Here is a 72,089-nt window from a genome sequence, read left to right as displayed (position 1 = left end):
GTGCTTATTTCTGTGCTGAAAGCCGGCCTCTCATCCACTCATCTGCCGGCCACTGTATTCTGTATTGTGCTGATTACTGCGCTGACAGCCGGCCTCTCATCCTCTCATCTGCCGGCCACTGGATTCTGTATTGTGTTGATTACTGTGCTGACAGCCGGCCTCTCATCCACTCATCTGCCGGCCATTGGATTCTGTATTGTGCTGATTACTGCGCTGACAGCCGGCCTCTCATCCACCCATCTGCCGGCCATTGTATTCTGTATTGTGCTGATTACTGCGCTGACAGCCGGCCTCTCATCCACCCATCTGCCGGCCATTGTATTCTGTATTGTGCTGATTACTGCACTGACAGCCGGCCTCTTATCCACCCATCTGCCGGCCACTGGATTCTGTATTGTGCTGATTACTGCGCTGACAGCCGGCCTCTCATCCACCCATCTACCGGGCACTGGATTCTGTATTGTGCTGATTACTGCGCTGACAGCCGGCCTCTCATCCACCCATCTGCCGGACACTGGATTCTGTATTGTGCTGATTACTGCGCTGACAGCCGGCCTCTCATCCACCCATCTGCCGGCCACTGGATTCTGTATTGTGCTGATTACTGCGCTGACAGCCGGCCTCTCATCCACTCATCTGCCGGCCACTGGATTCTGTATTGTGCTGATTACTGCGCTGACAGCCGTGCTCTCATTCACCCATTTGCCGGCCCACTGTTTTCTGTATCGTGCTGATTACTGCGCTGACACCCGGCCTCTCATCCACCCATCTGCCAGCCACTGGATTCTGTATTGTGCTAATTACTGTGCTGACAGCCGGCCTCTCATCCACTCATCTGCCGGCCACTGGATTCTATATTGTGCTGATTACCGCGCTGTCAGCCGGCCTCTTATCCACCCATCTGCCGGCCACTGTATTCTGTTTTGTGCTGATTACAGCGCTGACAGCCGGCCTCTCATCCACTGATCTGTCGGCCACTGGATTCTGTATTGTGCTGATTACTGCGCTGACAGCCGGCCTCTCATCCACTGATCTGTTGGCCACTGTATTCTGTTTTGTGCTGATTACTGCGCTGACAGCCGGCCTCTCATCCACTGATCTGCGGGCCACTGTATTCTTTTTTGTGCTGATTACTGCACTGACAGCCGGCCTCTCATCCACTGATCTGTCGGCCACTGGATTCTATATTGTACTGATCACTGCGCTGACAGCCGGCCATTCATCCACCCAACTGCCGGCCATTGTATTCTGTATTGTGCTGATTACTGCGCTGACAGACGGCCTCTCATCCACTCATCTGCCAGCCACTGGATTCTGTATTGTGCTGATTACTGTCTGACATCCGGCCTCTCATCCACTCATCTGCCGGCCACTGGATTCTGTATAGTGCTGATTACTGCGCTTACAGCCGGCCTCTCATCCACAAATCTGCCGGCCACTGTATTCTGTATTGTGCTGATTACTACGCTGACAGCCGGCCTCTCATCCACCCGTCTGCCGGCCACTGTATTCTGTATTGTGCTGATTACTGCGCTGACAGCCGGCCTCTCATCCACTCATGTGCCGGCCACTGGATTCTGTATTGTGCTGATTACTGCGCTGACAGCCAGCCTCTCATCCACTCATCTGCCGGCCACTGGATTCTGTATTGTGCTGATTACTGCGCTGACATCCGGCCTCTCATCCACTCATCTGCCGGCCACTGGATTCTGTATTGTGCTGATTACTGCGCTGACAGCCGGCCTCTCATCCACCCATCTGCTGGACACTGGATTCTGTATTGTGCTGATTACTGCACTTACAGCCGGACTCTCATCCACTCATCTGCCGCCCACTGGATTCTGTATTGTGCTGATTACTGAGCTGACAGCCGGCCTCTCATCCACCCTCCTGCTGGCCACTGGATTCTGTATTGTGCTGATTACTGCGCTGACAGTTCGCCTCTCATCCACCCATCTGCCGGCCACCGGATTCTGTATTGTGCTGATTACTGCGCTGACAGCCGGATTCTCATCCACTCATCTGCTGGCCACTGTATTCTGTATTGTGCTGTTTACTGTACTGACAGCCGGCCTCTCATCCACCCATCTGCCCGCCACTGTATTCTGTATTGTGCTGATTACAGTACTGACAGCCGGCCTCTCATCCACCTATCTACCGGCCACTGTATTCTGTATTGTGCTGATTACTGTGCTGACAGTCGGCCTCTCATCCACTCATCTGCTGGCCACTGGATTCTGTATTGTTCTGATTACTGCGCTGACAGCCGGCCTCTCATCCACTGATCTGTCGGCCACTGTATTCTGTTTTGTGCTGATTACTGTGCTGACAGCCGGCCTCTCATCCACTGATCTGTCGGCCACTGGATTTTGTATGGTGCTGATTACTGCGCTGACAGCCTGCCTCTCATCCACAAATCTGCCGGCCACTGTATTCTGTATTGTGCTGATTACTACGTTGACAGCCGGCCTCTCATCAACCCATCTGCCGGCCACTGTATTCTGTATTGTGCTGATTACTGCGCTGACAGCCGGCCTCTCATCCACTCATGTGCCGGCCACTGGATTCTGTATTGTGCTGATTACTGCGCTGACAACCGGCCTCTCATCCACTCATCTGCCGGCCACTGGATTCTGTATTGTGCTGATTACTGCGCTGACAGCCGGCCTCTCATCCACTCATCTGCCGGCCACTGGATTCTGTATTGTGCTGATTACTGCGCTGACAGCCGGCCTCTCATCCACCCATCTGCTGGACACTGGATTCTGTATTGTGCTGATTACTGCGCTTACATCCGGACTCTCATCCACTCATCTGCCGGCCACTGGATTCTGTATTGTGCTGATTACTGCGCTGACAGCCGGTCTCTCATCCACCCATCTGCCAGCCACTTTATTCTGTATTGTGCTTATTTCTGTGCTGAAAGCCGGCCTCTCATCCACTCATCTGCCGGCCACTGTATTCTGTATTGTGCTGATTACTGCGCTGACAGCCGGCCTCTCATCCTCTCATCTGCCGGCCACTGGATTCTGTATTGTGTTGATTACTGTGCTGACAGCCGGCCTCTCATCCACTCATCTGCCGGCCATTGGATTCTGTATTGTGCTGATTACTGCGCTGACAGCCGGCCTCTCATCCACCCATCTGCCGGCCATTGTATTCTGTATTGTGCTGATTACTGCGCTGACAGCCGGCCTCTCATCCACCCATCTGCCGGCCATTGTATTCTGTATTGTGCTGATTACTGCACTGACAGCCGGCCTCTTATCCACCCATCTGCCGGCCACTGGATTCTGTATTGTGCTGATTACTGCGCTGACAGCCGGCCTCTCATCCACCCATCTACCGGGCACTGGATTCTGTATTGTGCTGATTACTGCGCTGACAGCCGGCCTCTCATCCACCCATCTGCCGGACACTGGATTCTGTATTGTGCTGATTACTGCGCTGACAGCCGGCCTCTCATCCACCCATCTGCCGGCCACTGGATTCTGTATTGTGCTGATTACTGCGCTGACAGCCGGCCTCTCATCCACTCATCTGCCGGCCACTGGATTCTGTATTGTGCTGATTACTGCGCTGACAGCCGTGCTCTCATTCACCCATTTGCCGGCCCACTGTTTTCTGTATCGTGCTGATTACTGCGCTGACACCCGGCCTCTCATCCACCCATCTGCCAGCCACTGGATTCTGTATTGTGCTAATTACTGTGCTGACAGCCGGCCTCTCATCCACTCATCTGCCGGCCACTGGATTCTATATTGTGCTGATTACCGCGCTGTCAGCCGGCCTCTTATCCACCCATCTGCCGGCCACTGTATTCTGTTTTGTGCTGATTACAGCGCTGACAGCCGGCCTCTCATCCACTGATCTGTCGGCCACTGGATTCTGTATTGTGCTGATTACTGCGCTGACAGCCGGCCTCTCATCCACTGATCTGTTGGCCACTGTATTCTGTTTTGTGCTGATTACTGCGCTGACAGCCGGCCTCTCATCCACTGATCTGCGGGCCACTGTATTCTTTTTTGTGCTGATTACTGCACTGACAGCCGGCCTCTCATCCACTGATCTGTCGGCCACTGGATTCTATATTGTACTGATCACTGCGCTGACAGCCGGCCATTCATCCACCCAACTGCCGGCCATTGTATTCTGTATTGTGCTGATTACTGCGCTGACAGACGGCCTCTCATCCACTCATCTGCCAGCCACTGGATTCTGTATTGTGCTGATTACTGTCTGACATCCGGCCTCTCATCCACTCATCTGCCGGCCACTGGATTCTGTATAGTGCTGATTACTGCGCTGACAGCCGGCCTCTCATCCACAAATCTGCCGGCCACTGTATTCTGTATTGTGCTGATTACTACGCTGACAGCCGGCCTCTCATCCACCCGTCTGCCGGCCACTGTATTCTGTATTGTGCTGATTACTGCGCTGACAGCCGGCCTCTCATCCACTCATGTGCCGGCCACTGGATTCTGTATTGTGCTGATTACTGCGCTGACAGCCAGCCTCTCATCCACTCATCTGCCGGCCACTGGATTCTGTATTGTGCTGATTACTGCGCTGACATCCGGCCTCTCATCCACTCATCTGCCGGCCACTGGATTCTGTATTGTGCTGATTACTGCGCTGACAGCCGGCCTCTCATCCACCCATCTGCTGGACACTGGATTCTGTATTGTGCTGATTACTGCACTTACAGCCGGACTCTCATCCACTCATCTGCCGCCCACTGGATTCTGTATTGTGCTGATTACTGAGCTGACAGCCGGCCTCTCATCCACCCTCCTGCTGGCCACTGGATTCTGTATTGTGCTGATTACTGCGCTGACAGTTCGCCTCTCATCCACCCATCTGCCGGCCACCGGATTCTGTATTGTGCTGATTACTGCGCTGACAGCCGGATTCTCATCCACTCATCTGCTGGCCACTGTATTCTGTATTGTGCTGTTTACTGTACTGACAGCCGGCCTCTCATCCACCCATCTGCCCGCCACTGTATTCTGTATTGTGCTGATTACAGTACTGACAGCCGGCCTCTCATCCACCTATCTACCGGCCACTGTATTCTGTATTGTGCTGATTACTGTGCTGACAGTCGGCCTCTCATCCACTCATCTGCTGGCCACTGGATTCTGTATTGTTCTGATTACTGCGCTGACAGCCGGCCTCTCATCCACTGATCTGTCGGCCACTGTATTCTGTTTTGTGCTGATTACTGTGCTGACAGCCGGCCTCTCATCCACTGATCTGTCGGCCACTGGATTTTGTATGGTGCTGATTACTGCGCTGACAGCCTGCCTCTCATCCACAAATCTGCCGGCCACTGTATTCTGTATTGTGCTGATTACTACGTTGACAGCCGGCCTCTCATCAACCCATCTGCCGGCCACTGTATTCTGTATTGTGCTGATTACTGCGCTGACAGCCGGCCTCTCATCCACTCATGTGCCGGCCACTGGATTCTGTATTGTGCTGATTACTGCGCTGACAACCGGCCTCTCATCCACTCATCTGCCGGCCACTGGATTCTGTATTGTGCTGATTACTGCGCTGACAGCCGGCCTCTCATCCACTCATCTGCCGGCCACTGGATTCTGTATTGTGCTGATTACTGCGCTGACAGCCGGCCTCTCATCCACCCATCTGCTGGACACTGGATTCTGTATTGTGCTGATTACTGCGCTTACATCCGGACTCTCATCCACCCATCTGCCGCCCACTGGATTCTGTATTGTGCTGACTACTGTGCTTACAGCCGGCCTCTCATCCACCCTCCTGCTGGCCACTGGATTCTGTATTGTGCTGATTACTGCGCTGACAGTCGGCCTCTCATCCACCCATCTGCCGGCCACCGGATTCTGTATTGTGCTGATTACTGCGCTGACAGCCGGCCTCTCATCCACTCATCTGCCGGCCACTGTATTCTGTATTGTGCTGATTACTGTACTGACAGCCGGGCTCTCATCCACTCATCTGCCGGCCACTGGATTCTGTATTGTGCTGATTACTGCGCTGATATCCGGCCTCTCATCCACTCATCTGCCGGCCACTGGATTCTGTATTGTGCTGATTACTGCGCTGACAGCCGGCCTCTCATCCACCCATCTGCTGGACACTGGATTCTGTATTGTGCTGATTACTGCGCTTACAGCCGGACTCTCATCCACTCATCTGCCGCCCACTGGATTCTGTATTGTGCTGATTACTGAGCTGACAGCCGGCCTCTCATCCACCCTCCTGCTGGCCACTGGATTCTGTATTGTGCTGATTACTGCGCTGACAGTTCGCCTCTCATCCACCCATCTGCCGGCCACCGGATTCTGTATTGTGCTGATTACTGCGCTGACAGCCGGATTCTCATCCACTCATCTGCTGGCCACTGTATTCTGTATTGTGCTGTTTACTGTACTGACAGCCGGCCTCTCATCCACCCATCTGCCCGCCACTGTATTCTGTATTGTGCTGATTACTGCGCTGACAGCCGTCCTCTCATCCACCCATCTGCCGACCACTGGATTCTGTATTGTGCTGATTACTACGCTGACAGCCGGATTCTCATCCACCCATCTGCTGGCCACTGTATTCTGTATTGTGCTGATTACTGCGCTGACAGCCGGCCTCTCATCCACTCATCTGATGGCCACTGTATTCTGTATTGTGCTGATTACTGCGCTGACAGCCGGCCTCTCATCCACTCATCTGCCGGCCACTGGATTCAGTATTGTGCTGATTACTGCGCTGACAGCTGGCCTCTCATCCACTCATCTGCCGGCCACTGGATTCTGTATTGTGCTGATTACTGCGCTAACAGCCGGCCTATCATCCACCCATCTGCCAGCCACTGTATTCTGTATTGTGCTGATTACTCTGCTAACAGCCGGCCTCTCATCCACCCATCTGCCGGCCACTGGATTCTGTATTGTGCTGAGTACTGCGCTGACAGCCGGCCTCTCATCCACCCATCTGCCGGCCACTGGATTCTGCATTGTGCTGATTACTGCGATGACAGCCGGCCTCTCATCCACCCATCTGCCAGCCACTGTATTCTGTATTGTGCTGATTACTGCACTGACAGCCGGCCTCTCATCCACCCATCTGCCGGCCACTGTATTCTGTATTGTGCTGATTACTGCGCTGACAGCCGGTCTCTCATCCACCATCTGCCAGCCACTTTATTCTGTATTGTGCTTATTTCTGTGCTGAAAGCCGGCCTCTCATCCACTCATCTGCCGGCCACTGTATTCTGTATTGTGCTGATTACTGCGCTGACAGCCGGCCTCTCATCCTCTCATCTGCCGGCCACTGGATTCTGTATTGTGTTGATTACTGTGCTGACAGCTGGCCTCTCATCCACTCATCTGCCGGCCATTGGATTCTGTATTGTGCTGATTACTGCGCTGACAGCCGGCCTCTCATCCACCCATCTGCCGGCCATTGTATTCTGTATTGTGCTGATTACTGCACTGACAGCCGGCCTCTTATCCACCCATCTGCCGGCCACTGGATTCTGTATTGTGCTGATTACTGCGCTGACAGCCGGCCTCTCATCCACCCATCTACCGGGCACTGGATTCTGTATTGTGCTGATTACTGCGCTGACAGCCGGCCTCTCATCCACCCATCTGTCGGACACTGGATTCTGTATTGTGCTGATTACTGCGCTGACAGCCGGCCTCTCATCCACCCATCTGCCGGCCACTGGATTCTGTATTGTGCTGATTACTGCGCTGACAGCCGGCCTCTCATCCACTCATCTGCCGGCCACTGGATTCTGTATTGTGCTGATTACTGCGCTGACAGCCGGCCTCTCATCCACCCATCTGTCGGACACTGGATTCTGTATTGTGCTGATTACTGCGCTGACAGCCGGCCTCTCATCCACCCATTTGCCGGCCCACTGTTTTCTGTATCGTGCTGATTACTGCGCTGACACCCGGCCTCTCATCCACCCATCTGCCAGCCACTGGATTCTGTATTGTGCTAATTACTGTGCTGACAGCCGGCCTCTCATCCACTCATCTGCCGGCCACTGGATTCTATATTGTGCTGATTACCGCGCTGTCAGCCGGCCTCTTATCCACCCATCTGCCGGCCACTGTATTCTGTTTTGTGCTGATTACAGCGCTGACAGCCGGCCTCTCATCCACTGATCTGTCGGCCACTGGATTCTGTATTGTGCTGATTACTGCGCTGACAGCCGGCCTCTCATCCACTGATCTGTTGGCCACTGTATTCTGTTTTGTGCTGATTACTGCACTGACAGCCGGCCTCTCATCCACTGATCTGTCGGCCACTGGATTCTATATTGTACTGATCACTGCGCTGACAGCCGGCCATTCATCCACCCAACTGCCGGCCATTGTATTCTGTATTGTGCTGATTACTGCACTGACAGCCGGCCTCTCATCCACTCATCTGCCGGCCACTGGATTCTGTATTGTGCTGATTACTGTCTGACATCCGGCCTCTCATCCACTCATCTGCCGGCCACTGGATTCTGTATAGTGCTGATTACTGCGCTGACAGCCGGCCTCTCATCCACAAATCTGCCGGCCACTGTATTCTGTATTGTGCTGATTACTACGCTGACAGCCGGCCTCTCATCCACCCGTCTGCCGGCCACTGTATTCTGTATTGTGCTGATTACTGCGCTGACAGCCGGCCTCTCATCCACTCATGTGCCGGCCACTGGATTCTGTATTGTGCTGATTACTGCGCTGACAGCCAGCCTCTCATCCACTCATCTGCCGGCCACTGGATTCTGTATTGTGCTGATTACTGCGCTGACATCCGGCCTCTCATCCACTCATCTGCCGGCCACTGGATTCTGTATTGTGCTGATTACTGCGCTGACAGCCGGCCTCTCATCCACCCTTCTGCTGGACACTGGATTCTGTATTGTGCTGATTACTGCGCTTACAGCCGGACTCTCATCCACTCATCTGCCGCCCACTGGATTCTGTATTGTGCTGATTACTGAGCTGACAGCCGGCCTCTCATCCACCCTCCTGCTGGCCACTGGATTCTGTATTGTGCTGATTACTGCGCTGACAGTTCGCCTCTCATCCACCCATCTGCCGGCCACCGGATTCTGTATTGTGCTGATTACTGCGCTGACAGCCGGATTCTCATCCACTCATCTGCTGGCCACTGTATTCTGTATTGTGCTGTTTACTGTACTGACAGCCGGCCTCTCATCCACCCATCTGCCCGCCACTGTATTCTGTATTGTGCTGATTACAGTACTGACAGCCGGCCTCTCATCCACCTATCTACCGGCCACTGTATTCTGTATTGTGCTGATTACTGTGCTGACAGTCGGCCTCTCATCCACTCATCTGCTGGCCACTGGATTCTGTATTGTTCTGATTACTGCGCTGACAGCCGGCCTCTCATCCACTGATCTGTCGGCCACTGTATTCTGTTTTGTGCTGATTACTGTGCTGACAGCCGGCCTCTCATCCACTGATCTGTCGGCCACTGGATTTTGTATTGTGCTGATTACTGCGCTGACAGCCTGCCTCTCATCCACAAATCTGCCGGCCACTGTATTCTGTATTGTGCTGATTACTACGTTGACAGCCGGCCTCTCATCAACCCATCTGCCGGCCACTGTATTCTGTATTGTGCTGATTACTGCGCTGACAGCCGGCCTCTCATCCACTCATGTGCCGGCCACTGGATTCTGTATTGTGCTGATTACTGCGCTGACAGCCGGCCTCTCATCCACTCATCTGCCGGCCACTGGATTCTGTATTGTGCTGATTACTGCGCTGACAGCCGGCCTCTCATCCACTCATCTGCCGGCCACTGGATTCTGTATTGTGCTGATTACTGCGCTGACAGCCGGCCTCTCATCCACCCATCTGCTGGACACTGGATTCTGTATTGTGCTGATTACTGCGCTTACATCCGGACTCTCATCCACCCATCTGCCGCCCACTGGATTCTGTATTGTGCTGACTACTGTGCTTACAGCCGGCCTCTCATCCACCCTCCTGCTGGCCACTGGATTCTGTATTGTGCTGATTACTGCGCTGACAGTCGGCCTCTCATCCACCCATCTGCCGGCCACCGGATTCTGTATTGTGCTGATTACTGCGCTGACAGCCGGCCTCTCATCCACTCATCTGCCGGCCACTGTATTCTGTATTGTGCTGATTACTGTACTGACAGCCGGGCTCTCATCCACCCATCTGCCGGCCACTGTATTCTGTATTGTGCTGATTACTGCGCTGACAGCCGGCCTCTCATCCACTCATCTGCCGGCCACTGGATTCTGTATTGTGCTGATTACTGCGCTGACATCCGGCCTCTCATCCACTCATCTGCCGGCCACTGGATTCTGTATTGTGCTGATTACTGCGCTGACAGCCGGCCTCTCATCCACCCATCTGCTGGACACTGGATTCTGTATTGTGCTGATTACTGCGCTTACAGCCGGACTCTCATCCACTCATCTGCCGCCCACTGGATTCTGTATTGTGCTGATTACTGAGCTGACAGCCGGCCTCTCATCCACCCTCCTGCTGGCCACTGGATTCTGTATTGTGCTGATTACTGCGCTGACAGTTCGCCTCTCATCCACCCATCTGCCGGCCACCGGATTCTGTATTGTGCTGATTACTGCGCTGACAGCCGGATTCTCATCCACTCATCTGCTGGCCACTGTATTCTGTATTGTGCTGTTTACTGTACTGACAGCCGGCCTCTCATCCACCCATCTGCCCGCCACTGTATTCTGTATTGTGCTGATTACAGTACTGACAGCCGGCCTCTCATCCACCCATCTGCCGGCCACCGGATTCTGTATTGTGCTGATTACTGTGCTGACAGTCGGCCTCTCATCCACTCATCTGCTGGCCACTGGATTCTGTATTGTTCTGATTACTGCGCTGACACCCGGCCTCTCATCCACTGATCTGTCGGCCACTGTATTCTGTTTTGTGCTGATTACTGTGCTGACAGCCGGCCTCTCATCCACTGATCTGTCGGCCACTGGATTTTGTATTGTGCTGATTACTGCGCTGACAGCCTGCCTCTCATCCACAAATCTGCCGGCCACTGTATTCTGTATTGTGCTGATTACTACGTTGACAGCCGGCCTCTCATCAACCCATCTGCCGGCCACTGTATTCTGTATTGTGCTGATTACTGCGCTGACAGCCGGCCTCTCATCCACTCATGTGCCGGCCACTGGATTCTGTATTGTGCTGATTACTGCGCTGACAGCTGGCCTCTCATCCACTCATCTGCCGGCCACTGGATTCTGTATTGTGCTGATTACTGCGCTGACAGCCGGCCTCTCATCCACTCATCTGCCGGCCACTGGATTCTGTATTGTGCTGATTACTGCGCTGACAGCCGGCCTCTCATCCACCCATCTGCTGGACACTGGATTCTGTATTGTGCTGATTACTGCGCTTACATCCGGACTCTCATCCACCCATCTGCCGCCCACTGGATTCTGTATTGTGCTGACTACTGTGCTTACAGCCGGCCTCTCATCCACCCTCCTGCTGGCCACTGGATTCTGTATTGTGCTGATTACTGCGCTGACAGTCGGCCTCTCATCCACCCATCTGCCGGCCACTGGATTCTGTATTGTGCTGATTACTGCGCTGACAGCCGGCCTCTCATCCACTCATCTGCCGGCCACTGTATTCTGTATTGTGCTGATTACTGTACTGACAGCCGGGCTCTCATCCACCCATCTGCCGGCCACTGTATTCTGTATTGTGCTGATTACTGCGCTGACAGCCGGCCTCTCATTCACTCATCTGCCGGCCACTGGATTCTGTATTGTTCTGATTACTGCGCTGACAGCCGGCCTCTCATCTACCCATCTGCCAGCCATTGTATTCTGTATTGTGCTGATTACTGTGCTGACAGACGGCCTCTCATCCACCCATCTGCCGGCCACTGGATTCTGTATTGTGCTAATTACTACGCTGACAGCCGTCCTCTCATCCACCCATCTGCCGGCCAATGTATTCTGTATTGTGCAGATTACTGTGCTGACAGCCGGATTCTCATCCACCCATCTGCCGGCCACTGGATTCTGTATTGTGCTGATTACTACGCTGACAGCCGGCCTCTCATCCACCCATCTGCCGGCCTCTGGATTCTGTATTATGCTGATTACTGCGCTGACAGCCGGTCTCTCATCCACCCATCTGCCGGCCACTGGATTCTGTTTTGTGCTGATTACTGCGCTGACAGCCGGCCTCTCATCCACTCATCTACCGGCCACTGTATTCTGTATTGTGCTGATTACTACGCTGACAACCGGCCTCTCATCCATCCATCTTCCGGCCACTGTATTCTGTATTGTGCTGTTTACTGCGCTGACAGCCGGCCTCTCATCCACCCATCTGCCGGGCACTGGATTCTGTATTGTGCTGATTACTGCGCTGACAGCCGGCCTCTCATCCACCCATCTGCCGGCCACTGGATTCTGTATTGTGCTGATTACTGCGCTGACAGCCGGCCTCTCATCCACCCATCTGCCGGCCACTGGATTCTGTATTGTGCTGATTACTGCACTGACAGCCGGCCTCTCATCCGCCCATCTGCCGGCCACTGGATTCTGTATTGTGCTGATTACTGCGCTGACAGCCGGCCTCTCAACCAACCATCTGCCGGCCATTGAATTCTGTATTGTGCTGATTACTGTGCTGACAGCCGGCCTCTCATCCACCCATCTGCCGGCCACTGGATTCTGTATTGTGCTGATTACTGCGCTGACAGCCGGCATCTCATCCACCCATCAGCCGGCCATTGGATTCTGTATTGTGCTGATTACTGCGCTGACAGACGGCCATTCATCCACTCATCTGCCGGCCACTGTATTCTGTATTGTGCTGATTACTGCACTGACAGCCGGCCTCTCATCCACCCATCTGCCGGCCAATGGATTCTGTATTGTGCTCATTACTGCGCTGACAGCCGGCCTCTCATCCACCCATCTGCCGGCCACTGGATTCTGTATTGTGCTGATTACTGTCTGACATCCGGCCTCTCATCCACTCATCTGCCGGCCAATGGTTTCTGTATTGTGCTGATTACTGTGCTGACAGCCGGCCTCTCATCCACCAATCTGCCGGCCACTGGATTCTGTATTGTGCTGATTACTACGCTGACAGCCGGCCTCTCATCCACCCATCTGCCGGCAACTGGATTCTGTATTGTGCTGATTACTGCACTGACAGCCGGCCTCTCATCCACTCATCTGCCGGCCACTGTATTCTGTATTGTGCTGATTACTGTGGTGAGAGCCGGCCTCTCATCCACCCATCTGCCGGCCAATGTATTCTGTATTGTGCTGATTACTGCGCTGACAGCCGGCCTCTCATCCACCTATCTACCGGCCACTGTATTCTGTATTGTGCTGATTACTGTGCTGACAGCCGGCCTCTCATCCACCCATCTGCCAGCCACTGTATTCTGTATTGTGCTGATTACTGCGCTGACAGCCGTCCTCTCATCCACCCATCTGCCGACCACTGGATTCTGTATTGTGCTGATTACTACGCTGACAGCCGGATTCTCATCCACCCATCTGCCGGCCACTGTATTCTGTATTGTGCTGATTACTGCGCTGACAGTCGGCCTCTCATCCACTCATCTGATGGCCACTGTATTCTGTATTGTGCTGATTACTGCGCTGACAGCCGGCCTCTCATCCACTCATCTGCCGGTCACTGGAATCAGTATTGTTCTGATTACTGCGCTGACACCCGGCCTCTCATCCACTGATCTGTCGGCCACTGTATTCTGTTTTGTGCTGATTACTGTGCTGACAGCCGGCCTCTCATCCACTGATCTGTCGGCCACTGGATTTTGTATTGTGCTGATTACTGCGCTGACAGCCTGCCTCTCATCCACAAATCTGCCGGCCACTGTATTCTGTATTGTGCTGATTACTACGTTGACAGCCGGCCTCTCATCAACCCATCTGCCGGCCACTGTATTCTGTATTGTGCTGATTACTGCGCTGACAGCCGGCCTCTCATCCACTCATGTGCCGGCCACTGGATTCTGTATTGTGCTGATTACTGCGCTGACAGCTGGCCTCTCATCCACTCATCTGCCGGCCACTGGATTCTGTATTGTGCTGATTACTGCGCTGACAGCCGGCCTCTCATCCACTCATCTGCCGGCCACTGGATTCTGTATTGTGCTGATTACTGCGCTGACAGCCGGCCTCTCATCCACCCATCTGCTGGACACTGGATTCTGTATTGTGCTGATTACTGCGCTTACATCCGGACTCTCATCCACCCATCTGCCGCCCACTGGATTCTGTATTGTGCTGACTACTGTGCTTACAGCCGGCCTCTCATCCACCCTCCTGCTGGCCACTGGATTCTGTATTGTGCTGATTACTGCGCTGACAGTCGGCCTCTCATCCACCCATCTGCCGGCCACTGGATTCTGTATTGTGCTGATTACTGCGCTGACAGCCGGCCTCTCATCCACTCATCTGCCGGCCACTGTATTCTGTATTGTGCTGATTACTGTACTGACAGCCGGGCTCTCATCCACCCATCTGCCGGCCACTGTATTCTGTATTGTGCTGATTACTGCGCTGACAGCCGGCCTCTCATTCACTCATCTGCCGGCCACTGGATTCTGTATTGTTCTGATTACTGCGCTGACAGCCGGCCTCTCATCTACCCATCTGCCAGCCATTGTATTCTGTATTGTGCTGATTACTGTGCTGACAGACGGCCTCTCATCCACCCATCTGCCGGCCACTGGATTCTGTATTGTGCTAATTACTACGCTGACAGCCGTCCTCTCATCCACCCATCTGCCGGCCAATGTATTCTGTATTGTGCAGATTACTGTGCTGACAGCCGGATTCTCATCCACCCATCTGCCGGCCACTGGATTCTGTATTGTGCTGATTACTACGCTGACAGCCGGCCTCTCATCCACCCATCTGCCGGCCTCTGGATTCTGTATTATGCTGATTACTGCGCTGACAGCCGGTCTCTCATCCACCCATCTGCCGGCCACTGGATTCTGTTTTGTGCTGATTACTGCGCTGACAGCCGGCCTCTCATCCACTCATCTACCGGCCACTGTATTCTGTATTGTGCTGATTACTACGCTGACAACCGGCCTCTCATCCACCCATCTGCCGGCCACTGTATTCTGTATTGTGCTGTTTACTGCGCTGACAGCCGGCCTCTCATCCACCCATCTGCCGGCCACTGGATTCTGTATTGTGCTGATTACTGCGCTGACAGCCGGCCTCTCATCCACCCATCTGCCGGCCACTGGATTCTGTATTGTGCTGATTACTGCGCTGACAGCCGGCCTCTCATCCACCCATCTGCCGGCCACTGGATTCTGTATTGTGCTGATTACTGCACTGACAGCCGGCCTCTCATCCGCCCATCTGCCGGCCACTGGATTCTGTATTGTGCTGATTACTGCGCTGACAGCCGGCCTCTCAACCAACCATCTGCCGGCCATTGAATTCTGTATTGTGCTGATTACTGTGCTGACAGCCGGCCTCTCATCCACCCATCTGCCTGCCACTGGATTCTGTATTGTGCTGATTACTGCGCTGACAGCCGGCATCTCATCCACCCATCAGCCGGCCATTGGATTCTGTATTGTGCTGATTACTGCGCTGACAGCCGGCCATTCATCCACTCATCTGCCGGCCACTGTATTCTGTATTGTGCTGATTACTGCACTGACAGCCGGCCTCTCATCCACCCATCTGCCGGCCAATGGATTCTGTATTGTGCTCATTACTGCGCTGACAGCCGGCCTCTCATCCACCCATCTGCCGGCCACTGGATTCTGTATTGTGCTGATTACTGTCTGACATCCGGCCTCTCATCCACTCATCTGCCGGCCAATGGTTTCTGTATTGTGCTGATTACTGTGCTGACAGCCGGCCTCTCATCCACCAATCTGCCGGCCACTGGATTCTGTATTGTGCTGATTACTACGCTGACAGCCGGCCTCTCATCCACCCATCTGCCGGCAACTGGATTCTGTATTGTGCTGATTACTGCACTGACAGCCGGCCTCTCATCCACTCATCTGCCGGCCACTGTATTCTGTATTGTGCTGATTACTGTGGTGAGAGCCGGCCTCTCATCCACCCATCTGCCGGCCAATGTATTCTGTATTGTGCTGATTACTGCGCTGACAGCCGGCCTCTCATCCACCTATCTACCGGCCACTGTATTCTGTATTGTGCTGATTACTGTGCTGACAGCCGGCCTCTCATCCACCCATCTGCCAGCCACTGTATTCTGTATTGTGCTGATTACTGCGCTGACAGCCGTCCTCTCATCCACCCATCTGCCGACCACTGGATTCTGTATTGTGCTGATTACTACGCTGACAGCCGGATTCTCATCCACCCATCTGCCGGCCACTGTATTCTGTATTGTGCTGATTACTGCGCTGACAGTCGGCCTCTCATCCACTCATCTGATGGCCACTGTATTCTGTATTGTGCTGATTACTGCGCTGACAGCCGGCCTCTCATCCACTCATCTGCCGGTCACTGGAATCAGTATTGTGCTGATTACTGCGCTGACAGCCGGCCTCTCATCCACTCATCTGCCGGCCACTGGATTCTGTATTGTGCTGATTACTGCGCTAACAGCCGGCCTATCATCCACCCATCTGCCAGCCACTGTATTCTGTATTGTGCTGATTACTGTGCTAACAGCCGGCCTCTCATCCACCCATCTGCCGGCCACTGGATTCTGTATTGTGCTGAGTACTGCGCTGACAGCCGGCCTCTCATCCACCCATCTGCCGGCCACTGGATTCTGCATTGTGCTGATTACTGCGCTGACAGCCGGCCTCTCATCCACTCATCTGCCGGCCAGTGTATTCTGTATTGTGCTGATCACTGCACTGACATCCGGCCTCTCATCCACCCATCTGCCGGCCACTGGATTCTGTATTGTGCTGATTACTGCGCTGACAGCCGGTCTCTCATCCACCCATCTGCCAGCCACCTTATTCTGTATTGTGCTTTCTACTGTGCTGAAAGCCGGCCTCTCATCCACCCATCTGCCGGCCACTGTATTCTGTATTGTGCTGATTACTTCGCTGACAGCCGGTCTCTCATCCACCCATCTGCCAGCCACTTTTTTCTGTATTGTGCTTATTTCTGTGCTGAAAGCCGGCCTCTCATCCACTCATCTGCCGGCCACTGTATTCTGTATTGTGCTGATTACTGCGCTGACAGCCGGCCTCTCATCCTCTCATCTGCCGGCCACTGGATTCTGTATTGTGTTGATTACTGTGCTGACAGCCGGCCTCTCATCCACTCATCAGCCGGCCATTGGATTCTGTATTGTGCTGATTACTGCGCTGACAGCCGGCCTCTCATCCACCCATCTGCCGGCCATTGTATTCTGTATTGTGCTGATTACTGCGCTGACAGCCGGCCTCTCATCCTCCCATCTGCCGAGCACTGGATTCTGTATTGTGCTGAGTACTGCGCTGACAGCCGGCCTCTCATCCACCCATCTGCCGGACACTGGATTCTGTATTGTGCTGATTACTGCGCTGACAGCCGGCCTCTCATCCACCCATCTGCCGGCCACTGGATTCTGTATTGTGCTGATTACTGCGCTGACAGCCGGCCTCTCATCCACTCATCTGCCGGCCACTTGATTCTGTATTGTGCTGATTACTGCGCTGACAGCCGTGCTCTCATTCACCCATTTGCCGGCCCACTGTTTTCTGTATTGTGCTGATTACTGCGCTGACAGCCGGCCTCTCATCCACCCTTCTGCCAGCCACTTGATTCTGTATTGTGCTAATTACTGTGCTGACAGCCGGCCTCTCATCCACTCATCTGCCGGCCACTGGATTCTATATTGTGCTGATTACTGCGCTGTCAGCCGGCGTCTTATCCACCCATCTGCCGGCCACTGTATTCTGTTTTGTGCTGATTACTGCGCTGACAGCTGGCCTCTCATCCACTGATCTGTCGGCCACTGGATTCTTTATTGTGCTGATTACTGCGCTGACAGCCGGCCTCTCATCCACTGATCTGTCGGCCACTGTATTCTGTTTTGTGCTGATTACTGCGCTGACAGCCGGCCACTCATCCACTGATCTGCCGGCCACTGTATTCTTTTTTGTGCTGATTACTGCGCTGACAGCCGGCCTCTCATCCACTGATCTGTCGGCCACTGGATTCTATATTGTACTGATCACTGCGCTGACAGCCGGCCATTCATCCACCCAACTGCCGGCCATTGTATTCTGTATTGTGCTGATTACTGCGCTGACAGCCGGCCTCTCCTCCACCCATCTGCCGGCCACTGGATTCTGTATTGTGCTGATTACTGCGCTGACAGCCGGCCTCTCATCCACCCATCTGCCGGCCACTGGATTCTGTATTGTGCTGATTACAGCACTGACAGCCGGCCTCTCATCCACTCATCTGCCGGCCACTGTATACTGTTTTGTGCTGATTACTGTGCTGACAGCCAGCCTCTCATCCACTGATCTGTCGGCCACTGTATTCTGTATTGTGCTGATTACTGCGCTGACAGCCGTCCTCTCATCCACCCATCTGCCGACCACTGGATTCTGTATTCTGCTGATTACTACGCTGACAGCCGGATTCTCATCCACCCATCTGCCGGCCACTGTATTCTGTATTGTGCTGATTACTGCGCTGACAGCCGGCCTCTCATCGACCCATCTGCCGGCCATTGGATTATGTATTGTGCTGATTACTGCGCTGACAGCCGGCCTCTCATCCACTCATCTGATGGCCACTGTATTCTGTATTGTGCTGACTACTGCGCTGACAGCCGGCCTCTCATCCACTCATCTGCTGGCCACTGGATTCAGTATTGTGCTGATTACTGCGCTGACAGCCGGCCTCTCATCCACTCATCTGCCGGCCACTGGATTCTGTATTGTGCTGATTACTGGGCTAACAGCCGGCCTATCATCCACCCATCTGCCAGCCACTGTATTCTGTATTGTGCTGATTACTGTGCTAACAGCCGGCCTCTCATCCACCCATCTGCCGGCCACTGGATTCTGTATTGTGCTGAGTACTGCGCTGACAGCCGGCCTCTCATCCACCCATCTGCCGGCCACTGGATTCTGCAATGTGCTGATTACTGCACTGACAGCCGTCCTCTCATCCACCCATCTGCCGGCCACTGGATTCTGTATTTTGCTGATTACTGCGCTGACAACCGGTCTCTCATCCACTGATCTGCCTGCCACCTTATTCTGTATTGTGCTTATTACTGTGCTGAAAGCCGGCCTCTCATCCACCCATCTGCCGGCCACTGTATTCTGTATTGTGCTGATTACTGCGCTGACAGCCGGTCTCTCATCCACCCATCTGCCAGCCACTTTATTCTGTATTGTGCTTATTTCTGTGCTGAAAGCCGGCCTCTCATCCACTCATCTGCCGGCCACTGTATTCTGTATTGTGCTGATTACTGCGCTGACAGCCGGCCTCTCATCCTCTCATCTGCCGGCCACTGGATTCTGTATTGTGTTGATTACTGTGCTGACAGCCGGCCTCTCATCCACTCATCTGCCGGCCATTGGATTCTGTATTGTGCTGATTACTGCGCTGACAGCCAGCCTCTCATCCACCCATCTGCACAGACAGCCGGCCTCTTATCCACCCATCTGCCGGCCACTGGATTCTGTATTGTGCTGATTACTGCGCTGACAGCCGGCCTCTCATCCACCCATCTGCCGGGCACTGGATTCTGTATTGTGCTGATTACTGCGCTGACAGCCGGCCTCTCATCCACCCATCTGCCGGACACTGGATTCTGTATTGTGCTGATTACTGCGCTGACAGCCGGCCTCTCATCCACCCATCTGCCGGCCACTGGATTCTGTATTGTGCTGATTACTACGCTGACAGCCGGCCTCTCATCCACCCATTTACCGGCCCACTGTTTTCTATATCGTGCTGATTACTGCGCTGACAGCCGGCCTCTCATCCACTCATCTGCCGGCCACTGTATTCTGTATTGTGCTGATTACTGAGGTGACAGCCGGCCTCTCATCCACCCATCTGCAGGCCAATGGATTCTGTATTGTGCTGATTACTGCGCTGACAGCCGGCCTCTCATCCACCTATCTACCGGCCACTGTATTCTGTATTGTGCTGATTACTGTGCTGACAGCCGGCCTCTCATCCACCCATCTGCCAGCCACTGTATTCTGTATTGTGCTGATTACTGCGCTGACAGCCGTCCTCTCATCCACCCATCTGCCGACCACTGGATTCTGTATTGTGCTGATTACTACGCTGACAGCTGGATTCTCATCCACCCATCTGCCGGCCACTGTATTCTGTATTGTGCTGATTACTGCGCTGACAGCCGGCCTCTCATCCACCCATCTGCCGGCCATTGCATTATGTATTGTGCTGATTACTGCTCTGACAGCCGGCCTCTCATCCACTCATCTGATGGCCACTGTATTCTGTATTGTGCTGATTACTGTGGTGACAGCCGGCCTCTCATCCACCCATCTGCCGGCCAATGGATTCTGTATTGTGCTGATTACTGCGCTGACAGCCGGCCTCTCATCCACCTATCTACCGGCCACTGTATTCTGTATTGTGCTGATTACTGTGCTGACAGCCGGCCTCTCATCCACCCATCTGCCAGCCACTGTATTCTGTATTGTGCTGATTACTGCGCTGACAGCCGGCCTCTCATCCACTCATCTGCCGGCCACTGGATTCTGTATTGTGCTGATTACTGCGCTGACAGCCGGCCTCTCATCCACCCATCTGCTGGACACTGGATTCTGTATTGTGCTGATTACTGCGCTTACAGCCGGACTCTCATCCACCCATCTGCCGCCCACTGGATTATGTATTGTGCTGATTACTGTGCTGACAGCCGGCCTCTCATCCACCCTCCTGCTGGCCACTGGATTCTGTATTGTGCTGATTACTGTGCTGACAGTCGGCCTCTCATCCACCCATCTGCCGGCCACCGGATTCTGTATTGTGGTGATTACTGCGCTGACAGCCGGCCTCTCATCCACCTATCTACCGGCCACTGTATTCTGTATTGTGCTGATTACTGTGCTGACAGCCGGCCTCTCATCCACCCATCTGCCAGCCACTGTATTCTGTATTGTGCTGATTACTGCGCTGACAGTCGGCCTCTCATCCACCCATCTGCCGACCACTGGATTCTGTTTTGTACTGATTACTACGCTGACAGTCATCTGCCGACCACTGGATTCTGTATTGTGCTGATAACTGCGCTGACAGTCGGCCTCTCATCCACTTATCTGCTGGCCACTGGATTCTGTATTGTGCTGATTACTGCGCTGACAGCCGGCCTCTCATCCTCTCATCTGCCGGCCGAAGGATTCTGTATTGTGCTGATTACTGCGCTGACAGCCGGCCTCTCATCCACTGATCTGTCGGCCACTGGATTCTGTATTGTGCTGATTACTGCGCTGACAGCCGGCCTCTCATCCACTGATCTGCCGGCCACTGTATTCTGTATTGTGCTGATTACTGCGCTGACAGCCGGCCTCTCATCCGCCCATCTGCCAGCCACTGGATTCTGTATTGTGCTTATTACTGTGCTGACAGCCTGCCTTTCATCCACTCATCTGCCGGCCACTGTATTCTGTATTGTGCTGATTACTGCGCTGACAGCCGGCCTCTCATCCACTTATCTACCGGCCACTGGATTCTGTATTGTGCTGATTACTGTGCTGACAGCCTGACTCTCATCCACTCATCTGCCAGCCACTGGATTCTGTATTGTGCTCATTACTGCACTGACAGCCGGCCTCTCATCTACCCATCTGCCAGCCACTGGATTCTGTATTGTGCTGATTACTGCACTGACAGCCGGCCTCTCATCCACCCATCTGCCGGCCACTGTAATCTGAATTGTGCTGATAACTGCGCTGACAGCCGGCCTCTCATCCACCTATCTACCGGCCACTGGATTATGTATTGTGCTGATTACTGCGCTGACAGCCGGCCTCTCATCCACCCTTCTGCCTGCCAATGGATTCTGTATTGTGCTCATTACTGCGCTGACAGCCGGCCTCTCATCCACCCATCTGCCGGCCACTGGATTCTGTATTGTGCTGATTACTGTCTGACATCCGGGCTCTCATCCACTCATCTGCCGGCCAATGGATTCTGTATTGTGCTGATTACTGTGCTGACAGCCGGCCTCTCATCCACCCATCTGCCGGCCACTAGATTCTGTATTGTGCTGATTACTACGCTGACAGCCGGCCTCTCATCCACCCATCTGCCGGCCACTGGATTCTGTATTGTGCTGATTACTGCACTGACAGCCGTCCTCTCATCCACTCATCTGCCGGCCACTGTATTCTGTATTGTGCTGATTACTGTGGTGAGAGCCGGCCTCTCATCCACCCATCTGCCGGCCAATGGATTCTGTATTGTGCTGATTACTGCGCTGACAGCCGGCCTCTCATCCACCTATCTACCGGCCACTGTATTCTGTATTGTGCTGATTACTGTGCTGACAGCTGGCCTCTCATCCACCCATCTGCCGACCACTGGATTCTGTATTGTGCTGATTACTACGCTGACAGCCGGATTCTCATCCACCCATCTGCCGGCCACTGTATTCTGTATTGTGCTGATTACTGCGCTGACAGCCGGCCTCTCATCCACTCATCTGATGGCCACTGTATTCTGTATTGTGCTGATTACTGCGCTGACAGCCGTCCTCTCATCCACCCATCTGCCGACCACTGGATTCTGTATTGTGCTGATTACTATGCTGACAGCCGGATGCTCATCCACCCATCTGCCGGCCACTGTATTCTGTATTGTGCTGATTACTGCGCTGACAGCCGGCCTCTCATCCACTCATCTGATGGCCACTGTATTCTGTATTGTGCTGATTACTGCGCTGACAGCCGGCCTCTCATCCACTCATCTGCCGGCCACTGGATTCAGTATTGTGCTGATTACTGCGCTGACAGCTGGCCTCTCATCCACTCATCTGCCGGCCACTGGATTCTGTATTGTGCTGATTACTGCGCTAACAGCCGGCCTATCATCCACCCATCTGCCAGCCACTGTATTCTGTATTGTGCTGATTACTGTGCTAACAGCCGGCCTCTCATCCACCCATCTGCGGGCCACTGGATTCTGTATTGTGCTGAGTACTGCGCTGACAGCCGGCCTCTCATCCACCCATCTGCCGGCCACTGGATTCTGCATTGTGCTGATTACTGCGCTGACAGCCGGCCTCTCATCCACTCATCTGCCGGCCACTGTATTCTGTATTGTGCTGATTACTGCACTGACAGCCGGCCTCTCATCCACCCATCTGCCGGCCACTGGATTCTGTATTGTGCTGATTACTGCACTGACAGCAGGCCTCTCATCCACCCATCTGCCGGCCACTGGATTCTGTATTGTGCTGATTACTGCGCTGACAGCCGGCCTCTCATCCACCCATCTGCCGGCCACCGGATTCTGTATTGTGCTGATTACTGCGCTGACAGCCGGATTCTCATCCACTCATCTGCTGGCCACTGTATTCTGTATTGTGCTGATTACTGTACTGACAGCCGGCCTCTCATCCACCCATCTGCCCGCCACTGTATTCTGTATTGTGCTGATTACAGTACTGACAGCCGGCCTCTCATCCACCCATCTGCCGGCCACCGGATTCTGTATTGTGCTGATTACTGTGCTGACAGTCGGCCTCTCATCCACTCATCTGCTGGCCACTGGATTCTGTATTGTTCTGATTACTGCGCTGACAGCCGGCCTCTCATCCACTGATCTGTCGGCCACTGGATTCTGTTTTGTGCTGATTACTGTGCTGACAGCCGGCCTCTCATCCACTGATCTGTCGGCCACTGGATTTTGTATTGTGCTGATTACTGCGCTGACAGCCGGCCTCTCATCCACTAATCTGCCGGCCACTGTATTCTGTTTTGTGCTGATTACAGTGCTGACAGCCGGCCTCTCATCCACTGATCTGCCGGCCATTGTATTCTGTTTTGTGCTGTTTACTGCGCTGTCAGCCGGCCTCTCATCCACTCATGTGCCGGCCACTGGATTCTGTATTGTGCTGATTACTGTCTGACATCCGGCCTCTCATCCACTCATCTGCCGGCCACTGGATTCTGTATAGTGCTGATTACTGCGCTGACAGCCTGCCTCTCATCCACAAATCTGCCAGCCACTGTATTCTGTATTGTGCTGATTACTACGTTGACAGCCGGCCTCTCATCAACCCATCTGCCGGCCACTGTATTCTGTATTGTGCTGATTACTGCGCTGACAGCCGGCCTCTCATCCACTCATCTGTCGGCCAGTGTATTCTGTATTGTGCTGATCACTGCACTGACAGCCGGCCTCTCATCCACCCATCTGCCGGCCACTGGATTTTGTATTGTGCTGATTACTGCGCTGACAGCCGGTCTCTCATCCACCCATCTGCCAGCCACCTTATTCTGTATTGTGCTTTCTACTGTGCTCAAAGCCGGCCTCTCATCCACCCATCTGCCGGCCACTGTATTCTGTATTGTGCTGATTACTTCGCTGACAGCCGGTCTCTCATCCACCCATCTGCCAGCCTCTTTTTTCTGTATTGTGCTTATTTCTGTGCTGAAAGCCGGCCTCTCATCCACTCATCTGCCGGCCACTGTATTCTGTATTGTGCTGATTACTGCGCTGACAGCCGGCCTCTCATCCTCTCATCTGCCGGCCACTGGATTCTGCATTGTGCTGATTAATGTGCTGACAGCCGGCCTCTCATCCACTCATCTGCCGGCCATTGGATTCTGTATTGTGCTGATTACTGCGCTGACAGCCGGCCTCTCATCCACCCATCTGCCGGCCATTGTATTCTGTATTGTGCTGATTACTGCGCTGACAGCCGGCCTCTCATCCACCCATCTGCCGGCCATTGTATTCTGTATTGTGCTGATTACTGCACTGACAGCCGGCCTCTTATCCACCCCTCTGCCGGCCCCTGGATTCTGTATTGTGCTAATTACTGTGCTGACAGCCGGCCTCTCATCCACTCATCTGCCGGCCACTGGATTCTATATTGTGCTGATTACTGCGCTGTCAGCCGGCGTCTTATCCACCCATCTGCCGGCCACTGTATTCTGTTTTGTGCTGATTACTGCGCTGACAGCTGGCCTCTCATCCACTGATCTGTCGGCCACTGGATTCTTTATTGTGCTGATTACTGCGCTGACAGCCGGCCTCTCATCCACTGATCTGTCGGCCACTGTATTCTGTTTTGTGCTGATTACTGCGCTGACAGCCGGCCACTCATCCACTGATCTGCCGGCCACTGTATTCTTTTTTGTGCTGATTACTGCGCTGACAGCCGGCCTCTCATCCACTGATCTGTCGGCCACTGGATTCTATATTGTACTGATCACTGCGCTGACAGCCGGCCATTCATCCACCCAACTGCCGGCCATTGTATTCTGTATTGTGCTGATTACTGCGCTGACAGCCGGCCTCTCATCCACCCATCTGCCGGCCACTGGATTCTGTATTGTGCTGATTACTGCGCTGACAGCCGGCATCTCATCCACCCATCTGCCGGCCATTGGATTCTGTATTGTGCTGATTACTGCGCTGACAGCCGGCCTTTCATCCACTCATCTGCCGGCCACTGTATTCTGTATTGTGCTGATTACTGCGCTGACAGCCGGCCTCCCATCCACTTATCTACCGGCCACTGGATTCTGTATTGTGCTGATTACTGTGCTGACAGCCTGCCTCTCATCCACTCATCTGCCAGCCACTGGATTCTGTATTGTGCTCATTACTGCACTGACAGCCGGCCTCTCATCCACCCATCTGCCAGCCACTGGATTCTGTATTGTGCTGATTACTGCACTGACAGCCGGCCTCTCATCCACCTATCTGCCGGCCAATGGATTCTGTATTGTGCTCATTACTGCGCTGACAGCCGGCCTCTCATCCACCCATCTGCCGGCCACTGGATTCTGTATTGTGCTGATTACTGTCTGACATCCGGCCTCTCATCCACTCATCTGCCGGCCAATGGTTTCTGTATTGTGCTGATTACTGTGCTGACAGCCGGCCTCTCATCCACCCATCTGCCGGCCACTGGATTCTGTATTGTGCTGATTACTGCGCTGACATCCGGCCTCTCATCCACTCATCTGCCGGCCAATGGTTTCTGTATTGTGCTGATTACTGTGCTGACAGCCGGCCTCTCATCCACCAATCTGCTGGCCACTGGATTCTGTATTGTGCTGATTACTACGCTGACAGCCGGCCTCTCATCCACCCATCTGCCGGCCACTGGATTCTGTATTGTGCTGATTACTGCACTAACAGCCGGCCTCTCTTCCACTCATCTGCCGGCCACTGTATTCTGTATTGTGCTGATTACTGTGGTGAGAGCCGGCCTCTCATCCACCCATCTGCCGGCCAATGGATTCTGTATTGTGCTGATTACTGCGCTGACAGCCGGCCTCTCATCCACCTATCTACCGGCCACTGTATTCTGTATTGTGCTGATTACTGTGCTGACAGCCGGCCTCTCATCCAGCCATCTGCCAGCCACTGTATTCTGTATTGTGCTGATTACTGCGCTGACAGCCGTCCTCTCATCCACCCATCTGCCGACCACTGGATTCTGTATTGTGCTGATTACTACGCTGACAGCCGGATTCTCATCCACCCATCTGCCGGCCACTGTATTCTGTATTGTGCTGATTACTGCGCTGACAGCCGGCCTCTCATCCACTCATCTGATGGCCACTGTATTCTGTATTGTGCTGATTACTGCGCTGACAGCCGGCCTCTCATCCACTCATCTGCCGGTCACTGGATTCAGTATTGTGCTGATTACTGCGCTGACAGCCGGCCTCTCATCCACTCATCTGCCGGCCACTGGATTCTGTATTGTGCTGATTACTGCGCTAACAGCCGGCCTATCATCCACCCATCTGCCAGCCACTGTATTCTGTATTGTGCTGATTACTGTACTAACAGCCGGCCTCTCATCCACCCATCTGCCGGCCACTGGATTCTGTATTGTGCTGAGTACTGCGCTGACAGCCGGCCTCTCATCCACCCATCTGCCGGCCACTGGATTCTGCATTGTGCTGATTACTGCGCTGACAGCCGGTCTCTCATCCACCCATCTGCCAGCCACCTTATTCTGTATTGTGCTTTCTACTGTGCTGAAAGCCGGCCTCTCATCCACCCATCTGCCGGCCACTGTATTCTGTATTGTGCTGATTACTTCGCTGACAGCCGGTCTCTCATCCACCCATCTGCCAGCCACTTTTTTCTGTATTGTGCTTATTTCTGTGCTGAAAGCCGGCCTCTCATCCACTCATCTGCCGGCCACTGTATTCTGTATTGTGCTGATTACTGCGCTGACAGCCGGCCTCTCATCCTCTCATCTGCCGGCCACTGGATTCTGCATTGTGCTGATTACTGTGCTGACAGCCGGCCTCTCATCCACTCATCTGCCGGCCATTGGATTCTGTATTGTGCTGATTACTGCGCTGACAGCCGGCCTCTCATCCACCCATCTGCCGGCCATTGTATTCTGTATTGTGCTGATTACTGCGCTGACAGCCGGCCTCTCATCCACCCATCTGCCGGCCATTGTATTCTGTATTGTGCTGATTACTGCACTGACAGCCGGCCTCTTATCCACCCCTCTGCCGGCCCCTGGATTCTGTATTGTGCTGATTACTGCGCTGACAGCCGGCCTCTCATCCTCCCATCTGCCGAGCACTGGATTCTGTATAGTGCTGATTACTGCGCTGACAGCCGGCCTCTCATCCACCCATCTGCCGGACACTGGATTCTGTATTGTGCTGATTACTGCGCTGACAGCCGGCCTCTCATCCACCCATCTGCCGGCCACTGGATTCTGTATTGTGCTGATTACTGCGCTGACAGCCGGCCTCTCATCCACTCATCTGCCGGCCACTTGATTCTGTATTGTGCTGATTACTGCGCTGACAGCCGTGCTCTCATTCACCCATTTGCCGGCCCACTGTTTTCTGTATTGTGCTGATTACTGCGCTGACAGCCGGCCTCTCATCCACCCTTCTGCCAGCCACTTGATTCTGTATTGTGCTAATTACTGTGCTGACAGCCGGCCTCTCATCCACTCATCTGCCGGCCACTGGATTCTATATTGTGCTGATTACTGCGCTGTCAGCCGGCGTCTTATCCACCCATCTGCCGGCCACTGTATTCTGTTTTGTGCTGATTACTGCGCTGACAGCTGGCCTCTCATCCACTGATCTGTCGGCCACTGGATTCTTTATTGTGCTGATTACTGCGCTGACAGCCGGCCTCTCATCCACTGATCTGTCGGCCACTGTATTCTGTTTTGTGCTGATTACTGCGCTGACAACCGGCCACTCATCCACTGATTTGCCGGCCACTGTATTCTTTTTTGTGCTGATTACTGCGCTGACAGCCGGCCTCTCATCCACTGATCTGTCGGCCACTGGATTCTATATTGTACTGATCACTGCGCTGACAGCCGGCCATTCATCCACCCAACTGCCGGCCATTGTATTCTGTATTGTGCTGATTACTGCGCTGACAGCCGGCCTCTCCTCCACCCATCTGCCGGCCACTGGATTCTGTATTGTGCTGATTACTGCGCTGACAGCCGGCCTCTCATCCACCCATCTGCCGGCCACTGGATTCTGTATTGTGCTGATTACAGCACTGACAGCCGGCCTCTCATCCACTCATCTGCCGGCCACTGTATACTGTTTTGTGCTGATTACTGTGCTGACAGCCAGCCTCTCATCCACTGATCTGTCGGCCACTGTATTCTGTATTGTGCTGATTACTGCGCTGACAGCCGTCCTCTCATCCACCCATCTGCCGACCACTGGATTCTGTATTCTGCTGATTACTACGCTGACAGCCGGATTCTCATCCACCCATCTGCCGGCCACTGTATTCTGTATTGTGCTGATTACTGCGCTGACAGCCGGCCTCTCATCCACCCATCTGCCGGCCATTGGATTATGTATTGTGCTGATTACTGCGCTGACAGCCGGCCTCTCATCCACTCATCTGATGGCCACTGTATTCTGTATTGTGCTGACTACTGCCCTGACAGCCGGCCTCTCATCCACTCATCTGCTGGCCACTGGATTCAGTATTGTGCTGATTACTGCGCTGACAGCCGGCCTCTCATCCACCCATCTGCCGGACACTGGATTCTGTATTGTGCTGATTTCTGGGCTAACAGCCGGCCTATCATCCACCCATCTGCCAGCCACTGTATTCTGTATTGTGCTGATTACTGTGCTAACAGCCGGCCTCTCATCCACCCATCTGCCGGCCACTGGATTCTGTATTGTGCTGAGTACTGCGCTGACAGCCGGCCTCTCATCCACCCATCTGCCGGCCACTGGATTCTGCAATGTGCTGATTACTGCGCTGACAGCCGGCCTCTCATCCACTCATCTGCCGGCCACTGTATTCTGTATTGTGCTGATTACTGCAATGACAGCCGTCCTCTCATCCACCCATCTGCCGGCCACTGGATTCTGTATTTTGCTGATTACTGCGCTGACAACCGGTCTCTCATCCACTGATCTGCCTGCCACCTTATTCTGTATTGTGCTTATTACTGTGCTGAAAGCCGGCCTCTCATCCACCCATCTGCCGGCCACTGTATTCTGTATTGTGCTGATTACTGCGCTGACAGCCGGTCTCTCATCCACCCATCTGCCAGCCACTTTATTCTGTATTGTGCTTATTTCTGTGCTGAAAGCCGGCCTCTCATCCACTCATCTGCCGGCCACTGTATTCTGTATTGTGCTGATTACTGCGCTGACAGCCGGCCTCTCATCCTCTCATCTGCCGGCCACTGGATTCTGTATTGTGTTGATTACTGTGCTGACAGCCGGCCTCTCATCCACTCATCTGCCGGCCATTGGATTCTGTATTGTGCTGATTACTGCGCTGACAGCCGGCCTCTCATCCACCCATCTGCACAGACAGCCGGCCTCTTATCCACCCATCTGCCGGCCACTGGATTCTGTATTGTGCTGATTACTGCGCTGACAGCCGGCCTCTCATCCACCCATCTGCCGGGCACTGGATTCTGTATTGTGCTGATTACTGCGCTGACAGCCGGCCTCTCATCCACCCATCTGCCGGACACTGGATTCTGTATTGTGCTGATTACTGCGCTGACAGCCGGCCTCTCATCCACCCATCTGCCGGCCACTGGATTCTGTATTGTGCTGATTACTGCGCTGACAGCCGGCCTCTCATCCACCCATCTGCCGGACACTGGATTCTGTATTGTGCTGATTACTGCGCTGACAGCCGGCCTCTCATCCACCCATCTGCCGGCCACTGGATTCTGTATTGTGCTGATTACTGCGCTGACAGCCGGCCTCTCATCCACCCATTTGCCGGCCCACTGTTTTCTGTATCGTGCTGATTACTGCGCTGACAGCCGGCCTCTCATCCACTCATCTGCCGGCCACTGTATTCTGTATTGTGCTGATTACTGAGGTGACAGCCGGCCTCTCATCCACCCATCTGCAGGCCAATGGATTCTGTATTGTGCTGATTACTGCGCTGACAGCCGGCCTCTCATCCACCTATCTACCGGCCACTGTATTCTGTATTGTGCTGATTACTGTGCTGACAGCCGGCCTCTCATCCACCCATCTGCCAGCCACTGTATTCTGTATTGTGCTGATTACTGCGCTGACAGCCGTCCTCTCATCCACCCATCTGCCAACCACTGGATTCTGTATTGTGCTGATTACTACGCTGACAGCTGGATTCTCATCCACCCTTCTGCCAGCCACTTGATTCTGTATTGTGCTAATTACTGTGCTGACAGCCGGCCTCTCATCCACTCATCTGCCGGCCACTGGATTCTATATTGTGCTGATTACTGCGCTGTCAGCTGGCGTCTTATCCACCCATCTGCCGGCCACTGTATTCTGTTTTGTGCTGATTACTGCGCTGACAGCTGGCCTCTCATCCACTGATCTGTCGGCCACTGGATTCTTTATTGTGCTGATTACTGCGCTGACAGCCGGCCTCTCATCCACTGATCTGTCGGCCACTGTATTCTGTTTTGTGCTGATTACTGCGCTGACAGCCGGCCACTCATCCACTGATCTGCCGGCCACTGTATTCTGTATTGTGCTGATTACTGCGCTGACAGCCGGCCTCTCATCCACTGATCTGTCGGCCACTGGATTCTATATTGTACTGATCACTGCGCTGACAGCCGGCCATTCATCCACCCAACTGCCGGCCATTGTATTCTGTATTGTGCTGATTACTGCGCTGACAGCCGGCCTCTCCTCCACCCATCTGCCGGCCACTGGATTCTGTATTGTGCTGATTACTGCGCTGACAGCCGGCCTCTCATCCACCCATCTGCCGGCCACTGGATTCTGTATTGTGCTGATTACAGCACTGACAGCCGGCCTCTCATCCACTCATCTGCCGGCCACTGTATACTGTTTTGTGCTGATTACTGTGCTGACAGCCAGCCTCTCATCCACTGATCTGTCGGCCACTGTATTCTGTATTGTGCTGATTACTGCGCTGACAGCCGTCCTCTCATCCACCCATCTGCCGACCACTGGATTCTGTATTCTGCTGATTACTACGCTGACAGCCGGATTCTCATCCACCCATCTGCCGGCCACTGTATTCTGTACTGTGCTGATTACTGCGCTGACAGCCGGCCTCTCATCCACCCATCTGCCGGCCATTGGATTATGTATTGTGCTGATTACTGCGCTGACAGCCGGCCTCTCATCCACTCATCTGATGGCCACTGTATTCTGTATTGTGCTGACTACTGCCCTGACAGCCGGCCTCTCATCCACTCATCTGCTGGCCACTGGATTCAGTATTGTGCTGATTACTGCGCTGACAGCCGGCCTCTCATCCACCCATCTGCCGGACACTGGATTCTGTATTGTGCTGATTTCTGGGCTAACAGCCGGCCTATCATCCACCCATCTGCCAGCCACTGTATTCTGTATTGTGCTGATTACTGTGCTAACAGCCGGCCTCTCATCCACCCATCTGCCGGCCACTGGATTCTGTATTGTGCTGAGTACTGCGCTGACAGCCGGCCTCTCATCCACCCATCTGCCGGCCACTGGATTCTGCAATGTGCTGATTACTGCGCTGACAGCCGGCCTCTCATCCACTCATCTGCCGGCCACTGTATTCTGTATTGTGCTGATTACTGCACTGACAGCCGTCCTCTCATCCACCCATCTGCCGGCCACTGGATTCTGTATTTTGCTGATTACTGCGCTGACAACCGGTCTCTCATCCACTGATCTGCCTGCCACCTTATTCTGTATTGTGCTTATTACTGTGCTGAAAGCCGGCCTCTCATCCACCCATCTGCCGGCCACTGTATTCTGTATTGTGCTGATTACTGCGCTGACAGCCGGTCTCTCATCCACCCATCTGCCAGCCACTTTATTCTGTATTGTGCTTATTTCTGTGCTGAAAGCCGGCCTCTCATCCACTCATCTGCCGGCCATTGTATTCTGTATTGTGCTGATTACTGCGCTGACAGCCGGCCTCTCATCCTCTCATCTGCCGGCCACTGGATTCTGTATTGTGTTGATTACTGTGCTGACAGCCGGCCTCTCATCCACTCATCTGCCGGCCATTGGATTCTGTATTGTGCTGATTACTGCGCTGACAGCCGGCCTCTCATCCACCCATCTGCACAGACAGCCGGCCTCTTATCCACCCATCTGCCGGCCACTGGATTCTGTATTGTGCTGATTACTGCGCTGACAGCCGGCCTCTCATCCACCCATCTGCCGGGCACTGGATTCTGTATTGTGCTGATTACTGCGCTGACAGCCGGCCTCTCATCCACCCATCTGCCGGACACTGGATTCTGTATTGTGCTGATTACTGCGCTGACAGCCGGCCTCTCATCCACCCATCTGCCGGCCACTGGATTCTGTATTGTGCTGATTACTGCGCTGACAGCCGGCCTCTCATCCACCCATCTGCCGGACACTGGATTCTGTATTGTGCTGATTACTGCGCTGACAGCCGGCCTCTCATCCACCCATCTGCCGGCCACTGGATTCTGTATTGTGCTGATTACTGCGCTGACAGCCGGCCTCTCATCCACCCATTTGCCGGCCCACTGTTTTCTGTATCGTGCTGATTACTGCGCTGACAGCCGGCCTCTCATCCACTCATCTGCCGGCCACTGTATTCTGTATTGTGCTGATTACTGAGGTGACAGCCGGCCTCTCATCCACCCATCTGCAGGCCAATGGATTCTGTATTGTGCTGATTACTGCGCTGACAGCCGGCCTCTCATCCACCTATCTACCGGCCACTGTATTCTGTATTGTGCTGATTACTGTGCTGACAGCCGGCCTCTCATCCACCCATCTGCCAGCCACTGTATTCTGTATTGTGCTGATTACTGCGCTGACAGCCGTCCTCTCATCCACCCATCTGCCAACCACTGGATTCTGTATTGTGCTGATTACTACGCTGACAGCTGGATTCTCATCCACCCATCTGCCGGCCACTGTATTCTGTATTGTGCTGATTACTGCGCTGACAGCCGGCCTCTCATCCACCCATCTGCCGGCCATTGCATTATGTATTGTGCTGATTACTGCGCTGACAGCCGGCCTCTCATCCACTCATCTGATGGCCACTGTATTCTGTATTGTGCTGATTACTGTGGTGACAGCCGGCCTCTCATCCACCCATCTGCCGGCCAATGGATTCTGTATTGTGCTGATTACTGCGCTGACAGCCGGCCTCTCATCCACCTATCTACCGGCCACTGTATTCTGTATTGTGCTGATTACTGCGCTGACAGCCGGCCTCTCATCCTCTCATCTGCCGGCCACTGGATTCTGTATTGTGTTGATTACTGTGCTGACAGCCGGCCTCTCATCCACTCATCTGCCGGCCATTGGATTCTGTATTGTGCTGATTACTGCGCTGACAGCCGGCCTCTCATCCACCCATCTGCCGGCCATTGTATTCTGTATTGTGCTGATTACTGCGCTGACAGCCGGCCTCTCATCCACCCATCTGCCGGCCATTGTATTCTGTATTGTGCTGATTACTGCACTGACAGCCGGCCTCTTATCCACCCCTCTGCCGGCCCCTGGATTCTGTATTGTGCTGATTACTGCGCTGACAGCCGGCCTCTCATCCTCCCATCTGCCGAGCACTGGATTCTGTATTGTGCTGATTACTGCGCTGACAGCCGGCCTCTCATCCACCCATCTGCCGGACACTGGATTCTGTATTGTGCTGATTACTGCGCTGACAGCCGGCCTCTCATCCACCCATCTGCCGGCCACTGGATTCTGTATTGTGCTGATTACTGCGCTGACAGCTGGCCTCTCATCCACTCATCTGCCGGCCACTTGATTCTGTATTGTGCTGATTACTGCGCTGACAGCCGGCCTCTCATCCACCCTTCTGCCAGCCACTTGATTCTGTATTGTGCTAATTACTGTGCTGACAGCTGGCCTCTCATCCACTCATCTGCCGGCCACTGGATTCTATATTGTGCTGATTACTGCGCTGTCAGCCGGCGTCTTATCCACCCATCTGCCGGCCACTGTATTCTGTTTTGTGCTGATTACTGCGCTGACAGCTGGCCTCTCATCCACTGATCTGTCGGCCACTGGATTCTTTATTGTGCTGATTACTGCGCTGACAGCCGGCCTCTCATCCACTGATCTGTCGGCCACTGTATTCTGTTTTGTGCTGATTACTGCGCTGACAGCCGGCCACTCATCCACTGATCTGCCGGCCACTGTATTCTTTTTTGTGCTGATTACTGCGCTGACAGCCGGCCTCTCATCCACTGATCTGTCGGCCACTGGATTCTATATTGTACTGATCACTGCGCTGACAGCCGGCCATTCATCCACCCAACTGCCGGCCATTGTATTCTGTATTGTGCTGATTACTGCGCTGACAGCCGGCCTCTCCTCCACCCATCTGCCGGCCACTGGATTCTGTATTGTGCTGATTACTGCGCTGACAGCCGGCCTCTCATCCACCCATCTGCCGGCCACTGGATTCTGTATTGTGCTGATTACAGCACTGACAGCCGGCCTCTCATCCACTCATCTGCCGGCCACTGTATACTGTTTTGTGCTGATTACTGTGCTGACAGCCAGCCTCTCATCCACTGATCTGTCGGCCACTGTATTCTGTATTGTGCTGATTACTGCGCTGACAGCCGTCCTCTCATCCACCCATCTGCCGACCACTGGATTCTGTATTCTGCTGATTACTACGCTGACAGCCGGATTCTCATCCACCCATCTGCCGGCCACTGTATTCTGTATTGTGCTGATTACTGCGCTGACAGGCGGCCTCTCATCCACCCATCTGCCGGCCATTGGATTATGTATTTTGCTGATTACTGCGCTGACAGCCGGCCTCTCATCCACTCATCTGATGGCCACTGTATTCTGTATTGTGCTGACTACTGCGCTGACAGCCGGCCTCTCATCCACTCATCTGCTGGCCACTGGATTCAGTATTGTGCTGATTACTGCGCTGACAGCCGGCCTCTCATCCACTCATCTGCCGGACACTGGATTCTGTATTGTGCTGATTACTGGGCTAACAGCCGGCCTATCATCCACCCATCTGCCAGCCACTGTATTCTGTATTGTGCTGATTACTGTGCTAACAGCCGGCCTCTCATCCACCCATCTGCCGGCCACTGGATTCTGTATTGTGCTGAGTACTGCGCTGACAGCCGGCCTCTCATCCACCCATCTGCCGGCCACTGGATTCTGCAATGTGCTGATTACTGCGCTGACAGCCGGCCTCTCATCCACTCATCTGCCGGCCACTGTATTCTGTATTGTGCTGAATACTGCACTGACAGCCGTCCTCTCATCCACCCATCTGCCGGCCACTGGATTCTGTATTTTGCTGATTACTGCGCTGACAACCGGTCTCTCATCCACTGATCTGCCTGCCACCTTATTCTGTATTGTGCTTATTACTGTGCTGAAAGCCGGCCTCTCATCCACCCATCTGCCGGCCACTGTATTCTGTATTGTGCTGATTACTGCGCTGACAGCCGGTCTCTCATCCACCCATCTGCCAGCCACTTTATTCTGTATTGTGCTTATTTCTGTGCTGAAAGCCGGCCTCTCATCCACTCATCTGCCGGCCACTGTATTCTGTATTGTGCTGATTACTGCGCTGACAGCCGGCCTCTCATCCTCTCATCTGCCGGCCACTGGAATCTGTATTGTGTTGATTACTGTGCTGACAGCCGGCCTCTCATCCACTCATCTGCCTGCCATTGGATTCTGTATTGTGCTGATTACTGCGCTGACAGCCGGCCTCTCATCCACCTTTCTGCACAGACAGCCGGCCTCTTATCCACCCATCTGCTGGCCACTGGATTCTGTATTGTGCTGATTACTGCGCTGACAGCCGGCCTCTCATCCACCCATCTGCCGGGCACTGGATTCTGTATTGTGCTGATTACTGCGCTGACAGCCGGCCTCTCATCCACCCATCTGCCGGACACTGGATTCTGTATTGTGCTGATTACTGCGCTGACAGCCGGCCTCTCATCCACCCATCTGCCGGCCACTGGATTCTGTATTGTGCTGATTACTGCGCTGACAGCCGGCCTCTCATCCACCCATCTGCCGGACACTGGATTCTGTATTGTGCTGATTACTGCGCTGACAGCCGGCCTCTCATCCACCCATCTGCCGGCCACTGGATTCTGTATTGTGCTGATTACTGCGCTGACAGCCGGCCTCTCATCCACCCATTTGCCGGCCCACTGTTTTCTGTATCGTGCTGATTACTGCGCTGACAGCCGGCCTCTCATCCACTCATCTGCCGGCCACTATATTCTGTATTGTGCTGATTACTGAGGTGACAGCCGGCCTCTCATCCACCCATCTGCAGGCCAATGGATTCTGTATTGTGCTGATTACTGCGCTGACAGCCGGCCTCTCATCCACCAATCTACCGGCCACTGTATTCTGTATTGTGCTGATTACTGTGCTGACAGCCGGCCTCTCATCCACCCATCTGCCAGCCACTGTATTCTGTATTGTGCTGATTACTGCGCTGACAGCCGTCCTCTCATCCACCCATCTGCCGACCACTGGATTCTGTATTGTGCTGATTACTACGCTGACAGCTGGATTCTCATCCACCCATCTGCCGGCCACTGTATTCTGTATTGTGCTGATTACTGCGCTGACAGCCGGCCTCTCATCCACCCATCTGCCGGCCATTGCATTATGTATTGTGCTGATTACTGCGCTGACAGCCGGCCTCTCATCCACTCATCTGATGGCCACTGTATTCTGTATTGTGCTGATTACTGTGGTGACAGCCGGCCTCTCATCCACCCATCTGCCGGCCAATGGATTCTGTATTGTGCTGATTACTGCGCTGACAGCCGGCCTCTCATCCACCTATCTACCGGCCACTGTATTCTGTATTGTGCTGATTACTGTGCTGACAGCCGGCCTCTCATCCACCCATCTGCCAGCCACTGTATTCTGTATTGTGCTGATTACTGCGCTGACAGCCGGCCTCTCATCCACTCATCTGCCGGCCACTGGATTCTGTATTGTGCTGATTACTGCGCTGACAGCCGGCCTCTCATCCACCCATCTGCTGGACACTGGATTCTGTATTGTGCTGATTACTGCGCTTACAGCCGGACTCTCATCCACCCATCTGCCGCCCACTGGATTATGTATTGTGCTGATTACTGTGCTGACAGCCGGCCTCTCATCCACCCTCCTGCTGGCCACTGAATTCTGTATTGTGCTGATTACTGTGCTGACAGTCGGCCTCTCATCCACCCATCTGCCGGCCACTGTATTCTGTATTGTGCTGAGTACTGCGCTGACAGCCGGCCTCTCATCCACCCATCTGCCGGACACTGGATTCTGCAATGTGCTGATTACTGCGCTGACAGCCGGCCTCTCATCCACTCATCTGCCGGCCACTGTATTCTGTATTGTGCTGAATACTGCACTGACAGCCGTCCTCTCATCCACCCATCTGCCGGCCACTGGATTCTGTATTTTGCTGATTACTGCGCTGACAACCGGTCTCTCATCCACTGATCTGCCTGCCACCTTATTCTGTATTGTGCTTATTACTGTGCTGAAAGCCGGCCTCTCATCCACCCATCTGCCGGCCACTGTATTCTGTATTGTGCTGATTACTGCGCTGACAGCCGGTCTCTCATCCACCCATCTGCCAGCCACTTTATTCTGTATTGTGCTTATTTCTGTGCTGAAAGCCGGCCTCTCATCCACTCATCTGCCGGCCACTGTATTCTGTATTGTGCTGATTACTGCGCTGACAGCCGGCCTCTCATCCTCTCATCTGCCGGCCACTGGAATCTGTATTGTGTTGATTACTGTGCTGACAGCCGGCCTCTCATCCACTCATCTGCCTGCCATTGGATTCTGTATTGTGCTGATTACTGCGCTGACAGCCGGCCTCTCATCCACCCATCTGCACAGACAGCCGGCCTCTTATCCACCCATCTGCTGGCCACTGGATTCTGTATTGTGCTGATTACTGCGCTGACAGCCGGCCTCTCATCCACCCATCTGCCGGGCACTGGATTCTGTATTGTGCTGATTACTGCGCTGACAGCCGGCCTCTCATCCACCCATCTGCCGGACACTGGATTCTGTATTGTGCTGATTACTGCGCTGACAGCCGGCCTCTCATCCACCCATCTGCCGGCCACTGGATTCTGTATTGTGCTGATTACTGCGCTGACAGCCGGCCTCTCATCCACCCATCTGCCGGACACTGGATTCTGTATTGTGCTGATTACTGCGCTGACAGCCGGCCTCTCATCCACCCATCTGCCGGCCACTGGATTCTGTATTGTGCTGATTACTGCGCTGACAGCCGGCCTCTCATCCACCCATTTGCCGGCCCACTGTTTTCTGTATCGTGCTGATTACTGCGCTGACAGCCGGCCTCTCATCCACTCATCTGCCGGCCACTATATTCTGTATTGTGCTGATTACTGAGGTGACAGCCGGCCTCTCATCCACCCATCTGCAGGCCAATGGATTCTGTATTGTGCTGATTACTGCGCTGACAGCCGGCCTCTCATCCACCAATCTACCGGCCACTGTATTCTGTATTGTGCTGATTACTGTGCTGACAGCCGGCCTCTCATCCACCCATCTGCCAGCCACTGTATTCTGTATTGTGCTGATTACTGCGCTGACAGCCGTCCTCTCATCCACCCATCTGCCGACCACTGGATTCTGTATTGTGCTGATTACTACGCTGACAGCTGGATTCTCATCCACCCATCTGCCGGCCACTGTATTCTGTATTGTGCTGATTACTGCGCTGACAGCCGGCCTCTCATCCACCCATCTGCCGGCCATTGCATTATGTATTGTGCTGATTACTGCGCTGACAGCCGGACTCTCATCCACTCATCTGATGGCCACTGTATTCTGTATTATGCTGATTACTGTGGTGACAGCCGGCCTCTCATCCACCCATCTGCCGGCCAATGGATTCTGTATTGTGCTGATTACTGCGCTGACAGCCGGCCTCTCATCCACCTATCTACCGGCCACTGTATTCTGTATTGTGCTGATTACTGTGCTGACAGCCGGCCTCTCATCCACCCATCTGCCAGCCACTGTATTCTGTATTGTGCTGATTACTGCGCTGACAGCCGGCGTCTCATCCACTCATCTGCCGGCCACTGGATTCTGTATTGTGCTGATTACTGCGCTGACAGCCGGCCTCTCATCCACCCATCTGCTGGACACTGGATTCTGTATTGTGCTGATTACTGCGCTTACAGCCGGACTCTCATCCACCCATCTGCCGCCCACTGGATTATGTATTGTGCTGATTACTGTGCTGACAGCCGGCCTCTCATCCACCCTCCTGCTGGCCACTGAATTCTGTATTGTGCTGATTACTGTGCTGACAGTCGGCCTCTCATCCACCCATCTGCCGGCCACCGGATTCTGTATTGTGGTGATTACTGCGCTGACAGCCGGCCTCTCATCCACCTATCTACCGGCCACTGTATTCTGTATTGTGCTGATTACTGTGCTGACAGCCGGCCTCTCATCCACCCATCTGCCAGCCACTGTATTCTGTATTGTGCTGATTACTGCGCTGACAGTCGGCCTCTCATCCACCCATCTGCCGACCACTGGATTCTGTATTGTACTGATTACTACGCTGACAGTCATCTGCCGACCACTGGATTCTGTATTGTGCTGATTACTGTGCTGACAGCCGGCCTCTCATCCACCCATCTACTGTGCTGACAGTCGGCCTCTCATCCACTCATCTGCTGGCCACTGGATTCTGTATTGTGCTGATTACTGCGCTGACAGCCGGCCTCTCATCCTCTCATCTGCCGGCCGAAGGATTCTGTATTGTGCTGATTACTGCGCTGACAGCCGGCCTCTCATCCACTGATCTGTCGGCCACTGTATTCTGTTTTGTGCTGATTACTGTGCTGACAGCCGGCCTCTCATCCACTGATCTGTCGGCCACTGGATTCTGTATTGTGCTGATTACTGCGCTGACAGCCGGCCTCTCATCCACTGATCTGCCGGCCACTGTATTCTGTATTGTGCTGATTACTGCGCTGACAGCCGGCCTCTCATCCGCCCATCTGCCAGCCACTGGATTCTGTATTGTGCTTATTACTGTGCTGACAGCCTGCCTTTCATCCACTCATCTGCCGGCCACTGTATTCTGTATGGTGCTGATTACTGCGCTGACAGCCGGCCTCTCATCCACTTATCTACCGGCCACTGGATTCTGTATTGTGCTGATTACTGTGCTGACAGCCTGACTCTCATCCACTCATCTGCCAGCCACTGGATTCTGTATTGTGCTCATTACTGCACTGACAGCCGGCCTCTCATCTACCCATCTGCCAGCCACTGGATTCTGTATTGTGCTGATTACTGCACTGACAGCCGGCCTCTCATCCACCCATCTGCCGGCCACTGTAATCTGAATTGTGCTGATAACTGCGCTGACAGCCGGCCTCTCATCCACCTATCTACCGGCCACTGTATTCTGTATTGTGCTGATTACTGTGCTGACAGACGGCCTCTCATCCACCCATCTGCCGGCCACTGGATTCTGTATTGTGCTGATTACTGCGCTGACAGCCGGCCTCTCATCCACCCAACTGCCGGCCACTGGATTCTGTATTGTGCTGATTACTGCGCTGACAGCCGGCCTCTCATCCACCCTTCTGCCTGCCAATGGATTCTGTATTGTGCTCATTACTGCGCTGACAGCCGGCCTCTCATCCACCCATCTGCCGGCCACTGGATTCTGTATTGTGCTGATTACTGTCTGACATCCGGCCTCTCATCCACTCATCTGCCGGCCAATGGATTCTGTATTGTGCTGATTACTGTGCTGACAGCCGGCCTCTCATCCACCCATCTGCCGGCCACTAGATTCTGTATTGTGCTGATTACTACGCTGACAGCCGGCCTCTCATCCACCCATCTGCCGGCCACTGGATTCTGTATTGTGCTGATTACTGCACTGACAGCCGTCCTCTCATCCACTCATCTGCCGGCCACTGTATTCTGTATTGTGCTGATTACTGTGGTGAGAGCCGGCCTCTCATCCACCCATCTGCCGGCCAATGGATTCTGTATTGTGCTGATTACTGCGCTGACAGCCGGCCTCTCATCCACCTATCTACCGGCCAATGTATTCTGTATTGTGCTGATTACTGTGCTGACAGCTGGCCTCTCATCCACCCATCTGCCAGCCACTGTATTCTGTATTGTGCTGATTACTGCGCTGACAGCCGTCCTCTCATCCACCCATCTGCCGACCACTGGATTCTGTATTGTGCTGATTACTGCGCTGACAGCCGTCCTCTCATCCACCCATCTGCCGACCACCGGATTCTGTATTGTGGTGATTACTGCGCTGACAGCCGGCCTCTCATCCACCTATCTACTGGCCACTGTATTCTGTATTGTGCTGATTACTTTGCTGACAGCCGGCCTCTCATCCACCCATCTGCCAGCCACTGTATTCTGTATTGTGCTGATTACTGCGCTGACAGTCGGCCTCTCATCCACCCATCTGCCGACCACTGGATTCTGTATTGTACTGATTACTACGCTGACAGTCATCTGCCGACCACTGGATTCTGTATTGTGCTTATTACTGTGCTGACAGCCGGCCTCTCATCCACCCATCTACTGTGCTGACAGTCGGCCTCTCATCCACTCATCTGCTGGCCACTGGATTCTGTATTGTGCTGATTACTGCGCTGACAGCCGGCCTCTCATCCTCTCATCTGCCGGCCGAAGGATTCTGTATTGTGCTGATTACTGCGCTGACAGCCGGCCTCTCATCCACTGATCTGTCGGCCACTGTATTCTGTTTTGTGCTGATTACTGTGCTGACAGCCGGCCTCTCATCCACTGATCTGTCGGCCACTGGATTCTGTATTGTGCTGATTACTGCGCTGACAGCCGGCCTCTCATCCACTGATCTGCCGGCCACTGTATTCTGTATTGTGCTGATTACTGCGCTGACAGCCGGCCTCTCATCCGCCCATCTGCCAGCCACTGGATTCTGTATTGTGCTTATTACTGTGCTGACAGCCTGCCTTTCATCCACTCATCTGCCGGCCACTGTATTCTGTATGGTGCTGATTACTGCGCTGACAGCCGGCCTCTCATCCACTTATCTACCGGCCACTGGATTCTGTATTGTGCTGATTACTGTGCTGACAGCCTGACTCTCATCCACTCATCTGCCAGCCACTGGATTCTGTATTGTGCTCATTACTGCACTGACAGCCGGCCTCTCATCTACCCATCTGCCAGCCACTGGATTCTGTATTGTGCTGATTACTGCACTGACAGCCGGCCTCTCATCCACCCATCTGCCGGCCACTGTAATCTGAATTGTGCTGATAACTGCGCTGACAGCCGGCCTCTCATCCACCTATCTACCGGCCACTGTATTCTGTATTGTGCTGATTACTGTGCTGACAGACGGCCTCTCATCCACCCATCTGCCGGCCACTGGATTCTGTATTGTGCTGATTACTGCGCTGACAGCCGGCCTCTCATCCACCCAACTGCCGGCCACTGGATTCTGTATTGTGCTGATTACTGCGCTGACAGCCGGCCTCTCATCCACCCTTCTGCCTGCCAATGGATTCTGTATTGTGCTCATTACTGCGCTGACAGCCGGCCTCTCATCCACCCATCTGCCGGCCACTGGATTCTGTATTGTGCTGATTACTGTCTGACATCCGGCCTCTCATCCACTCATCTGCCGGCCAATGGATTCTGTATTGTGCTGATTACTGTGCTGACAGCCGGCCTCTCATCCACCCATCTGCCGGCCACTAGATTCTGTATTGTGCTGATTACTACGCTGACAGCCGGCCTCTCATCCACCCATCTGCCGGCCACTGGATTCTGTATTGTGCTGATTACTGCACTGACAGCCGTCCTCTCATCCACTCATCTGCCGGCCACTGTATTCTGTATTGTGCTGATTACTGTGGTGAGAGCCGGCCTCTCATCCACCCATCTGCCGGCCAATGGATTCTGTATTGTGCTGATTACTGCGCTGACAGCCGGCCTCTCATCCACCTATCTACCGGCCAATGTATTCTGTATTGTGCTGATTACTGTGCTGACAGCTGGCCTCTCATCCACCCATCTGCCAGCCACTGTATTCTGTATTGTGCTGATTACTGCGCTGACAGCCGTCCTCTCATCCACCCATCTGCCGACCACTGGATTCTGTATTGTGCTGATTACTGCGCTGACAGCCGTCCTCTCATCCACCCATCTGCCGACCACCGGATTCTGTATTGTGGTGATTACTGCGCTGACAGCCGGCCTCTCATCCACCTATCTACTGGCCACTGTATTCTGTATTGTGCTGATTACTTTGCTGACAGCCGGCCTCTCATCCACCCATCTGCCAGCCACTGTATTCTGTATTGTGCTGATTACTGCGCTGACAGTCGGCCTCTCATCCACCCATCTGCCGACCACTGGATTCTGTATTGTACTGATTACTACGCTGACAGTCATCTGCCGACCACTGGATTCTGTATTGTGCTTATTACTGTGCTGACAGCCGGCCTCTCATCCACCCATCTACTGTGCTGACAGTCGGCCTCTCATCCACTCATCTGCTGGCCACTGGATTCTGTATTGTGCTGATTACTGCGCTGACAGCCGGCCTCTCATCCTCTCATCTGCCGGCCGAAGGATTCTGTATTGTGCTGATTACTGCGCTGACAGCCGGCCTCTCATCCACTGATCTGTCGGCCACTGTATTCTGTTTTGTGCTGATTACTGTGCTGACAGCCGGCCTCTCATCCACTGATCTGTCGGCCACTGGATTCTGTATTGTGCTGATTACTGCGCTGACAGCCGGCCTCTCATCCACTGATCTGCCGGCCACTGTATTCTGTATTGTGCTGATTACTGCGCTGACAGCCGGCCTCTCATCCGCCCATCTGCCAGCCACTGGATTCTGTATTGTGCTTATTACTGTGCTGACAGCCTGCCTTTCATCCACTCATCTGCCGGCCACTGTATTCTGTATTGTGCTGTTTACTGCGCTGACAGCCGGCCTCTCATCCACTTATCTACCGGCCACTGGATTCTGTATTGTGCTGATTACTGTGCTGACAGCCTGACTCTCATCCACTCATCTGCCAGCCACTGGATTCTGTATTGTGCTCATTACTGCACTGACAGCCGGCCTCTCATCTACCCATCTGCCAGCCACTGGATTCTGTATTGTGCTGATTACTGCACTGACAGCCGGCCTCTCATCCACCCATCTGCCGGCCACTGTAATCTGAATTGTGCTGATAACTGCGCTGACAGCCGGCCTCTCATCCACCTATCTACCGGCCACTGTATTCTGTATTGTGCTGATTACTGTGCTGACAGACGGCCTCTCATCCACCCATCTGCCGGCCACTGGATTCTGTATTGTGCTGATTACTGCGCTGACAGCCGGCCTCTCATCCACCCAACTGCCGGCCACTGGATTCTGTATTGTGCTGATTACTGCGCTGACAGCCGGCCTCTCATCCACCCTTCTGCCTGCCAATGGATTCTGTATTGTGCTCATTACTGCGCTGACAGCCGGCCTCTCATCCACCCATCTGCCGGCCACTGGATTCTGTATTGTGCTGATTACTGTCTGACATCCGGCCTCTCATCCACTCATCTGCCGGCCAATGGATTCTGTATTGTGCTGATTACTGTGCTGACAGCCGGCCTCTCATCCACCCATCTGCCGGCCACTAGATTCTGTATTGTGCTGATTACTACGCTGACAGCCGGCCTCTCATCCACCCATCTGCCGGCCACTGGATTCTGTATTGTGCTGATTACTGCACTGACAGCCGTCCTCTCATCCACTCATCTGCCGGCCACTGTATTCTGTATTGTGCTGATTACTGTGGTGAGAGCCGGCCTCTCATCCACCCATCTGCCGGCCAATGGATTCTGTATTGTGCTGATTACTGCGCTGACAGCCGGCCTCTCATCCACCTATCTACCGGCCAATGTATTCTGTATTGTGCTGATTACTGTGCTGACAGCTGGCCTCTCATCCACCCATCTGCCAGCCACTGTATTCTGTATTGTGCTGATTACTGCGCTGACAGCCGTCCTCTCATCCACCCATCTGCCGACCACTGGATTCTGTATTGTGCTGATTACTACGCTGACAGCCGGATTCTCATCCACCCATCTGCCGGCCACTGTATTCTGTATTGTGCTGATTACTGCGCTGACAGCCGGCCTCTCATCCACTCATCTGATGGCCACTGTATTCTGTATTGTGCTGATTACTGCGCTGACAGCCGGCCTCTCATCCACTCATCTGCCGGCCACTGGATTCAGTATTGTGCTGATTACTGCGCTGACAGCTGGCCTCTCATCCACTCATCTGCCGGCCACTGGATTCTGTATTGTGCTGATTACTGCGCTAACAGCCGGCCTATCATCCACCCATCTGCCAGCCACTGTATTCTGTATTGTGCTGATTACTGTGCTAACAGCCGGCCTCTCATCCACCCATCTGCCGGCCACTGAATTCTGTATTGTGCTGAGTACTGCGCTGACAGCCGCCCTCTCATCCACCCATCTGCCGGCCACTGGATTCTGCATTGTGCTGATTACTGCGCTGACAGCCGGCCTCTCATCCACTCATCTGCCGGCCACTGTATTCTGTATTGTGCTGATTACTGCACTGACAGTCGGCCTCTCATCCACCCATCTGCCGGCCACTTGATTCTGTATTGTGCTGATTACTGCACTGACAGCAGGCCTCTCATCCACCCATCTGCCGGCCACTGGATTCTGTATTGTGCTGATTACTGCGCTGACAGCCGTTCTCTCATCCACCCAGCTGCCAGCCACTTTATTCTGTATTGTGCTTATTACTGTGCTGAAAGCCGGCCTCTCATCCACCCTTCTGCCGGCCACTGTATTCTGTATTGTGCTGATTACTGCGCTGACAGCCGGTCTCTCATCCACCCATCTGCCAGCCACTTTATTCTGTATTGTGCTTATTTCTGTGCTGAAAGCCGGCCTCTCATCCACTCATCTGCCGGCCACTGTATTCTGTATTGTGCTGATTACTGCGCTGACAGCCGGCCTCTCATCCTCTCATCTGCCGGCCACTGGATTCTGTATTGTGTTGATTACTGTGCTGACAGCCGGCTTCACATCCACTCATCTGCCGGCCATTGGATTCTGTATTGTGCTGATTACTGCGCTGACAGCTGGCCTCTCATCCACCCATCTGCCGGCCATTGTATTCTGTATTGTGCTGATTACTGCGCTGACAGCCGGCCTCTCATCCACCCATCTGCCGGCCATTGTATTCTGTATTGTGCTGATTACTGCACTGACAGCCGGCCTCTTATCCACCCATCTGCCGGCCACTGGATTCTGTATTGTGCTGATTACTGCGCTGACAGCCGGCCTCTCATCCACCCATCTGCCGGCCACTGGATTCTGCATTGTGCTGATTACTGCGCTGACAGCCGGCCTCTCATCCACTCATCTGCCGGCCACTGTATTCTGTATTGTGCTGATTACTGCACTGACAGTCGGCCTCTCATCCACCCATCTGCCGGCCACTTGATTCTGTATTGTGCTGATTACTGCACTGACAGCAGGCCTCTCATCCACCCATCTGCCGGCCACTGGATTCTGTATTGTGCTGATTACTGCGCTGACAGCCGTTCTCTCATCCACCCAGCTGCCAGCCACTTTATTCTGTATTGTGCTTATTACTGTGCTGAAAGCCGGCCTCTCATCCACCCTTCTGCCGGCCACTGTATTCTGTATTGTGCTGATTACTGCGCTGACAGCCGGTCTCTCATCCACCCATCTGCCAGCCACTTTATTCTGTATTGTGCTTATTTCTGTGCTGAAAGCCGGCCTCTCATCCACTCATCTGCCGGCCACTGTATTCTGTATTGTGCTGATTACTGCGCTGACAGCCGGCCTCTCATCCTCTCATCTGCCGGCCACTGGATTCTGTATTGTGTTGATTACTGTGCTGACAGCCGGCCTCTCATCCACTCATCTGCCGGCCATTGGATTCTGTATTGTGCTGATTACTGCGCTGACAGCCGGCCTCTCATCCACCCATCTGCCGGCCATTGTATTCTGTATTGTGCTGATTACTGCACTGACAGCCGGCCTCTTATCCACCCATCTGCCGGCCACTGGATTCTGTATTGTGCTGATTACTGCGCTGACAGCCGGCCTCTCATCCACCGGCCACTTGATTCTGTATTGTGCTGATTACTGCGCTGACAGCCGTGCTCTCTTTCACCCATTTGCCGGCCCACTGTTTTCTGTATCATGCTGATTACTGCACTGACAGCCGGCCTCTCATCCACCCATCTGCCAGCCACTGGATTCTGTATTGTGCTAATTACTGTGCTGACAGCCGGCCTCTCATCCACTCATCTGCCGGCCACTGTATTCTGTATTGTGCTGATTACTGCGCTGTCAGCCGGCCTCTTATCCACCCATCTGCCGGCCACTGTATTCTGTTTTGTGCTGATTACTGCGCTGACAGCCGGCCTCTCATCCACTGATCTGTCGGCCACTGGATTCTGTATTGTGCTGATTACTGCGCTGACAGCCGGCCTCTCATCCACTGATCTGTCGGCCACTGTATTCTGTTTTGTGCTGATTACTGCGCTGACAGCCGGCCTCTCATCCACTGATCTGCCGGCCACTGTATTCTTTTTTGTGCTGATTACTGCGCTGACAGCCGGCCTCTCATCCACTGATCTGTCGGCCACAGGATTCTATATTGTACTGATCACTGCGCTGACAGCCGGCCATTCATCCACCCAACTGCCGGCCATTGTATTCTGTATTGTGCTGATTTCTGCGCTGACAGCCGGCCGCTCATCCACCCATCTGCCGGCCACTGGATTCTGTATTGTGCTGATTACTGCGCTGACAGCCGGCCTCTCATCCACCCATCTGCCGGCCACTGGATTCTGTATTGTGCTGATGACTGCACTGACAGCCGGCCTCTCATCCACTCATCTGCCGGCCACTGTATTCTGTATTGTGCTGATTACTGTGGTGACAGCCGGCCTCTCATCCACCCATCTGCCGGCCAATGGATTCTGTATTGTGCTTATTACTGTGCTGACAGCCGGCCTCTCATCCACCTATCTACCGGCCACTGTATTCTGTATTGTGCTGATTACTGTGCTGACAGCCGGCCTCTCATCCACCCATCTGCCAGCCACTGTATTCTGTATTGTGCTGATTACTGCGCTGACAGCCAGCCTCTCATCCACCCATCTGCCGACCACTGGATTCTGTATTGTGCTGATTACTACGCTGACAGCCAGATTCTCATCCACCCATCTGCCGGCCACTGTATTCTGTATTGTGCTGATTACTGCGCTGACTGCCGGCCTCTCATCCACCCATCTGCCGGCCACTGTATTCTGTATTGTGCTGATTACTGTGGTGACAGCCGGCCTCTCATCCACCCATCTGCTGGCCAATGGATTCTGTATTGTGCTGATTACTGCGCTGACAGCCGGCCTCTCATCCACCTATCTACCGGCCACTGTATTCTGTATTGTGCTGATTACTGTGCTAACAGCCGGCCTCTCATCCACCCATCTGCCAGCCACTGTATTCTGTATTGTGCTGATTACTGCGCTGACAGCCAGCCTCTCATCCACTCATCTGCCGGCCGCTGGATTCTGTATTGTGCTGATTACTGCGCTGACAGCCGGCCTCTCAGCCACCCATCTGCTGGACACTGGATTCTGTATTGTGCTGATTACTGCGCTTACAGCCGGACTCTCATCCACCCATCTGCCGCCCACTGGATTATGTATTGTGCTGATTACTGCGCTGACAGCCGGCCTCTCATCCACCCTCCTGCTGGCCACTGGATTATGTATTGTGCTGATTACTGCGCTGACAGTCGGCCTCTCATCCACTCATCTGCCGGCCACCGGATTCTGTATTGTGGTGATTACTGCGCTGACAGCCGGACTCTCATCCACCTATCTACCGGCCACTGTATTCTGTATTGTGCTGATTACTGTGCTGACAGCCAGACTCTCATCCACCCATCTGCCAGCCACTGTATTCTGTATTGTGCTGATTACTGCGCTGACAGTCAGCCTCTCATCCACCCATCTGCCGACCACTGGATTCTGTATTGTGCTGATTACTACGCTGACAGCCATGTGCCGACCACTGGATTCTGTATTGTGCTGATTACTGTGCTGACAGCCGGCCTCTCATCCACCCATCTACTGTGCTGACAGTCGGCCTCTCATCCACTCATCTGCTGGCCACTGGATTCTGTATTGTGCTGATTACTGCGCTGACAGCCGGCCTCTCATCCTCTCATCTGCCGGCCGAAGGATTCTGTATTGTGCTGATTACTGCGCTGACAGCCGGCCTCTCATCCACTGATCTGTCGGCCACTGTATTCTGTTTTGTGCTGATTACTGTGCTGACAGCCGGCCTCTCATCCACTGATCTGTTGGCCACTGGATTCTGTATTGTGCTGATTACTGTGCTGACAGCCAGCCTCTCATCCACTGATCTGCCGGCCACTGTATTCTGTTTTGTGCTGATTACTGTGCTGACAGCCGGCCTCTCATCCACTGATCTGCCGGCCACTGTATTCTGTTTTGTGCTGATTACTGCGCTGTCAGCCGGCCTCTCATCCACTCATGTGCCGGCCACTTGATTCTGTATTGTGCTGATTACTGTCTGACATCCGGCCTCTCATCCACTCATCTGCCGGCCACTGGATTCTGTATAGTGCTGATAACTGCGCTGACAGCCGGCCTCTCATCCACAAATCTGCCGGCCACTGTATTCTGTATTGTGCTGATTACTACACTGACAGCCGGCCTCTCATCCACCCATCTGCCGGCCACTGTATTCTGTATTGTGCTGATTACTGCGCTGACAGCCGGCCTCTCATCCACTCATGTGCCAGCCACTGGATTCTGTATTGTGCTGATTACTGCGCTGACAGCCGGCCTCTCATCCACTCATCTGCCGGCCACTGGATTCTGTATTGTGCTGATTACTGCGCTGACAGCCGGCCTCTCATCCACTCATCTGCCGGCCACTGGATTCTGTATTGTGCTGATTACTGCGCTGACAGCCGGCCTCTCATCCACCCATCTGCTGGACACTGGATTCTGTATTGTGCTGATTACTGCGCTTACAGCCGGACTCTCATCCACACATCTGCCGCCCACTGGATTCTGTATTGTGCTGATTACTGTGCTGACAGCCGGCCTCTCATCCACCCTCCTGCTGGCCACTGGATTCTGTATTGTGCAGATTACTGCGCTGACAGCCGGCCTCTCATCCACCCATCTGCCGGCCACCGGATTCTGTATTGTGCGGATTACTGTGATGACAGTCGGCCTCTCATCCACTCATCTGCTGGCCACTGGATTCTGTATTGTGCTGATTACTGCGCTGACAGCCGGCCTCTCATCCTCTCATCTGCCGGCCGAAGGATTCTGTATTGTGCTGATTACTGCGCTGACAGCCGGCCTCTCATCCACTGATCTGTCGGCCACTGTATTCTGTTTTGTGCTGATTACTGTGATGACAGCCGGTCTCTCATCCACTGATCTGTCGGCCACCAGATTCTGTATTGTGCTGATTACTGCGCTGACATCCGGCCTCTCATCCACTGATCTGCCGGCCACTGTATTCTGTTTTGTGCTGATTACTGTGCTGACAGCCGGCCTCTCATCCACTGATCTGTCGGCCACTGTATTCTGTATTGTGCTGATTACTGTGCTGACAGCCGGCCTCTCATCCACCCATCTGCCAGCCACTGTATTCTGTATTGTGCTGATTACTGCGCTGACAGTCGGCCTCTCATCCACCCATCTGCCGACCACTGGATTCTGTATTGTGCTGATTACTACGCTGACAGCCATGTGCCGACCACTGGATTCTGTATTGTGCTGATTACTGTGCTGACAGCCGGCCTCCCATCCACCCATCTACTGTGCTGACAGTCGGCCTCTCATCCACTCATCTGCTGGCCACTGGATTCTGTATTGTGCTGATTACTGCGCTGACAGCCGGCCTCTCATCCTCTCATCTGCCGGCCGAAGGATTCTGTATTGTGCTGATTACTGCGCTGACAGCCGGCCTCTCATCCACTGATCTGTCGGCCACTGTATTCTGTTTTGTGCTGATTACTGTGCTGACAGCCGGCCTCTCATCCACTGATCTGTTGGCCACTGGATTCTGTATTGTGCTGATTACTGCGCTGACAGCCGGCCTCTCATCCACTGATCTGCCGGCCACTGTATTCTGTTTTGTGCTGATTACTGTGCTGACAGCCGGCCTCTCATCCACTGATCTGCCGGCCACTGTATTCTGTTTTGTGCTGATTACTGCGCTGTCAGCCGGCCTCTCATCCACTCATGTGCCGGCCACTTGATTCTGTATTGTGCTGATTACTGTCTGACATCCGGCCTCTCATCCACTCATCTGCCGGCCACTGGATTCTGTATAGTGCTGATAACTGCGCTGACAGCCGGCCTCTCATCCACAAATCTGCCGGCCACTGTATTCTGTATTGTGCTGATTACTACACTGACAGCCGGCCTCTCATCCACCCATCTGCCGGCCACTGTATTCTGTATTGTGCTGATTACTGCGCTGACAGCCGGCCTCTCATCCACTCATGTGCCAGCCACTGGATTCTGTATTGTGCTGATTACTGCGCTGACAGCCGGCCTCTCATCCACTCATCTGCCGGCCACTGGATTCTGTATTGTGCTGATTACTGCGCTGACAGCCGGCCTCTCATCCACTCATCTGCCGGCCACTGGATTCTGTATTGTGCTGATTACTGCGCTGACAGCCGGCCTCTCATCCACCCATCTGCTGGACACTGGATTCTGTATTGTGCTGATTACTGCGCTTACAGCCGGACTCTCATCCACACATCTGCCGCCCACTGGATTCTGTATTGTGCTGATTACTGTGCTGACAGCCGGCCTCTCATCCACCCTCCTGCTGGCCACTGGATTCTGTATTGTGCAGATTACTGCGCTGACAGCCGGCCTCTCATCCACCCATCTGCCGGCCACCGGATTCTGTATTGTGCGGATTACTGTGATGACAGTCGGCCTCTCATCCACTCATCTGCTGGCCACTGGATTCTGTATTGTGCTGATTACTGCGCTGACAGCCGGCCTCTCATCCTCTCATCTGCCGGCCGAAGGATTCTGTATTGTGCTGATTACTGCGCTGACAGCCGGCCTCTCATCCACTGATCTGTCGGCCACTGTATTCTGTTTTGTGCTGATTACTGTGATGACAGCCGGTCTCTCATCCACTGATCTGTCGGCCACTGGATTCTGTATTGTGCTGATTACTGCGCTGACATCCGGCCTCTCATCCACTGATCTGCCGGCCACTGTATTCTGTTTTGTGCTGATTACTGTGCTGACAGCCAGCCTCTCATCCACTGATCTGTCGGCCACTGTATTCTGTATTGTGCTGATTACTGTGCTGACAGCCGGCCTCTCATCCACCCATCTGCCAGCCACTGTATTCTGTATTGTGCTGATTACTGCGCTGACAGTCGGCCTCTCATCCACCCATCTGCCGACCACTGGATTCTGTATTGTGCTGATTACTACGCTGACAGCCATGTGCCGACCACTGGATTCTGTATTGTGCTGATTACTGTGCTGACAGCCGGCCTCTCATCCACCCATCTACTGTGCTGACAGTCGGCCTATCATCCACTCATCTGCTGGCCACTGGATTCTGTATTGTGCTGATTACTGCGCTGACAGCCGGCCTCTCATCCTCTCATCTGCCGGCCGAAGGATTCTGTATTGTGCTGATTACTGCGCTGACAGCCGGCCTCTCATCCACTGATCTGTCGGCCATTGTATTCTGTTTTGTGCTGATTACTGTGCTGACAGCCGGCCTCTCATCCACTGATCTGTTGGCCACTGGATTCTGTATTGTGCTGATTACTGCGCTGACAGCCGGCCTCTCATCCACTGATCTGCCGGCCACTGTATTCTGTTTTGTGCTGATTACTGTGCTGACAGCCGGCCTCTCATCCACTGATCTGCCGGCCACTGTATTCTGTTTTGTGCTGATTACTGCACTGTCAGCCGGCCTCTCATCCACTCATGTGCCGGCCACTTGATTCTGTATAGTGCTGATTACTGTCTGACATCCGGCCTCTCATCCACTCATCTGCCGGCCACTGGAATCTGTATAGTGCTGATAACTGCGCTGACAGCCGGCCTCTCATCCACAAATCTGCCGGCCACTGTATTCTGTATTGTGCTGATTACTACACTGACAGCCGGCCTCTCATCCACCCATCTGCCGGCCACTGTATTCTGTATTGTGCTGATTACTGCGCTGACAGCCGGCCTCTCATCCACTCATGTGCCAGCCACTGGAATCTGTATTGTGCTGATTACTGCGCTGACAGCCGGCCTCTCATCCACTCATCTGCCGGCCACTGGATTCTGTATTGTGCTGATTACTGCGCTGACAGCCGGCCTCTCATCCACTCATCTGCCGGCCACTGGATTCTGTATTGTGCTGATTACTGCGCTGACAGCCGGCCTCTCATCCACCCATCTGCTGGACACTGGATTCTGTATTGTGCTGATTACTGCGCTTACAGCCGGACTCTCATCCACACATCTGCCACCCACTGGATTCTGTATTGTGCTGATTACTGTGCTGACAGCCGGCCTCTCATCCACCCTCCTGCTGGCCACTGGATTCTGTATTGTGCTGATTACTGCGCTGACAGTCGGCCTCTCATCCACCCATCTGCCGGCCACCGGATTCTGTATTGTGCAGATTACTGCGCTGACAGCCGGCCTCTCATCCACCCATCTGCCGGCCTCTGTATTCTGTATTGTGCTGATTACTGTAATGACAGCCGGCCTCTCATCCACCCATCTGCCGGCCACCGGATTCTGTATTGTGCGGATTACTGTGCTGACAGTCGGCCTCTCATCCACTCATCTGCTGGCCACTGGATTCTGTATTGTGCTGATTACTGCGCTGACAGCCGGCCTCTCATCCTCTCATCTGCCGGCCGAAGGATTCTGTATTGTGCTGATTACTGCGCTGACAGCCGGCCTCTCATCCACTGATCTGTCGGCCACTGTATTCTGTTTTGTGCTGATTACTGTGCTGACAGCCGTCTCTCATCCACTGATCTGTCGGCCACTGGATTCTGTATTGTGCTGATTACTGCGCTGACAGCCGGCCTCTCATCCACTGATCTGCCGGCCACTGTATTCTGTTTTGTGCTGATTACTGTGCTGACAGCCGGCCTCTCATCCACTGATCTGTCGGCCACTGTATTCTGTTTTGTGCTGATTACTGTGCTGTCAGCCGGCCTCTCATCCACTATTCTTCTGGCCCACTGGATTCTGTATTGTGCTGATTACTGTGCTGACTGCCGTCCTCTCATCCATCCATCTGCCGGCCACTGTATTCTGTATTGTGCTGATTACTGTGCTGACAGCCGGACTCTCATCGACCCATCAGCCGGCCACTTTATTCTGTATTGTGCTGATTACTGCGCTGACAGTCGGCCTCTCATCCACTTATGTGCCGGCCACTGTATTCTGTATTGTGCTGTTTACAGCGCTGACAGCCGGCCTCTCATCCACCCATCTGCCGGCCACTGTATTCTGTATTGTGCTGATTACTGCGCTGACAGCCGGCCTCTCATCCACTTATCTGCCGGCCACTGTATTCTGTATTGTGCTGATTACAGCACTGACAGCCGGCCTCTCATCCACTCATCTGCCGGCCACTGTATTCTGTATTGTGCTGATTACTGCGCTGACAGTCGGCCTCTCTACCACTCATCTGCCGGCCACTGGATTCTGTATTGTGCTGATTACTGCGCTGACAGCCGGCCTCTCATCCACCCATCTGCCAGCCACTGTATTCTGTATTGTGCTGATTACTGCGCTGACAGCCGTCCTCTCATCCACTTATCTGCCGGCCACTGTATTCTGTATTGTGCTGATTACTGTACTGACAGCCGGCCTCTCATCCACCCATCTGCCGGCCACTGTATTCTGTATTGTGCTGATTACTGCGCTGACAGCCGGCCTCTCAACCACCCATCTGCCGGCCATTGAATTCTGTATTGTGCTGATTACTGTGCTGACAGCCGGCCTCTCATCCACCCATCTGCCGGCCACTGGATTCTGTAGTGTGCTGATTACTGCGCTGACAGCCGGCATCTCATCCACCCATCTGCCGGCCATTGGATTCTGTATTGTGCTGATTACTGCGCTGACAGCCGGCCTCTCATCCGCCTATCTGCCAGCCACTGGATTCTGTATTGTGCTGATTACTGCGCTGACAGCCGGCCTCTCATCCACTCATCTGCCGGCCACTGTATTCTGTATTGTGCTGATTACTGCGCTGACAGCCGGCCTCCCATCCACTTATCTACCGGCCACTGGATTCTGTATTGTGCTGATTACTGTGCTGACAGCCGGCCTCTCATCCACTCATCTGCCAGCCACTGGATTCTGTATTGTGCTCATTACTGCACTGACAGCCGGCCTCTCATCTACCCTTCTGCCAGCCACTGGATTCTGTATTGTGCTGATTACTGCACTGACAGCCGGCCTCTCATCCACCCATCTGCCAGCCTTTGGATTCTGTATTGTGCTGATTACTGCGCTGACAGCCGGCCTCTTATCCCCCCATCTGCCGGCCACTGTATTCTGTATTGTGCTGATTACTGCGCTGACAGCCGGCCTCTCATCCACCTATCTACCGGCCACTGTATTCTGTATTGTGCTGATTACTGTGCTGACAGACGGTCTCTCATCCACCCACCTGCCGGCCACTGGATTCTGTATTGTGCTGATTACTGTGCTGACAGCCGGCCTCTCATCCACCCATCTGCCGGCCACTGGATTCTGTATTGTGCTGATTACTACGCTGACAGCCGGCCTCTCATCCACCCATCTGCCGGCCACTGGATTCTGTATTGTGCTGATTACTGCACTGACAGCCGGCCTCTCATCCACTCATCTGCCGGCCACTGTATTCTGTATTGTGCTGATTACTGTGGTGACAGCCGGCCTCTCATCCACCCATCTGCCGGCCACTGTATTCTGTATTGTGCTGATTACTGAGCTGACAGCCGGCCTCTCATCCACCTATCTACCGGCCACTGTATTCTGTGTTGTGCTGATTACTGTGCTGACAGCCGGCCTCTCATCCACCCATCTGCCAGCCACTGTATTCTGTATTGTGCTGATTACTGCGCTGACAGCCGGCCTCTCATCCACCCATCTGCCGACCACTGGATTCTGTATTGTGCTGATTACTACGCTGACAGCCGGATTCTCATCCACCCATCTGCCGGCCACTGTATTCTGTATTGTGCTGATTACTGCGCTGACAGCCGGCCTCTCATCCACCCATCTGCCGGCCATTGGATTATGTATTGTGCTGATTACTGCGCTGACAGCCGGCCTCTCATCCACTTATCTGATGGCCACTGTATTCTGTATTGTGCTGATTACTGCGCTGACAGCCGGGATCTCACATACACTCATCTGCCGGCCACTGGATTCAGTATTGTGCTGATTAGTGCGCTGACAGCCGGCCTCTCTTCCACTCATCTGCCGGCCACTGGATTCTGTATTGTGCTGATTACTGTGCTAACAGCCGGCCTCTCATCCACCCATCTGCCGGCCACTGGATTCTGTATTGTGCTGAGTACTGCGCTGACAGCCGGCCTCTCATCCACCCATCTGCCGGCCACTGGATTCTGCATTGTGCTGATTACTGCGCAGACAGCCGGCCTCTCATCCACTCATCTGCCGGCCACTGTATTCTGTATTGTGCTGATTACTGCACTGACAGCCGGCCTCTCATCCACCCATCTGCCGGCCACTGGATTCTGTATTGTGCTGATTACTGCGCTGACAGCTGGTCTCTCATCCACCCATCTGCCAGCCACTTTATTCTGTATTGTGCTTATTACTATGCTGAAAGCTGGCCTCTCATCCACCCATCTGCCGGCCACTGTATTCTGTATAGGGGTGTGCACCGGCCACTTTTCGTGTTTTGTGTTTTGGTTTTGGATCTGGATCTTTCTTCGTGTTCTGGAACTGGATTGGTTTTGCCAAAACCACCCTTCCGTGTTTTGGGTTCTGGGTTTTGTGTTTTGGATCTGTATTTTTTTGAAAAAAAGCATAAAAACAGCTAAAATCACAGAATTTGTGGGTTTTTCTGCTCCTATGCTATTATTAACCTCAATAACCTTAATTTCCACTCATTTCCAGTCTATTCTGAACACCTCACACCTCACAATAGTGTTTTTATGTCCAAAAGGTTGCTTCGAGGTAGCTGGATGACTATGCTAAGAGATACGAGTGGGCGGCACAAACATGTGGTCCATCTAGGAGTGGCACTGCAGTGGCAGACTGGATGGCAGTTTGAAAAACTAGGCCCCAAACTATACATAATGCAAAGAAAAAAAGAGGTGCAAGATGGAATTGTCCTTGGGCCCTCCCACCCACCCTTATGTTGTATAAACAGGACATGCACACTTTAACAAACCAAACATTTCAGCGCCAGGGTCTGCCACACGACTGTGGCTGAAATGATTGGTTCGTTTGGGCCCTCACAAAACAAGCTGGCAATTAATCTGTCCCTGCACAAACTGGTTCTACGGAGGCAAGATGTCATCCTCATCCTCCTCATCCACCGATTCCTCACCCTCTTCAGTGTTGTGTACATCCTCATCCTCACAGAGTATTAATTCATCCCCACTGGAATCCACAACCACAGGTCCCTCTGTACGTTCTGGAGGCTGGTCTCCATGGAACAGTTGATAATTCATTTTATGAACATCATCTTCTCCACATTTTGTGGAAGCAACCTCCTACGCCTTTCGCTGACAAGGTTCCCGGCTGCACTAAACACTCTTTCGGAGTACACACTGGAGGGGGGGCAACTCAGGTAAAATAGAGCCAGTTTGTACAGGGACCTCCAAATTGCTTCTTTTTCCTGCCAGTACAGGTACGGACTGTCTGTCATGCCTACTTGGATGCTGTCACCAATGTAATCCTTTAACAGACAGACGCACGCTTGTCGCTGCTGCTTTGAGGATGCAAGTGCGGCTACAGCCCACACAATTCACAAAGACAGAAAAAAGAAGAAGAATATTTTTATTGTTTGTGTAGCACACTTTGAGGGTGTCACCACCCTTTAACAGACAGACGCACGCTTGTCGCTGCTGCTTTGAGGATGCAGGTGGAATCTAGACGGGATTTGGAACCGAGGATACACTACCTCCATCAATTGTCTAAATCCCACTGCACTAATGGCGGATACCGGACGCACGTCTAACACCAACATAGCAGTCAAGGCGTCAGTTATACGTTTTGCTTCAGGATGACTGCTGTCGTACTTCATTCTCATCGCTAGGGACTGTTGGAGGGTCAATTGTTTAGTAAAAGTAGTGGTGTTCCTACTTCCTCTCTGGGATGATGAACAACTCCCAGCAGCAGCAACAGCACTAGGAGGAAGTGGTTCTTGATCTTTCCCTATTTTATTTTTATCGGAGAAAGTTTGGTCCTCCATTTATGTTATATTGATATATACGTGCGGCTAAAGCGCACACAAACACAGAAAATATTTTTTTATTTTTGCTGGAGAGTAGTGCACTTTGTGAGTTACACCACCCTTTAAGAAATGAGCCAGCCGGCTCTTTACTTATGGGACACAGGCGCACGCTTGGCGCTGCTCCTTTGTTGATGCACGTGCAGCCACAGTGCACACAATTCACAAACACAGAAAATAATTTTTTTTTTGGTTTGGACTGGAGTGTACTTTGGGGATTACAGCACCCTTTAACGGTCAAGCCAGCTGGCCCTTTACTTATGACACAGGCGCACGCTTGGCACTACTTTGTTGATGCACGTGCGGCTACTGCGCACACAATTCACAAACACAGAGAATAATTTTTTTTTTGGTTTGGACTGGAGTGTACTTTGGGGGATACAGCACCCTTTAACGGTCAAGCCAGCCGGCCCTTTACTTATGACACAGGCGCACGCTTGGCACTACTTTGTTGATGCACGTGCGGCTACTGCGCACACAATTCACAAACACAGAAAATATTTTTTTTTTTGGTTTGGACTGGAGTGTACTTTGGGGGTTACAGCACCCTTTAACGGTCAAGCCAGCCGGCCCTTTACTTATGACACAGGCGCACGCTTGGCACTACTTTGTTGATGCACGTGCGGCTACTGCGCACACAATTCACAAACACAGAAAATATATATATTTTTTTTGGTTTGGACTGGAGTGTACTTTGGGGGTTACAGCACCCTTTAACGGTCAAGCCAGCCGGCCCTTTACTTATGACACAGACGCACGCTTGGCACTACTTTGTTGATGCACGTGCGGCTACTGCGCACACAATTCACAAACACAGAAAATAATTTTTTTTTTGGTTTGGACTGGAGTGTACTTTGGGGGTTACAGCACCCTTTAACGGTCAAGCCAGCCGGCCCTTTACTTATGACACAGGCGCACGCTTGGCACTACTTTGTTGATGCACGTGCGGCTACTGCGCACACAATTCACAAACACACAAAAAATATTATTTTTTTAGCACTCGGGGGGAGCACCCCTGATGGACAGAGCACCCCCTGGACAACACTACAGCACCCCTTTAGGACTGGGACACTGCACAGGACTTTGGAGTGGACACAGCCCCTATGGAGAACTGACTGCACAACACAGTCCAGCCAGCCCCTATGGACTTTGAAGTAGTGGACACAGCCCCTATTAACAACAGCAGCACAGCACAACACAGCCAGCCCCTATGGACTTTGAAGTAGTGGACAACAGCAGCACAGCGCAGCACAGCACAGCACAGCACAGCACAACACTACTCTGCACTACACTACACTACACAGCCCAGCCAGCCCTAACTCCCACCCTCCCTCTTCACTGTCCACAGCCGAGATAGAAAATGGCGCCGACGCAGGTACCTTATATAGGATCCAAAACCAGCGAGACTCGGATGGCGGGATCATGACGTTTTGCCTCGATTTCAGATCCGAGTCAGGCGGGAAAAGTCGAGCCTGACTCGGATCGGCCTCGGATCGGGGGGGCTCGGGTGGGTTCGGATTTCAGAAATCCGAACCCGCTCACCCCTACTCCAGATATACAGGTATTGTTAAGTGATCACATTACAATTAGTATAAATGTATGATAATATCTGTAGAGTTTGCTAGGAGATCACCACTCAGATAAGACCTGAGCAGCATATTGTGAGAAGATTTGTTAGCATAGAGGATAAATTTGAATAAATGTTGTAATCGAACTCAGACAATCAATTATTAAAACAATACTCAATATGCTATATGGATTAGAGCAATACTAAATAATAGACTATTGCGGAGAATATTCATTTAATTTTATTTTTAAGTCACTCGCACACTTATTCTTTTCACAGTCATTTTTATTATATTTCGCTGACCTAATTTTAGAGGACTCAATAAAAGTGACATTTTAATGTTGATGAGTCACTAGCTGTTATAACTTTAGACATGATTAAATCCATGAGTGCCCCATGATAGGAATACTTTGCCTTTTGTTCTTTTGTTGTAACCTGTGGATAGTGACCAGTGGCGTCTCTATGACGGGAGAGGGAAGATATGTGTGACTGTAGTCAGAATCCCCTTTGGAACAGAAGACCACCAACCGGTCAAAAAAACCACATGGCTATAAAATTCCCATCCATAAAGGAGCAGGGAAGGAGAGTTATGGATCACTAACATGGATACAGTCTTTGAGTGTTACATAATCATTTTTATTTTTTTCATGGACATTACTTTGAGAAGGTGGATACATTTGCCAATATGTAATGTTATAGAGGCTAATCCAATTGTGTTCCCCCAAAAAGTAGCAAAAATAAATCATTCATACTAATGTGTATGGCTCAGCATTGCCCTTAGTTGAGTATAATCAGTTCCAGAGCATGTTCAATGCAAACACGTGGAAGATACACTTTCGTGTTTATATAGTACATGCCTTAATCAGGGACTTTGCACATAAATACTATTTTGGAGCTGACATATTCTACCGATTATAAAAGCTACCCATGGCACTGTTATAATAACAGTTTAATCTTTGCTTAAAATTCATAGTATCAACATTAGTGGCAGTAAATGTTCATTGTAGGGAATAAACTTGTATGATTCAGTCCCTCATACTGTAGGTCCTCATTACGTGGCGGTTATCCATGGTTATAGCTTAATCACAATAAGTGTGCAAATAGTGCTAACTAGGGAATCCTGGCGGTAACTTCCTTAGTTATGGAGGATATTATGGATATTAGTTATTGAGGATATTATAGAGATAATGAGTTTGTAATCTGAGGGTATTTGTCATAAAGAGATCTGCTAAATATGGTGGAAGAACCACATTGTGACAGCTGTCTGAAGAAGGGTCGTTAATCTCCTCTACCAAGAAGTGTTGGGCACCACAGTTCACACATTGCACATCCATAGGACCCAAAGAGTAGTATTGTAGTAAATGAGTCATGTACAATACAATGCAAGCGGCGTGTCAGTTGATCTTGTTATACGTTGGTTGTGTTGATCAAATTATTGACTGTAAGATCTTTGAACTGCGCGCTCTGGGCAACCTAATGAGCCAGCATTAGGAGGGTATGCTGGTTCTAGTAGTGCTAGTTGGAGTTCCCAGGGGTGACTCCCTGGTAAGCTGGCTCTCAATTTGGATGCATTTATGGATGTGCCTTTATCATGAGGTCTTATAATTGGTATATATTACATTTGGGGTGTGCGTATGGGCTTAGGGGCCCCGAGGCTGCTCTGGCTGGGCCTCCTCAGGGCATCACCACTTAATACACATAGTTACTTTTCATATCACCTTTTATGTTTGTTTTTTATTCATGTAATTTCTTCACATATATTTTAACCCCTTTTTCAACTCTTATTAATTACTCGCACACATCTATACTTTACACTGCCCTGTCACCCTTGTTCCATTTTTAGTGTGATGCCCTGGGGGGGTCCTGGGCTGGAAATTTTTTTTGGGGTATCCTGTGCCCCGGACTTGAACCCCTTAGTGTTAGGGACTGCTAGTGACAGAGAAGCCGTGACGTGGCCTAGCAGCTTCCCATGTATTTGCAAACGCATGCAACTAATATCTCTGAATTTCTATTACCATATATTGTTCATATATTGTTGCAAGTATAATTCAGTGTGCTGAGGAGCAATAGGGAGTTAACCCCCCCTTTTTCTACCTGTTTATCTTCTCTACCAAGAAGAAGTTTTGGTCACCACAGTTTATACACTGCACGTCCATAGGACCTAAAGAGTAGTATTGTGGTAAATAAGTCATGTACAGTACAATGCAAGCGGCCTGTCAGTTGATCTTGTTATATGTTTGTTGTGATGAACAAATTCTTGAAAAGATCTTTGAACTGCGCGTTCTGGGCAACCTGTAAGGGTTCCACCACATTGATGTCCATGTTTGGTGTAAACAAAGCCTGGAGAAATGAATAATGAAATAACACAACAGTCGGTGATTGAGGTCCCCAGAAGATGTGCTGATATATGTGGCTATAAATAAATAAATAACTGTCACAGTTTCCACCACCCAGCAGGTCACATGTTCCAGGTCACCCTGCAGTTGCACAATGAGAGTTCAATAACTGACAGTTTCCAGAACACCCAGCAGGTCACATGTTCCAGGTCACCCAGCAGGTGCACAGGGAGATTTCACCCACTGTCACATTTTCCAGAGCACAATAGTGATGCATTGTAAATGTTGGGCAGATATTTTCCTACATAACTCTTAAACAAAGCAACCAATTACACCAATACTTTTCTATAAATCTATGGACCACGACCTGATGTTCCATCATAGAAATATGTCACTCAAAGAAGTCATCCTTCTGCTATTAATATATAGATGCGCTTATGATATCCTGATATCAGAAGATACATTAGTCAAAATTATTCTAAATCAGTCACTGTGTTCCCTATAAGCCAAAAAGGGGTTCATATAGTTTTGATAAATGAAGCAATGATACTCCAGATGCCTAAGTCTTGCATACTTGTCACAATTATTTTATTTCCCCAAGAGCACCTGTTGTCATAGAAGGACAATCAACAACTTTTTTATTACTCAGTTAAGAATTCAAAGGAAACATAAAGTTCAGCTAAGATTCCCTGGCTCAGAAAGAATTATATGGATTTAGCAAAAGTCAAGCTTTATGGATTTTGGGAAACTAAGATTGTCAGACAAATGTTTGTGAAGACCCCCAAATAAAGTGATTATGTATCCTCTGGAATAACGTGTGCCAATGGTATAAATTTGTGAAGGGTATGTATGTCATAAGGTGCTGTAAGAGACTCAATAGTATGGTGCAGACTGGGATCTGGTGCCCCTATTGTGTCCATGCTTGTAACCCGCTGGTTAAAGTCTCATAATCTCACAGATGCTTATTCTCCATTTATGCACCAGAACAATGATGTGGTGGTTTACGCATAGGATTTCAGATAATCAGTATTAAAGGCTTTGGGTAGCACGGATAGTGTAATGATTAGCATTACTGCCTCAAAGCACTGAGGTCTTGGGTTTAACCTCCACCTTGGCCCTACTTGTGTGGAGTTTGTATAATCTCCCCGTGTTTGTATGGGTTGCATCCTAGTACTCAAGTTTCCTCCTACACTCCAAAAAATATACTGCTAGGTTAAATGGCTCCTGACAAAAAAAATAACCCTTCTGTATATCTGTGTGCGTGAACATGTGGTCGGAAAAAATCGATTGTAAGCTCCTCTGGGACAGGGACTGATGTGAATGGCTAAATATTCTCTGTAAAGCATTGCAGAATATGTGTGCACTAAATAAATAACTGGCAATAAATAATAAATAAATAAAAGGTAAGTTTAGATGTAACAAGATGTGGTCTCATACTAGTGAAACCAGCAATGAAGTTCCTGATTATTTGACGTGTTTCAGAGTAACCGTACACTTTCTTCAGAAACATAAGTAATGCTCAAAGCTTTACTTGCATTATACAGTATGGAGAGAATTTTAGTTAATTAACGGCTATTTTCATTCAAACATATCACACTAATAAAGCATTCCAAGACATAATAAAACTACATTGAGAGCATATAAATTAAAAATAATACTAATTAGATCTGACACATTTACAGTATAAATTTAATGACAATATAATAAATAAAACACATCATGTATAACACAATAACAATGTGCAGAGGACAGTATTAGATGTTGTTAAATGTTAAATCTGCTTCTTACCTTTACACACAGCAAAGCCAATGTGTTATAAAAAAAATTGGCATCAATCTCTCAGTATTTTATAAATCCTTAATTATTTATTTATTTTTAATAAAACAAGCAATACAAAATCCAATTGGACAAGCTGAGCATATAATGTGCGTAAATAAAACTTTCTTGTAAAATTGCTATCTGGATGATCTTTAAGCTGTGACTTCTCCATTTTGTATCATATAGTAGCTCCTCGGACCCCAAGAATGGATTTGTTTGAATTACTGTAGACCAATTTTCTTCATAGTCTCTTCCTTAGTTATTTCAAGCATTGGCTTTAGTCCTGCAAGTAAAGCCTTGCAGCAAAGGCATAAAATGAAAAAAAAAGGCACAATGCCATTAATTTGGTAGCATAATTACTTTTTTAATAACATTTTCCAAAAATAGCTTCCACACTCTTAATTAAAATCTGTGATTGTGTGCATGTCAAATGCAACAAGTGTAATCAGCAAGTCCACATCACTCCACTAAATAGTACAAGCTCCTATAGATGTGCATGTCACTTTCTCAATTCAACTACCTTTAGCCACGCAATGTGTTTCGTCATATGAATGACTTCTTCAGGGGTGTGGTTATATGTGATTTCTCCTGTGCACTCTTGATATACTCTTCATATTCTCCATGTGCACAGCAGACATATGTAATAGTTATCCTCTATACAATAGTACTGCATGGGGGGCCCTTTTTCACTTTCTGTACATTGGCCAATAAAAAGAAAGTTGGTATAACAAAGGTAATGACTTGCAGAAAGGAGAGAGCTCAGTTTTGGTAATTTTATCATTGCACTTCCTAATCAAGAAAAAGACTCTGTTACACAAGCATTTTATTTAATTGATAACTTGAGAAGACCACCATAGAAAAAGAAGTAGAGATCTCTATGATGTGCTACTATTTATTATGTGGCTTGGGTGGTACTGTGAGAATATAACTTGCCTTATAAGCTGTATTGGACACAGAAATCAGTGGAATGCTATGCTGCATTATTTATTTTATTTCCAAGACTGGCTTTCTAGAATTGTGTTCCATGTGGAAACCACTTAGAGAAAAATCTCACGCGAACATGATGAAAGTTTTGTCCAATTCAATGAGATTTTTGCACTATTTCCAAAATAATCCTTTTCACCTCTTGGTTCCTCAAACTGTATATAAGTGGATTCAACATGGGAATCATCACTGAGTAGAAGACAGAGATCACCTTGTCTCGTTGATCAAAGACACTGGCAGATGGGCGCAGGTAGATGAAGAAAACAGTCCCGTAGAAGATGGAGACACACATGAGATGTGAGGAACATGTACTGAATGCTTTCTGCCTGCCCTGACTGGATTTCATCCGTAAAATGGAAGAAACAATTAGAGTGTATGATATCAGGACTGTCATCATAGAGCCAATACCACAAGAACATACAAAGAAAACAGTTACCATGTCGCATGGAAGAGTTTTTGAGCAGGACAATGAGAGCAGAGGAGGCATGTCACAGTAGAAGTGGTCTATAATGTTTGATCCACAGTATTGGAGAGTAAATACACAGATGGTCTGCACTGATGACTGCAAGAAGCCAATAGATAAAGACAGGAGAACCAGATGTAAACATTTTTTATAGGTCATAATTAAGACATAATAGAGAGGATGGCAGATAGCAATATATCGGTCATATGACATGCTCGAGAGCAGAAGGGCCTCTGTGACTGCTAGGCCAGCAAAGAAGAAGAACTGAAGAGCACAACCAGCGAATGAGATGGACTTTATGTTGGAAAATAAGTCAAAAAGCATTTTAGGTGCGATCACTGAGGAATAGCTGAGGTCAACCAGGGAGAGGAAACTCAGGAGAAAGTACATTGGAGTGTGGAGGGTGGAGGTCCTATGGACAACAGCCATCATGCCAACATTACCAACTATGGTCACCAAGTAAACAAGCAAGAAGAATAGGAAGAGGAAGGGTACAAGTTTTTCATTGTCTGTTAGACCGGAAAACGCAAAGACTGTCACTTGTGTCTTGTTTATGATGCTCATTGTTTAACCTGTGTATGGTGAAAAATTCAAAATATATATTTTACAACTCTAAATAAATCATAAAACATGCAAAGCCAGGAAATACACAATAGGTAAGTATATACAATGCAAACTCACATAATTTGCCTTTTATATAAAACCCTCTGATCTGTGCCACCAAATTAAGCAGCGCAGAGTATATTGAATAATTTACATTATTCCTTGCCCAATTAGACATCTTATGGTCTACACTTACTACCACACAAACTGTGGACTTTTTTCTCTGAAGCCAATTAACCTTCCATATATTGTTGTACTGTGTCATAGGTAAACATAGGTAGAATATACCAATAAAATGCTGATAGTGTCTTAGCTGGAGTTACACTCTTGGCCCTATTGCTGTGCTAACCACAGTGTCACTGTGCCACTCAGGATAATAGTATATGCTTAATGGTAGTATCAGTGTGGTCAGACTCATGGCTGCTGGTAAACCCCTCTGGCAGGACACAAACATTTTAGCTATTGTATAAAAGTATTTAAATGCTTTACTTTCACTTGCAGTGTGAGGAAAGGGGGAAAAGATTAAAGTACAGATGCTGGACAGTCATGTCTGTATGAAACATAAACACCAGAGCTACGGAGCTACACCCAAGATGGGGTTTATAAAGTTGAAGGGTACAGAAAATTATACAACATGGAAGTTTGCAATGGTAATGCAATTAAAGTGTGTAAGGTTGTGGAAGGTCACTGTAGAGCCAGATGCAGATTCATGCCCAAATGATATAGAAATAATCATGCTGATTGAATGAATACAGCAGTATGAGTGATTACAGTCTAAATGATGTCTATCTCTCAGCAGCTAAAAACATCTGTTGGAGTGCTAGTGGATGATGAAGAGACTGCTACAGCAATGCTGCAGTACATGATGCCTGAGTTTGACTTCTTGTTTGTGGCATTAGAGGCAAACACAGCAAAGTCAGAGCAATGTTATTACAGTTTCAAGAACATGTGTCCTGTGTTTTGAATGGTGATAAAACTGCATTACATACAAAGAGGGAAAAATTTAGAAAATGTAAATTCAAGTGTTACAATTGCCACAAGATAGGTCCAAAGTAATTGGGTTCAAGTAAAAGACTGTGAATCCTATACAAACTTCAAAAATGAGTCAACTTCAGAAATGAGTCAGTCCTGAGTGTTACAGATAGCCACAGATAGGATTACTGGCATATCAATTCATATGCAACAAGGCATTTCAGCTGCTATGAGGAATGGTTCACCAATTTAACCAAATGTGAATCCTACAGTATTGCTATCAATGGAATTGGCAATTAAGTCCTTACAGCAACTAAAGTTCGGACATTTAAAGCTCATTTAAACATTGGGACAAGAACAAAAGTCACAGACATACAAGACATGCTTTATGTACCACAATTGGGAACATATATTGTTATGTCCTAGAACAGAGAGGCCACAGAGTTCACTTCACTAAAGGAAAGTGCATTGTGAGAAACAGAAAATGAACCATCATAGCTACAGGCACACAATGTAAGCAATTGTACATCCTTGATACACAGCAGTGTTATGCAATGATGACAACTGAGTCACAGTTACTGGAACTCTGTAATAGGAGATTGATCACCTTGGATATGACAGTGTTCAGAAACTATAGAATGGGATGGTCACAGAAATGACAGTGACTAACGCAGAGAAAACTGAAGGTGTGAGCTATATTGCAGGGCAACAAAGTTATCAGATGTTTCCAAAATCAATGAACAGAGCTACAAATCCACTTGAAATAGTACAAACAGATGTGTGTGGTCCAATGGCAGTAAAGTATGTGAGTGGATAGAGCTACTTCATGACACTTATAGAAGACTTCACAAGGATTATACGTGTACTTCATCAGAGAGAAATCTGAAGTAGTGAAACAGATTGCAAGAAACTTGTAGAAAATCAAACATGTTACATATTCAAGACTCTGACATCTGATAATGGTGGAGAATATCTCAACAGAGGTGGGACAATTCTTAAGAAAACAAAGAATGGAGTCTGAATTGACCATTTCTGAACAAAATGGTTTAATTTAAAGAGCAAACTGTACACTAGTAGATAGAACAAGATGCATGCTAAAGGACACAGGCTTGGACAAGAAACGTTGGGCAGAAGCCATGTCCACAGCAATTTATCTCAAATGAAAGACATCTTAAAGCCTTGGGATATACAACCTATATGCATATACTGTACATACCCAAGGAGAAAAATCAAAAGCTGGATTCAAAGCCAGTATACTGCATCATGCTTGGTTATTGCCAGTATACTGCATCATGCTTGGTTATTGCCAGTATACTGCATCATGCTTGGTTATTGCCAGGAGGTCAATGGTTGCATAGTGTGGAATCTAAATACCAGAAAGCTTGTTAAGTTCAGAGATGTTATCTTTAAAGAAACAACACACATTAAAGAAAAGTTGGTGGCTGATATGCAGAGCAAGTATGTGTCACTGGACATGCCAGCAGTTGAAGATGTATCTGAACCAAAAGATACCAGTGTGGAAGCTCAGCCAGAGAAATGGTCTTCTGCAAGATCAGATATCGGCAAACCACCTAGGAGTTATGATGAAAAATGTGCAATCCTTGCAGTCAGTGAGACTCAAGAAATCCAAAAGCCAAAACCAAAGTCTGATTGGTGTGAATAGAAATCCAAGACAGGTAAAGAAACTTTGCAAGCTTAAAAAAACCATAAATGATAAAAGCATTAAGAATTGTGATAGTTGCAGCAGTTCCAAGTTCGTGAGTCGAGACACTGTTGTTAAAACCCATGGTATCAGTAAAGGAACTTTTGCTAAATACTTTCCAAGAAGGCCAAGTTGAAGTAACATAATGTGTTTATACCTAAAAGCTTATAATGTTGTACTAGTTGCCAAAGAAAAGCAGAAATTAAATGTTTGCAGAACTTGGAGAAGCTTGTAAAGAGGGGAGTTGTTGAAAGAGGAGTGCACTACTGTGCAGACTCCAGCCTTCCCGTTCTCCAGGGAGGTTTCATGCCCTGTCCCAAGATGGCCACTGTGATCACTACTGAGTATGCGCAGGGACCATCTTGTTTTTACTGTGTAGAGTGACATGGTGGGAGACTCTTACTAAACTTTTATAGAGAACCTGTTTATTTCAGCTATCCTACAGTACACCACTACTCGCAAGCAGCATGCCCTCACAGGCTGGTGAGCTGTATAGAACCCTGCTCCACTCAAGCTTTGCTCCATTACCAGTGTACATTTAACAGTGAGTATGGCTGCACCTACTATACTTTAATAAACCAACACTATGAGTTAAGTAACTGGGCTGATCATGGTGTGAGTCACCTGCTGGCATGTACCTAAATAACTCTGCATTATCAACACCTGCACACACATCATTCCCAACAATAATCATTCATAGGAACCAAAACTTCAACTCAGGTCTTCCAGGTTATAGGTAATGAGTACTGGCCATCTATGATTGTTAGTGATGGTGGAAGAGTGACATGGAGTTACCATTCCCCTTCCCTCTGGCATTACCATGGTTTGCTGCATTCATTACATTCATTAGAATTAAGTTTTACTAGGTATTAATTTAAATTTTTTTGTTTGTCCCCAATGCCACTCTATGTGCCATGTTCCCCACCCCTCCCAGACTGCAGTCATTTTCCATAGTTTCAGCCCTCAATGCATCCCATCTGTACACAAAATACATACATGGAAAAAAAATCAGCACTGAATGAATCCAAAACTAAATGTTTATAATATATAAATAAATAATTAAAATCAATATAGAAAATGGCCATTAATCTATGCTATAACATGGCAGGTACAATCACTCTCTGGAGATATATTCTACTCAGGATATTGCAACTTCATGGGCAGAAAGATGTCATTGGCCATATGAAACATTGAAACACACTTGCGCTGGCTTCATTATCACAACCTTGCCGGATATATAAGCAGCAAATAAGGCAGATTTTCTAAGCAGCCTTTCAGTGAAACACTGCCTTCCGGTGACAGAACTGCTTGTGGTGCAGGGTGTACCCTCCCAAAGTCCTTCTCTTTGTCCATATACCCCAGTGACTCCCAAACTCAGTCTTGAAGCCACCCTAATGCTGGCCATACACGGTAAGATTTTCTGTCCAACCATCCAACTAGTTGATTTGTTGGAATGAAAATCTGGTAAGGTATGAAAGCAAATGACAATCAGCAATTGCTCCCAAACACTGGAAAATGGACAAAAACTGTTGTATGAACAAATTGTTTAGAGCAAACATTTAACAAACTTTTCTGACGACCATTTTCATCTGTTTTCTGGCATTTAGGAGCAAATTGCTGATAATCAGTTACTCCCATACGTTACCAGATTTTCATTCCAACCAATCATCTAGTTGGATGGTTGGACAGAAAATCTTACCATGTATGGCCAGCATTACAGTCCAAGTTTGTAAGATATCCATGATTGAGCACAAGTGCATTAATATCTCAGTCATTTCTAATTTGCCGTCTGTGCTCAGCCATGGATAACTTTAAAACCTGAACTGTTAAGGTGCATTGAGGACAGTATTTGGGAACCAGTGATATTCTGTAAACAATTTTTTTCTGGTTTATTCATTGTCTTCCTTTATTTTACTCTCCAAACTAATCATCCAGCAAATACAATTCACCCAACAGGCTGCTGCAATAGCCATCAATCCTTCCTTATGTAGAGGGCTTTATTCTGGTCTTCCGAGAACACTATCTTTACACCCTTTTAATTCTTGTGCTCACAAAATAAGAATTATATTCCTCATCTCCTCCCTATGTACTCTCTTCTCCCATCTGAAGCCCTTTTCCTTCTCACTGCTCACTATCTCTGGAATTCTCTCCACTGGATTATTCCATCGCTTCTTAAGTTGAAAATTCTGCTCCTGGAAGATTAAACCTGTAGCACCAAATTATCACCTGATCATAATAAGAATTGTGATAAGAACTGATAATATAAGTTCACCCATTGGTATAACTAGCACATTGGGAGTGGAGCATGTGCCCTGGGTCCTG

At 51.1% G+C, this 72,089-nt stretch overlaps 1 protein-coding gene across 1 annotated transcript; it reads right to left on the bottom strand.

The window, feature by feature from the left end:
• Positions 1-66,124: 66,124 nt before the first annotated feature.
• On the bottom strand, positions 66,125-67,054 carry LOC148513920 (olfactory receptor 5AP2-like). Its single transcript, XM_088481244.1, has one exon. It carries the CDS (start codon positions 67,052-67,054, stop codon positions 66,125-66,127), a length of 930 nt encoding a protein of 309 aa, XP_088337370.1.
• Between the last annotated feature and the right edge of the window lie 5,035 nt (positions 67,055-72,089).

This window comes from Taudactylus pleione, unplaced genomic scaffold, assembly GCF_031769625.1.
Source record: "Taudactylus pleione unplaced genomic scaffold, aTauple2 ptg000268l, whole genome shotgun sequence".
NCBI lineage: Eukaryota > Metazoa > Chordata > Amphibia > Anura > Myobatrachidae > Taudactylus > Taudactylus pleione.
Note: the sequence above shows the minus strand (reverse complement) of the source record. Positions and strands in the feature narration are given on the sequence as shown.

What these genes read in the sequence shown, in the direction of transcription:
- LOC148513920 (XM_088481244.1), bottom strand. Translation starts at nt 67,054, where the DNA reads ATGAGCATCATAAACAAGACACAAGTGACAGTCTTTGCGTTTTCCGGT.